General features: G+C 42.2%; 1 protein-coding gene and 4 pseudogenes across 1 annotated transcript; 1 reads left to right on the top strand and 4 right to left on the bottom strand.

The window, feature by feature from the left end:
- The first annotated feature begins 15,856 nt into the window (after nucleotides 1-15,856).
- On the top strand, nucleotides 15,857-30,790 carry ALKAL1 (ALK and LTK ligand 1). The gene is made up of 6 exons (XM_042973613.1): nucleotides 15,857-15,899; nucleotides 17,129-17,731; nucleotides 25,002-25,055; nucleotides 26,798-26,878; nucleotides 27,969-28,045; nucleotides 30,279-30,790. Exons 1-6 carry the CDS (start codon nucleotides 15,857-15,859, stop codon nucleotides 30,306-30,308), a joined length of 888 nt encoding a protein of 295 aa, XP_042829547.1. The 3' UTR covers nucleotides 30,309-30,790.
- Nucleotides 30,791-39,962: 9,172 nt separating this feature from the next.
- On the bottom strand, nucleotides 39,963-40,809 carry LOC122234977 (annotated as a pseudogene).
- Nucleotides 39,963-43,450, bottom strand: LOC122234975 (annotated as a pseudogene).
- Nucleotides 43,451-56,570: 13,120 nt separating this feature from the next.
- Nucleotides 56,571-57,417, bottom strand: LOC122234976 (annotated as a pseudogene).
- On the bottom strand, nucleotides 56,571-60,058 carry LOC122234974 (annotated as a pseudogene).
- Nucleotides 60,059-72,089: the final 12,031 nt, after the last annotated feature.

Here is a 72,089-nt window from a genome sequence, read left to right as displayed (position 1 = left end):
CTTGAATTATAATAATGTGTTTTATCAGTTTTTCTACTGCTCTTCAGGAAGCTTGTAGAACAAGCCTCTGGACAACCAGAGCCTCAAGAGACCAGGATTAAGCAAAACTACCCTTTTTCAATACCGCTAACAAGTCCTGGTGATACACTCTTGAATGAAAACCAGTGTCTCTTTCATCCCCCACAAATGTTGTCCTCCATTGGGCAGAGAGGTTGGTGCTTCCGGGGAAAGTGATGGCCCTAAAGAAAACAATCCTCCCAGTGCCGTGGAGGAGAGAATCTTTTGAAGAAGTGAAAAGACATGTTGTAATTAAAACCACATCAAAGCGCATGGGAAGGCCTCGTATCTGGCGCAGGAGTTCTCAGGTGGGATTCTTGATCACCTGTACCTCAATCACTGAGGACACATAGCAACAAATGCAGAGTTCCAGGCCTCCTCCTGGCTATACTGAGCCAGTCTCTTTGGCATGGGTCTGCCTGCTTCACGAGTTGCCTAAGTAATTCTCAGGCTCATGCTCTCATGCTGAGAGCCCCTGGTGGATACCAGAAGTTCAGTTGTAGACTCAGTCTAACAAAGCAGGCTTGGGGAAGTTAAGTTATATTAATCAAACTCACCTGGATCTTATTAATACCCTAGAATGTTCTCAAGAGCAAGGACAATGTCCTACTCACTTAGGTGTCCCAGAGTTTAGAGTACAACCTCACTGATCATAGAAACTCACTAAGTGTTGGGTGAACACGAACTAGAATGAGTTTCTCAAATACAAACAAGGAGTTGGATAAATATAACTAAGTATGTAAATACACGAGGCAGAAGGGACCGTTCTTCCTTAAATATACTTCCAATTAATAAATGTAAAACACTGATAAAAATGGAAAATTACCCTTTAGCAAACACATGCAACAATTGTTGCAGGAAACATCATCAATGGATGCTAAAATCAGCGCGTGAAACTATGATGGGAGGCAAGATACGTGGTCAAGAAGTATCTCTTCGCAAGATACCCATTAATTACAGAGGGAAAACTAATACATTTACTTGGAGCTATCTAGCAGGCAAGCGACCCAAGAGAACAGCAGTCCTGAGACACAGTGATGTCACGTGCCTCCTGGTAAGATGCCCTGAGAAGGCTACACCCTCACTTATGTGGTGTTCTTGCCACGATGCATGGGCCGAATTTGGTTTTGTAGAGACATCGGAAAACTAAAGCTGAGGTTTATTCCGCAAACTAACTGGTCAGGACTCCTGAAAAGTGTCAAGGTCATGGAAGACAAGACTGAGGAGCTGTCCCGCGTCGGAAGAGACTATGGAGACACAAGTTCGAAGTGCAAGGCAGAATCCTGCAATCCAATCCCTGGGCTAGGAAAGATGTCGGCAGGACAGTTAATGAACAGCGACCCCAGTCTGTAGATGAGCTAACAGGATCGTATAGATGTTAATTTTCTGGGTTTGGTTATGTACTCTGTACTGTAGTTATGTTAGATGTTAATATTAGGGAAGCCAGGGAAGCAGTATATGGGAACTCTGTATTTTTATAATTTTTGCAGTTTTTTTTTGTAAGTCTACAACGGTTTCAACATAAAACATATAAAAATTAAAAACATTTAAAAAGTGTGATTTATAGACTCCCTGTGCAGATTTTTTTTTTTTTTGAAGGGAGAGGGTTGCTTATTAACAATGCAGGTCATTGGACTCCACACCATTAGACTCCACGCCATACAAACCAGAATTTCTTCCAATGAAACCCAAGAAACTGCGTTTTCGCAAAATCCCTGAGTGGTTCTTAAGAACACTCGAGTTTGAGAAGAGTAGGAACTCCTATATTAAGCTGCCAAAAAGAACATTTGAGAAAGTCAGAAAGTTTATCTTCTGGATTGCAGGTTATAATGGGTTAGTCTAGCCACATATATCAATCATTGTGAAGTGTCAAGTTAAGGAAATTAGGGAGATTTCCGAGTCTCTGTCAGAGGTCAGGATGTCAACCAAGACCATACAAGCTGATCACAGACTGATACAAACAACGTGGTAAGGCTGTAGGACACCTTTCACAAAGCAATGGTGCTTCCAGTGACAGATTAAAAAGAAAATTCAAGCAAAACCATTTGACATTTGTCTTTTACTAGGTAGATTCCCCTCTTGTTTTAAATATCCCAAGGGTGGAGAAATAGCTTCATGGAAATAGTCCTTAAGCGATATTTAACTTTTTTCCTCTAAAGTCCATTTTTATCAGGTGAGATTTTGTCTTCTGTGTGCTTCTACCGGCCAGGGGGGAGTGCTGCAGGCAACATGTTCTGTCCCTGTTATCCTGCCAAATATATTGCTGTGGTTTCGATTGTACTTCCAAAAGAGATTTTTCTTGATAATTTTATTTTTAAATTTTTTTTAATGTTTATTTTTGAGAGAGAGAGAGAGAGAGAGAGAAGTAGAGTGCAAGCAGGGGAGGGCAGAGAGAGAGGGAGGGAGACACAGAATCCGAAGCAGGCTCCAGGCTCTGAGCGGTCAGCACAGAGCCCGATGTGGGGCTCGAACTCACAAACCCGCGAGATCATGACCTGAGATGAAGTCAGACACTTAACCAACGGAGCCCCCCGGGCACTCCCCAAAAGAGATTTTGAAAGAAAATGTAGTAGATGGTGAACCTTAAGTTAACCACAAAATTAAATTAATCGGGAATTTCTTTACTGAAATGGTTACAAAAATATAATTTTTTCATCATGAAGTTAACTGTTTTTACATATGTATGTACGTGTGCATGCATGTATGTACCGTTGATGCTATTAATTTGGAAAGTAACTTCCAAAGTTTTCCTAAATAAAGCTTACGGTACACATGTTTAAAAATTCAAAATACACCCCTCAACTGTCACCTCATCTGTGTAGAAGGCGGCGGCTGTAGAATGTAGGGTGAAAGAATTAGTTTATAAATGAAGATTAACAAGTTAATGACATCTGCCCTTAGAATATAGTTAACTTGAAATCAACGGAAATCTATCTTGTGACAATAAAACCGCACATTCTTTATGATGGGTGGGAGGAAGAACGATGTAATTAATGTAAATGATCAGCCCAAGTGTCTCTTTCACCTGAGAGTTAATGGGGACGGTCAGTGTGTGAAATGTAGCTCCTCATTTCAGACGTTTCTCCAGACTGAGAAACGTAGATTCCTCCCGTGTTCATCATGAAAAGACAAGCAGAAGACGGCGACGAGGTCGGCTACCGATTCACAAGGGGGTACCACAAAACATCTGTGCTCGCCAAGTTACTGACTTATCACAAGGTGACTGCTCTAGCTACTTCACAGAACTTTATTGCAGAAAGTGACAATAACATAAGAGAGTCATCTCAGTCATATAAAAAGCTATGACAAATCAAGATGGTGGAAGTAATAGTAAAATTTAGTCCCACTATCTGATAGTTTATGTCCTCAGAAATTGGAAGTGATGCCTAATTCTATCTCAAGGGTTTCTCAGTGAAGTGCCCATTGCTATTTGGGGCAAGGAAATTATCCAGTGTACGGGACTTACCCTCGATTTATAGGACTTTTGATATCCCTGCTTCCAGGCACAAAATGTCAGTGACAACTCCCAAGCAACATGTCAATTCAATCTCGCTGACATATTTCTCAGGGCCCTCTGGAGAGATCGTATGACCCCCGTATGAACCGGTGAAAGTCCATCAAAATGCTGTGACAGATAACATTAATATATATCGTAGTACCAGTACGGTCAGACGTTTTTACTTATTTTTTTGTTTAAAAAATTGTTTTAAGTTTATTTATTTATTTTGAGAGAGAGAGAGAGCGAGAGAATCCCAAGCAGGCTCTGTGCTCTCAGCACAGAGCCCAACATGGGGCTCGAACTCATGAACCGTGAGATCATGACCTGAGCTGAAACCAAAAGTCGGACATTCAACCAACTGAGCCACCCAGGTGCCCTGGTCAGTAGTTTTTTTTTAAAAAAGTTATAAAATTAAGGATAACGCTTTAGATCCTTACTTTTTTGTTGTATGGGAAGTTCGTCCCCTATACAAGTGATTAGGATTATACATAACCTAGGGAAACAACCTAAGTGTCCTCAGATGAGTGGATAAAGAAGATGTGGTATACACACACACACACACACACACACACACAATGGAATACTATTCAGCCGTGAAAAAGAAGGAAATTCTGTCATTTGCAACAACATGAATGGACTTGAGGGCAATATGCTAAGTGAAATACATCAGACGGAGAAAGACAAATACTGTATGATCTCATTTATACGTGAATCTAAAAAGTCCAAACTCATCGAAACAGAAGGTAAAATAAATGGTGGCAACCAGTGGGGAGGGGTGGGGTGGGTGAGGGGAAATAGGGATGTGTTGGTCGAAGGGCACAACCTGCCGGTTATAAGATGAGTAAGTTCTGGGCATCTAATGTATTGCATGGTGACTACAGTTAACAGTATGGTGTTGACATACTCGAAAGTTGCTAAGACAGTAAATCTTAGATATTCCCACCATAGGCACATGCATAAGGTAATTATATGAGATAGTAGAGACATTAACTAACAATTTTGGTAATCATTTTGCAATATACATGTATCCAATCAGCATGTCGCACATCTTAAACTTCCTCAATGTTATATGCCAATTGTATCTCCATAAAGTCGGGAAAAAACGAATTATGTGTAACCTAGGCTTTTGCTTAAATTAACTTTTTATTTTCAAACAGTTTTAGACTTACAAAAAAACTATGAAGATAGTATAGAATTCCATACATCAGCACATACATTCCATACATTCCCATATTATGAACCCCTTACATTAATATGGAACAGTTGTTATAACTAATAAACCAATATTAAAAATTGTTTTTCGTCAAAGTCCATACTTTTTTCAGATTTCCTTGGTTTTTACCTAAAGCGTCTTTTCTGTTCCAGGATCCCATTCAAGGAACCGCATTTCGATTCACTGTCATGTCTCCTTAATCTCCTCTTGGCTGTGACAGTTTCTCAGACTTTGTTTTTGGTGACCTTGGCAGTTCTGTTCAGGTGTTTTGTAGAATGTCCCTCAACTAGGGACATTCTGATGTTTTGCTCATGGTTGGATAATGGATTTATAGGACAAGGTGCCCTTTCATCCCATCCTATCAAAGGTATGCACTGTCGATATGACTTAGGACTATGTTGATCTCAGCCACCCGGCTGTGGTAGGACTGTCAGGTGTCTCCACCGAGAAGTTACTTTTTTCCATCTCCCCACTGAACTCTCTGGAAGGAAGACATTATGCTCTGGAAGGAGTTTTCTCTTCCTTGAGGGTGGAGTATCTGCATGAGTTATTTAGAATTCCTTTGTATAGGAGGTTTGTCTCTTCTCTCCTACGTGTGTATGTATGTATGTACATATGTGCATGCATGTATATACACATGTGCACGCATGTATTACATATGTATGCGTGTGTTGTGTGTGTGCATGCATGTATGGACATGTGTGCACATACGTATACGCACGCATGCGTGCCTGTATGCACGCGTGTATGTACATATGTATGTGCTTGTGCGTGTACATACGTGTGCACACACATGTACGTACGTGTACGTGTGCGTACGTATTATGTATGCACGTGCATTTGCGTGTGTGTATGTGTATGAATGTATGCATGTATGCGTGTGTACGTATCTGTACATATGTGTGTGCATACGTATGTACATACGTGTATGTATGTGTGTACGTATTGTGTGTGTACGTGCATTTGCGTGTATGTATGTGTATGTATGCATGTATGCGTACGTATGTGTCTGTACATATGCATGTACATACATATGTGCGTACATGTGTGTGTGTGCGTATACCATTATGGATTTATGGATTTATGGATTTTACACCTTAGCTTATAATCTAACACTACAGTGTTTATTTTGTTGATTAAAGTATGCCAGCTTTGGCAATTGAGAACTCGGAGTTGGCCCCTCTGTGCCTTTGACAGACCCCCATCACTGTGTGTGTGGGGGGGGGGCGGTTCCTTACTCTGGGCACTACAAGGTACTTCAGGCTCATCTCGCCCGCTTCCTGCCCCAGTCCTGAAATGGTCCATTTCTCCGCTGAGTCCTGGATGCTTCCACCAGCGAATAGCACTGGAAACCAAGACGTCCACTGTAGGTGTGCTTGTTGCTCCTAGATGTCATTGCTTCCGGGCCTTCTAAGCTGACAGAGCGAGGAAGTGCGTGTGTATACTGAGCACTATATACACACACACCTACAAATATTTCTGTGTGTAACCGTCTGTATCTGTACTAAGCCAAACGTGAGTTCATACTGAAGTGTTCAACTATAATCCATTATCCCGCGGATCATCCTAGCCTCCTTCCCTTGTTTATTTCTGAACTTCCACTCCAACAGCGAAAAACCTGGCTCCTGCCATCCACCACCGATTTACTGAATTGTTCAATTCTCTTTTTTATTTGTTTTTATTTTTTTAAGTTTGTTTATTTATTTTGGGAGAGACAGAGACCATGCAAGTGGAGGAGAGCAGAGAGAGAGAGGGAGACAGAGAATCCCAAGCAGGCTCCGCACTGTCGGCACAGAGCCCGGCCTGGGGCTCGAACTCACAAAACCGTGAGATCATGACCTGAGCTGAAACCAAGGGTCAGATGCTTAACCGACTGAGCCACCAAGGCAGCCCTGAATCGTCCAATTTTAAAGTGTATGCAGTAGTGTCAGACTGTGAACCCCTAATCCCACGAGAAGCGACATTATCGAACGGAGTACAGCGCTTATGGACAGGTTCTTTTGCATTTAGTCTTAGAGATTCCACTGATTTACCCAGTTTCAGCACATTTCCCACCCTCTCACCCTTCCTTTACTACGGCTGTTTCATACTTCTGCAATATAGATTATTTTGTTACATTTGGTGTTCTATCCGGGGACCCCACAACCTTCTGAATGAATATGTAAAATTTTGTATACCCGACCCTAAAAACATCCCCCATGTGTCACATAGTCCATTCTCCCTCTTCACCGGAACCACTGGTAACCACTGATCTTTCTACTAACATTGTCGTTTTCCAAAATGTCTTATGATCGGAATCATGTAGTAGGTAGCCTCTTCATATTGGGTTCTTTCGGTTTAACTGGCAATATGCATTTTACATTCATACATGTCTTTTTGGGGCCTGATAGCATGTTTGTATTCATTACTGAAGAATGTTCCACTGCAGGGACGTACTGCTGTTCGTTTGCACATTCACCTGTTGAAGGACATCTTGTTGCTCCCGGGTTTCGACTATTACAAAGCTGCTATAAACATTTGCGTGCAATGCGTGCACATAAGTTTTCAAGTCGGTTGTGTAAGTACTCAGGAGTGCAGTTGCTGGACTGTATGTTAAGACAATGGTTAGCCTTGTAAGAACCTACCAAACTGTCTTCCAAAGCGGCTGCACCATTCTGCGTTCCCATCAACAATGAATAAGAATTCCTGTTGCTCTAGCCACTGATACCGTCAGGCTTTTCGTTTGTTTGGTTGGTTGGTTTTGTTTTAATTTTAGCTATTCTAATAAATGTGGGTTGGTATCTCATCACAGTTTCAGTTTGCAATTCCCTAATTACAAACGGTGTTGAACACCTTTCATATGCTTATTTGCCATCTGATTATTTTCTTTGGTGTCGTGGCCGTTCAGACAGATTTTGTCTTTTTTTAAATTGGATCAGTGGTTTTCTTATTGTTGCGTGTAAGAGCTCTTTTTGCATTTTGGAAACAAGTTCTCTATCAGAGGTAAGTTTCTTCCGGTATGTGGCTTGTCTTTTCATTCTTCACGGTGTCTTTTGCAGAGCAGAAGTTTTTAATTTCAATACACTCCCACTTCTCACTATTTCTAAAACTCGTTAGCAAACCCAAGTACATCTGGATTTTTTTCTGTTTATTCTCGTAGGAGTTTTGCATTTTACATGTAAGTCTACGATCCATTTTGAGTTCATATTTGTGAAAGGTGTGAGGTCTGTGTTCTTTTTCTTTTCTGCATATGGGTGTCCAATTTCTTCAGCACTATTTTTTTTTTTTAAAGAACAAAAAGATTTTTTACTCTTTGTCAGTTGAGTGGCTTTTGCTCCTTTGTGATGTTTTGGCAAGAAGTTTTGTAATTGAGACACAATGACAATTTGTTAAACTTCTCCACGAATCTTTTACTCTCTCTCTCTCTCTCCCCCACGAATACACACATATCCCTTCCCTCTGGAAGCCCATAGTATTTTGAAAGAGAGCATTATGTCTCTTGTCTGATTTGAAAATGGCCCTAGAGAGGTAGGCAAGTCTTACAGGAACAGAGTGCTTTGGGAATAAAGAATGGAAAGATCAGTCCCAATGGAGCAGGCTGCAGGGACTGAGTGGGAATACAAGAATATATACTGGTCACCCTTGCTTCGAAGAACAATTGAGAAGACTCGCTGAGCCAGATAACAAAGGGAGAGTAAAAATTACCAACGTTGCAAACAATGACGGTTTGAGAACCAGGCTGGTTGTTGGGATTTACTCTAAGCCTTGGGGAGCCTCTTCAGGTTTGAGCAGGGAACTGACATGATCAGATCAGCTTTTGCGCATGTGATTTGGCAGAAATTCCTGGGGTAGCTTGGAAGAGAGGTGAAAACTGTGGAGTCTAGTTAAGGAAGCTGCTACAAGCGTTCAGGCAGCACTTATTTAGGGCAGAGGCAGACGGAGCTGAGAAAGACAGTGAGGACATTGGAGGCTGGTAGAAAATGCGATACAGGGATGGAAAATGAAATCGGGCTTTCTTGGGAATTCACTGCTTTTCTGTTATAATAATCCGCCCGGAAATTAAACCACCAGCGCCACCTATTGGTGAGTGAGATTCTTACTCTAAGGCTGCCCTATACACGAAGTCGCATTTTATAATACATTGGCAAGAATGATGCTGATTTCTCTTACTGTCCCTAATCTGCCAGTCTCAAAATACATTATTGAGCTCTGTTCAAAGTACTGTGTGGACTGAACAATAAATACTACGTGTACAGGCTGGAAAAGTGTATAATATAATTTAGGAATAATATATGCAAAACAGTTAGCTGTTCATGTGTCTAAGTACAATCTGAGGCCCCAGAAGAGAGAATTTGGTGGGACTAATTTAGCTTGTTGCGGGCTGAAGGGTGGTGATATGAAGTCCATCCCAAAAGGACACAAACCAAAGTCAAGCTGCAGGTGTGGCCTGAAAGGAAAGTTCGCAGATCCAAGGTACCCAAGAGAACTTTCCATCTGGCTCTGGTGGCGTTTATAACGAACAGGGTTGATGTTTATTTAATTGTCCCAATTTTTAAGCCAGATGCGCTTTTCTGAGATGTATGAGATGCTATGAGAATAAGAACATCTTTCTTTTTAAAATTTTTTTTAAATGTTTATTTTTGAGAGACACAGAGACAGAGAGTGAGCAGGGAGGGTGTCTTCTTTTTTTTAATTTTTTTTAACATTTTATTTATTTTTCAGACAGGGAGAGACAGAGCATGAACAGGGGAGGGTCAGAGAGAGGGAGACACAGAATCTGAAACAGGCTCCAGGCTCTGAGCTGTCAGCACAGAGCCCCACGCGGGGCTTGAACTCACGGACCGCGAGATCATGAACTGAGCCAAAGTCGGCGGCTTAACCGACTGAGCCACCCAGGCGCCCCAGAGGGTGTCTTCTTTAAAGAAGACACTGCTTGCAGGCAAATAAGCCTTCTGGGGCTACTCCTCGAAAGTAGAAGATCCAGATCTATCCAAAGAAATGAAAATGTTATTTACAGCACTAGCAAAGAACCAAAACCTGCAGGGAGTTAACTAAGCGGGCTAAATGGAGACTCAACTGGCGGCTGGTCAATGGGATGTCCTGAAATTTTTACCTTTGTATTTATTTTGTTTTATTGTTATTATTTTTAAAGTTTATTTATTTATCTTAGAGAGTATGCACATGCAGGGGAGCAGCAGAGAGGGAGGGAGAGAGAGGGACCCAAGCAGGCTCTGCCCTGCAGCACAGAGCCACATGCGGAGCTCGAACTCACGAACTGAGAGATCATGATCCGAGCCCAAATCAGGAGTCAGATGCTCAACCGACTGAGCCGCCCAGGAGCCCCATCTTTATATTTATTTTAAAGAAGCCCCAAATTAAGTGTGACCTAGACATGGCGGTCACTTAAAGTGGGTTATTTTTCCTGTTTACAGTGTAGCGATGGGTATACTTCCTAAGGTCACACAGCTATGAAGTGGGAGAGCTGGGATGTGGATTGATTTTGGAGCCCGCTTTCTGGACTTACAACATTAGACTGTTGCCTATACTCTGCTCTGCTTGAGTTAGCAGGAGCTGGTCAATGTGGCCTCAGTAAGTTGCTGGCACCATGGATTATGACTAATTTGTGTTATTTTAAGCACAGTCCAACATCTAGTATTTTGTGTCTCCTTCAAGATCAGAGGGGTGCCTCATAACTCATTTCGCCCCGTACGGCATTTTACGTCTAAAATTACATTAAATACTTTCAAATTCCAGTCTTTTACTTTTTGAATTATTCCCAATCGCTTGGAGTGTTTATGTGCACTCAGCACAGGACATAAACATTATAAAAGTTTGTAATGATCCGAACACTCATCTAAGAATATTACCATTTGTTTCCTTATCTCTGCGTCTGAGAATCTCAACTCAAAAATATGGATAGAATGCACTATGATGCACTTGTTAGATATTTATTAATGACATCTTCTTCCTCTCACTTCATCTAAGTATGCCACTTAGCTGATTCAGAATCATAAAAGTGATGTAAGGGTAGCTCAGACTAAATATGGAAGAGAGACGTGTGCTAACACTTGTGAATAAGGCTTTTTCTGATCACATTTCTTACTCTGATATTACTCGGTACCATCCCCGGTTAAAGCCCCCCACGTGTTCGGAGTGACCACCCTGTACATCACTATCACTTGTGTTTGTAAGTACCCAAGGCAGCTATGCCACAAAGTCCAGTTTGGTACCTCCTCTGACAGAGATCAGTGTGGAATCAGGGAGCCTATGGCACCAAGGAGAAATGTGTAGTACAAATACACTTTATAATTCTTCTTTCTGATCTCCATTAAAAGTGAGATATGGACAGGAAGTCTTACACAGAAGGGAAGCAATTTTCCAATCTCATTAGACCTGAGCATCTTTCTTTATTTAACTGCTGAGCTGTAAAATATTTTCCTAAGATGATAAGAAATACAGAATACTTACCACTCAGCGTGCTAAACAAAAAGCCTGTGTTACCTGTCTGCTCAGTCTGAATCAATGATTTTAAATAAGAGTGGCTGTCACATTTATCATAGGTGGCAGATTCTTTGTTTTATTTTCCTGACATTCAGTAGAGAGATGAGGATTTTGTTGTTGATTGTTTTACTATACACTCTATAAGTGTCCATAATGTAGCGCAGTAACTCCAAAGCTTGTCAATTAAAAACAATTCTGAAACATGTTTGTAGACATTGCATGTTTTCATAAAACAAGTTTGTTAAAGGAAGTGTTAGTTCATAAATATGCCTATTATTTATTCATTTAAGTTATAAGAGACGTTACTGTTTTCTATCTTCTCTTTATTTCTGTCTTTCTTTGTTCATTCTTTTTTTGCTTTTGTATGTAATTTTATGAATCACAAATGCATATGAAAACTCTGAAAAGCTGATAGCCAAGAAAGGGAAAATTAAAAACATATTTAAAAAACGATTCAAAAGAAGGACTTTAGTCCTTTAGTTAAAATTGGAAACAACCACATGAACTCATGACCTTTGATACACGATCTTTGATACCCTGCTGACATATCATCCACCTGCCATATTTTGTCATGTGGAGGAATCTGATCTTCATCTCTGCTGAAACTTCCTGGACAGTAGTCAGTCAAGTGTCTGTCCCTGATAGAAAGGAATCAGGGAAATCAAGATGTGCTCGGATATCTTTGTTGCTGCTAAAAAAGGAAGGATGCTTGATTTGTGGAATGTCAAAGAGAAAGGAAGTGGCTTACAGGGTCCCGACTGACCAACCTGTGTTGTTTGAGCATCAAAAAATATAGTTTTGTGAACATTTCTATGAATTTTTAATATTACTCAAAAGAGGGAGGCAAAAGCATTATGTGATTCTTCATTTATATTGACAGAACACATTGTATATTACTCAATTCAAATCATGTATGTATGGAACAAAGTTTAGGTCAAATCAAACAGCAAACTATTATGTAAAATCTTGCAGCCTGGGATATGTATGTGCCCAATGTTCCAGTAATATAGGCAGAAAAAAAAGCTATGAAAGAAATTATTTAAACGTTGTGTAAGACGGGATGCTTGGGTGGCTCGGCTGGGTAAGTATCCAACTTCAGCTCACGTCATGATCTCACGGTTGGTGAGTTCAAGTCGCTCATCGGGCTCCACACTGACAGTGCAAAGCCTGCTTGGGATTCTCTTTTCCCCTCTTTCTCTGCCGCTCCCCTACTTATGCTCTCTTTCTCTCTTTCTTAAAATAAATGAAAACTTTAAAATAAATAAATAAAAGTTGTGTCAGAGATCACAGTTAAAAAGAAAGAGGTTAAAAAAAAAAAGTAAGAGTGACATGTAATACACCAAGTTTTAGAGGGAAATGGCCTGGAAGGTTTTATTACTATAAAAAGGGGCCGGGTTCCATAACCCTGTTGGCACGGTTCAATTGTTTTGGATGTTCTCCTGGTTTTCTGTGTTACTGTCTTTACCTGTTCCTCAAATTCACACTTCGAATTGAGGTTGTAATATTTTTTTTAAATTTTTTAAATGTTTATTTATTTATTTTGAGAGAGAGAGAGAACACCTAGGAGCCCGGGTTCTAAATTTCTAACAGATAATCCTGGATCGATAATTTCAGCTGACCTGAAATAGAACTTCTATTAACCTTAATCAAGAAAAATAACCTTGTTAGCCAAGAAGATACAAAATACAGATAAAGATGGTGATTTCTTAAAAATTAAGTTAATATTATCAATAATTTGGGGGAAGCGTAGCAATGGGTTTTTCAATTTTTGTGCCTTTTAAATTTCTATGTTTTAAAAATGGGACACCCGGGGGCACCTGGGTGGCTCAGTCAGTTAAGCTTCTGACTCTGGATTTCTGCTCAGGTCATGATCTCACAGTTCGTGAGTTCAAGCCCCACACTGGACTCTGCACTGACAATGCAGAGCCTTCTTGGGATTGTCTCTCTCTCTCTCTCTCTCTCTTTCTCTCTCTCTCTCTCCTCTCAAAATAAATATATAAACATTTTTTTTTCCTAAATGGGGCACCTGGGTGGCTTAGTTGGTTGAGCATCGACATTGGCCCAGGTCATGATCTCGCTGTTCGCAGGTTCAAGCCCCACGTCAGGCTCTGTGCTGACAGCTCAGAGCCTGGAGCCTGTTTCAGAGTCTGTGTCTCCCTCTCTCTCTGACCCTCCCCAGCTTGTGCTCTGTCTCTCTCTCTCTCTCAAAAATAAATAAAAACATTTTCAAAAAATTTTTAAAAAATAAAATAAAATAAAAAGGATTGACAGCCTGAACAGCCAAAGCAAACTTGAGAAAGAGGAACAAAGCTGGAGGCATCAGCCTCCCTGACTTCAAACTATACTACAAAAGCTATAGTAATCAACACAGTGCGGCATTGGTACAAAAACACACACATAGATCAACCGAACAGAATAGAGAGCCCAGAAACAATCGCCAACGATATATGGTCAATCAATTTATGACAAAGGAGCCAAGAATCTACAGGAGGGAAAGGACAGTCTCCTCAAACAAATGGTGCTGGGAAAACTGGACAGCCACAGGCAAAAGAATGAAACCGGATGCCTACCTCCCACCACACACAAAAATCCACTCAAAATAGATTAAAGCCTTGAACGTAAGACTTGAAACCATAAAACTCATAGAAGAAAACATTGGAAAAGCCTCCTTGACATCCATGTTGGCAGGGAGTTTTTAGATTTACATCAAAGGAAAGGCAACAAAAGCAAAAATAAACAAGTAGAACCACATCAAACTAGAAAGCTTCTGCACAGCAAAAGAAACTCTCGACAAAATGAAAAGGCAACCTACTGAATGGGAGAAAATATTGGCAAATCACACATGTGATAAGGGGTTAATATCCAAAATACATAAAGAATGTACCCAATTCAGTAACAAAATAAAACACAACAAAACACGTTTAAAAAATGAGCAGAGGAACTGAATAGATTATTTTTTTCCCAAGAAGATATACAAATGGCCAACTGAAAAGATGCTCAATGTCAGTTACCAATCTTCAGGCAAATGCAAATCAAAACCACAATGAGATATCACTTCATACCTGTCAGTATGGCTCTGATCAAAAAAAACAAGAGATAACAAGTGTTGATGAGGATGTGGAGAAAAGGGAGCCTTTGTGCACTGTTGGTGGGCATGTGACTTGGTGCAGCCACTGTGGAAAACAGAACTACCCCGTGATCCAGCAATCTCACTTCTGGGTGTGTATCCAAAGGAAATGAAAACAGGATACCGACGAGGTATCTGCACTTCCCATGTTTACTGTAGCATTATTCCCAAAAGCCAAGATATGGGAACATCTGAAGCATCCATCAACAGGTGAACAGATAAAGAAGATACACACAATGGACTATTATGCATCTATGACAAAGAGAAGAGTTCTGCTGTTAGTGATGACGTGGATGGTCATGGTCATGTATGGCATGATGAAACAAGCCAGAGAAAGACAAATACTGCACGGAATCACGTATGTGTGGATTTAAAAAAAAGTCCCTCGTAGAAACAGTAGAAAATTGGTTGCCAGGGACTGGGGGTGAGGGAAATAGGGAAAGGTTGGTAAAAAGGGTACAAACTTTCAGCTACAAGATGAAGTCTGAGGATTTAATGTATAATGTAGTGAATATGGATCATAACACCGTATTCTATAATTGAAATTTGGTAAGAATAGAATCGAGAATGCTATATACTATATGATTCCAACTATATGATATTCTGGAAAAGGCAAAAATATGGTGACAGGATAAAGATGAGTGGTTGCCAGGGTTGGACATGGGAGAGGGAAGGATGGAAAGACAGACCAAGAGGATGTTTAGGGCAGTGAAACTACTACATATAATAATACTATAGTGGTAGATAACATGTCATAATACATTTGTCCCATCCACAGAACATATCGCACCAAGAGGGAACAGTAATGCAAAACCAGCACTCTGAGTGATAATGATCTATCAATGTAGGTTCGTCAGTTATAACAATGTACCACCCTAGTTGGAGATGTTGATAATGGAGGAGGCTGTGTGTGTGGGGGAGGGCAGGGGACAAGAATGATCTGGAATGTGTGTGTATCTTCTCAATGTTGCTGTGAATCTGAAACTGCTCTTTAAAAAGTCTATTAAAAAGTAAGTCAGCGGGGCGCCTGGGTGGCTCAGTCGGTTAAGCATCCGACTTTGGCTCAGGTCATTATCTCACGATTCGTGGGTTCAAGGCCCCTGTCGGGCTCTGCACTGACAGCTCAGAGCCTGGGGTCTACTTCGGATTCTGTGTCTCCCTCTCGCTCTGCCCCTCTCCCACTCACACACACACACACACACACACACTCTCTCTCTCTCTCAAAAATAAGTAAAACATTAAAATTTTTTTTAAAAAGTTACCATATGTTACTGAGATAATATCTACATGAACACTTAAAGCTGCTTCCGAACTAATTAGCAAGAGGTAGGCAAGTAGCATAAACTGGGGCAGTAAGAAGAAATAGTCAAGGATAAACAGTAAACTCAAGAAAAAACAAGTGATAATTTAATTTAGCTATACACAACCTGATAGTCTACGATGAAACCATTACTTTAGGGAACCAGAAACATGAGGCTAGATGTTTCGCAAAGACAACGAGGTTGTGTATTTTGCCCACGCAGGTAGCTTCAGTGTTTCCACTGTGCCTGGCCTAGAGTCTGCATTCAGATGATTTTCGATGAATGAATAAAAGTGGGTTTCGCCAGAGTCCTTGAAAACGCAGATTCACTGGGCACCTCGGAGGTGGAACCGTGAGCCCTGGGGGTACCAGAACTGCAGTCTTCACAGGCATACAGCGGATGCTCCTTCCACATGCTACTTGCAGTCTGAGAACCCCTGAGAGTTCAATCTCTTCACTTTGTCAGAGAGAAAATGGAGGCGAAACAGTTTGCTCGAGGTCACAGGGCTAAGGACTGAGCAAAAAGTTGAGCTCCAAGCGTCAGGCTCTGAAAAGTTCATCAGACTGGTGACTTCCTGTAGTGTTAGTATACGTTGAGCAATAATCTAGCTTCCAGGTTTGTTTGGTTTCTTCCTCTCCCTGCTAGTTGATTTCGAGTCCATTTCTCACGGTTATTTCTGCATCAAGTCCACTAGCGTTTCTTCACCTTGTATCTTTCCTGCTTTTCATAGTGGTGGCTAACTCCCTAGCATAGTAAAATTTTGAAATGCTTCTCAATGTCCCTGAGCGCCCAGTGATTTCTCGTTTCACCTGGAAAAGCTGTAAGGAAGAACTTATTCCACCTAACTAGGGCCATCTGAGTCTCTTTCGGTGTACTTTTCCCAAGGTTGCTTTTCTGTGTCTCCCATGGTGGAAGACGTTCTCCTCTGCCATTATGCTTTCTTCGGGAATACCGGGTTCTTAGGCTTAACAATAGTAAAGCGATTCACCTGTATAACATCCTTCTCTGTAAAATTCCATTTGCAGGGCTCTTGAAGAGCCTGCTATGTTGCCCCAGCTCCCGGGACGGGTTGTTAATACCAGGTCTAGAAAAATTGTTGGCTCGCCCTTGGGATTATTTTCACGGCACAGTTTGATCAGAGATGCCCACTTTAATCAGAGCGGGTGGACTCAATCTCGTCTCTGTATTGTTGGCATCGGACGAAACATTTGGAGAGTTCTCGATCTTAAAAAAAAAAGAAAAAAAAAATCGAGCCGGCTGCGGCCTTGCGCTCGCGGGTAAACCCCGATGACCTCGTCCGTGGGAGCACTCCAGCCGGGAGTCCTGGGGGAACCCCCGCGGGGAGCCGGGGCTGCCGGGCGTGGGCGGTGGGCGGGCCCGGCGCCGCCCTCCCAGGTGGCGGCCCCGCCCCCGCAGCCGCCCGGAGGATACTTAGCGCCCGGGCCGGGCAGCCCCCGGCAGGTCGCGCCTCCTGCACCGGCTGGGTCGCACCTCCAGGCACTGCCGGCCTCTGGCGCCCCGTGCACCCCGCACCCCGCAGCCCCGGGCGGCCGCGTCCCGACGTGGAAGTTGCGGGTTCCGTGAGCCGAGACCCGGTGTCCGAGGTCGCGAAGACCAGCCGAGTCCGAGGCTCGCGTCTGTCGCGGAGTGCGCCGGGACTCGCCCTCGTCCCCTGGGACCATCCTGCGCACCCCCCAGCCTCCGCCCCGCCCCGCGTCCCCGTCCCACGACCCGGAGGCGCACAGGTGTCGGCTCCCGCAGGCCGAGTTCCCACGCGGCCCCAGCTGGACGCCGCCCCCGCCCAGGGTCGCGGACACCCCGGCTCCCGGCGCGCACACACCTGCCTCGGGACCCGCCCCTCGGGACGTCCCGGCGCGCAGACATGCGGCCCGCTAAGCCTGGCGCCCTGCTGCCCCTGCTCCTCCTGCTCGCGCTGGCGTTGTCCCTGCCCGGGGCCCAGGCGAGGCCCCAGGGTCGCGGAGGAGCCCGTGCCACGGACCAGGAACCCCAGCCGTGGCCGTTTCTCCCCGCGGCCAGGGCCACCCGGAGCACAGGTAAGCGGTCCCCGTCGCGGCCGGACGTGCGCTCTGACCCTGGGTGCTCGGGGGCTGCCCGCTCCGGGACACCGGAGTTCAGCAGGGCAGGGACCGGACCGTCTCTGCACATGACTGGTTCTCAAGGAAGCAGGTAAGTTTATTAGACTTCGCCTTGTCGAGACTTAAGTAGCAAAAAACCCCGTCTCTCGAAGGAACCGGCGTGACCCGGCGAGGGAGGCCCTTTCCGGAGGCAGGTGCAGCGGCCGAAACCCCGCGGGTGGGCCTCCGCGGACCCGGGCCTGGCGCACGGTTCCCGCCCTGGAAGCCCCTCCTCCTGGGTCTGACCCGGCTTTGAGAACTGAGCAAGAACCCTGCCTGAACACGCAGACACAGCCTGACCGGGCTCGGGGAGCCCCGCTTTGCTTCCCTCTTCTAGCTGGCCTCCGGGAATGCTTGAGGCACACGCAGTTTTGAGCCGGCCGAGGTGGCTGTCGTTAACTCGCACCTTCCCGAGGCCAGGCTCCCAAATCAGCACTGGAAACTCAGATCTCTGGCTACTTAGACGTCCAGGGAGGGGATGAAGGAAGGAGGGGGAAAAAACTAGTCAACACAGATAGAGGTCACGAGAGTCCCCAAGGTACAGAAGTCCAGGATGGGGGCGCCTACTGGCTCAGTCCGTTGTGCCTCTGGCTCATAACTTGAGCTCAGGTCATGATCTTGTGGTTGTAAGATCGAGCCCCTCCTCAGGCTAGCCGCTGACAGCTCGGAGTCCGCTCGGGATTCTCTCCCTCTTTCTCTGCTCCTCCCCTGCTCTCTTGCCCTCTCTCTCTCTCTCTCTCTCTCTTTCTCTCTCTTTTCAAAATCTAGCATTTATTCTTTATTTGCAGCTCACAGAACTGGTTTTGAAGGAGCCCACTCTGGGGAAACATTGTTTTGGCCGCTTCCCGCAGCCCAGCTCTACCTCAGCCCCTGGGGGACACGGGTGGGGGGGGGGTGGGGAGGCCAGGAGACAGTGTGGTGACAACGGAAGTAAGGCAAGGCTACGTGAGGCCAGAGCAGTGGGGAGGGGCCGCTTATGAGACCACTGCTGGCCCCTCTCCTCGGGTGTCCCCATTCCCCAGACACTACAGTATTGGAAATTAGGCCAATTAATAATCCTGCCGTGGCCTCTTAGTGTTCAAGTGAAAGGAGTGTCACATGTCTCTCAATCAAAAGCTGGAAACTCTTCAGCTTGGTGAGGAAGGCAAGACAGACCCAAAGCTCGGCCTGTGGCACCAAACACTTAGCCAAGTTGCGAATGCCAAGGAGAAGTTCTTGAAGGAAATGACAAGTGTTACTCCAGCGAACGCATAAATGATACGAAAGCAAAACAGCCTTATTGCTGACATGGGGAAAGTTTCAATGACCTGGAGAGAAGATCAGACCAGCCACGAGATTCCCTTAAGCCAAAGCCTAAACCGGAACAAGGTCCCGAACTCTCTTCGATTCCACGGACGCTGAGAGACCGCAGAAGAAAAGTTGGAGGCGGGCAGAGGTTGGCTCCTGAGGCTCAAGGAGAGAAGCCGTCGGCATAATAAAAAAGTGCAAAGCTGAGTAGCAAGGGCTGATGTAGAAGCTTTGGCCAGTTATCCAGGAGGTGTAGCTGAGATCATTAATGTAAGTCGCTACACTAAACAACGGAACTTCCATACAGATGAAACAGCCTTCTATTGGAAGGAGATGCCATCTAGGACTTTCATAGCTGGAGAGGAGTCAACGTCTGCCTTCAGAGCTTCAAAGGACAGGCTGATTCTCTGGTTAGGGCTAATGCAGCTGGTGACTCTAAATGGAAGCCAGCGCTCATTTACTATTCCACAAATCCTAGGGCCCTTAAGAGTTATGCTAAATCTCCTGTGCCTGTGTTCTACAAATGGAACAAAGCCTGGATGACAGCACATCTTTTTACAACCTGGTTTGCCGAATATTTTAAGCCCATTGCTGAGATCTCCTTACTGCTCAGAAAAAAGATTTCCTTTCAAGATATTACCGCTCATTGACAATGCACCTGGTCACCCAAGAGCTCTGATGGAGACGTAGAATGACATTAATGTCGTTAGCATGTCTGCTAACACAACATCCGTTCCGCAGCCCATGGGTCAAGAAGTAATTTGGACTTTCAAGGCTTATCATTTAAGCAGTACATTTCACAAGACCATAGCTGCCAAACAGTGACTCCTGTGATGGATCTGGGTGAGCATATCGGAAACCTTTCTGGAAAGGACTCACCGTTCTAGATGCCATTAAGAACATTCGTGACGCATGGGAAGAGGTCAAAATATCACTAGGGACAAGTGTTTTGGGAGCAGTTGCTTCCAACCCTCATGGATGACATTACGGGGTTGCGGACTTCAGGGAGGAAGCAAGTGCAGGTGTGATGGAAACAGCACGAGAACTAGAGCCAGAAGTGGAGCCTGAACACGTGACGGGATTGCTGCCACGTCACGATCAGACTTTTATGGATCAGGAGCTGCTTCGCACGGATGAGCCAAGAAAAGTAGTTTCTTAGGACGGAACCTACTCCTCCTGATGAAGATGCTGTGAATTCTGTTGAACTGACAGTCACGGATTCAGAATATTACATACACTTTGCTGATAGAGCAGTGGCAGGATTTGAGAAAATTGAATCCAGTTTTCAAAGGAGTTCTGCCGTGGACAAAATACTATCGGGCTCAAACCCACCAACTGTGAGATCATGACCCGAGCTGAAGTTGGATGTTTAATCGACTGAGCCACCCAGGCGCCCCAAGATATGTACTTTTTTAAAAAGTTTACTTATTTTTGAGACAGAGAGAGACAGAGCATGAACAGGGGAGGGGCAGAGAGAGAGGGAGACACAGAATCCGAAACAGGCTCCAGGCTCTGAACTGTCAGCACAGAGCCCGACATGGGGCTCGAACCCCCAGACCATGAAATCATGATCTGAGCCAAAGTTGGATGTTTAACCGACTGAGCCACCCAGGCGCCCCAAGATATCTACTTTTTTAAAAAAGTTTATTTATTTTGAGAGAGAGAGAGAGAGAGAGAGAGAGAGCAAGCATGGGGCAGGGGCAGAGAAGGAGAGAGAAAGAATCCTAAGCAGGCCCACATCATCACCAGTACAGAGTCCGAGGTGGGGCTCAAACTCAAGAACCTTGAGATCATAGCCTGAGCCGAAACTAGGAGTTAGATGCTCAATCGACTGAGCCACCTAGGTACCCCTAAGGTATGTACTTTTTAAATTTTTATTTATTACAAAAAAATTTGTTTTATGTTTATCTATTTTTGAGAGAGAGAGAGAGAGTGCACATAAGCAGGGGAGGAGGGAGATGCAGAATCCAAAGCAGGCTCCAGACTCTGAGCTGTCAGCACAGAGCCCAACGCGGGGCTCGAACTCACGAACTGTGAGATCATGACCTGAGCTGAAGTCGAACGCTTAACCGACAGAGCCACCCAGGCGCCCCAAGATGTACTTTAAAAAAAAAAAGAGACGTAATGCTATCGCACGCTTAACAGACTACAGTATAATATAAACATAACCTTCGTAGGCACTGGGAAGGCAGAGATTAACTTGGCTTGCTTTACTGGGGTGGTCTGAAACCGAACCTGGAATATTTTCAAGGTATGCCTGTATCCACCACTGCTCGTGTTTTGAGATGTACGCGGGATTTGTTTTCAGTCGGGCATGGCAAGACCTGGAAATGACTGTCGTGAAGGAAGAAGTTTTGCTCACAGTTCCCTAGAAACCGGGTCACAGCAGGCCCCTAGGGTCAGACGGGGAAGCACCAGGTTTGGTCGGGAGTGGGGTGGTTTCTTCAGGAGGGGCAAGGTGAGCTGGCTTAGGACCGGCCAGTTGAAATGATTTCGGCGGGCTCCGGAGTGTAGGGCGGTATGTACCTGTTTGGTTCCTGGCCCTGGGGAATGAGGGCGGGGGAATATTGGCCTTGAGTGTGAGGACTGGATGAGGCAGGTAGTAGGGGCCTGGGCTGTGGATTGGTTGGTTTGCAGATGAAAGGTGTGCTCGGGCTTTCCTTTCTCCAGGAATCGCTGGCCAGCTCCGAGAGGGGCCATCTCTCCGGGGCCAGCAAGGCTTCAGATGTTAAAGCCTCAGAAATACAGGAACTGGAAAGGCATGATTTCCCCTTTTTCACCACCTTTGCCCGGGTGCTGGCTGGCCCTCCGTTCTCTGTTCCTGCCCACCGCTCCCCTGGGCTCCGCTCGTCGGCTAGGAGACACCTGTCAGTCTTCATCTTACTGGAGATCTCCTTTCTTTGTTGTTGTTCTGGGGCGTTCGTCCCGTCGCTTCTTACCTAGACATCTCTCGCTTATCACTTGGGGTGTCAACTTAATGATCACTTCTCTGTTTCCTTTAAGTCAACCTGCTATGTGTTCCTATGTTATGTTTGTACTTTGAAATGACAATTCCAGTGTATTAAAAGTATGGTTTCTCTTGGTGACCTGTCTGAGCTCAAGCAAAGCATTGATTGTTTTCATTCCAAAGGTAACAACCTCCTCGAGGGGTCATCCTCTCAGCTTTTAATTCCTTAAACATTTCCTAGATGTTCCGTCCGCAAGGCACTATTGTACATCCTGCAGGTGATAACACATGAACAAGACATCGTCCCTTTCCTTAAGAAGCCCACGAGGGCGCATGGGTGGCTGGGTTGGTCCAGTGTCTGACTCTTGGTTTCCACCCTCTTCCTTGCTTTGGGCCTTTTCTTTACTGGCGCTGATAACAGGGTCAGTTTAGGCAACAGACATCACTTAGTGTCTTGAAGGTGGGCCTAGTGAGACTGATGTGTGCTGCCCGTGGGGGGTGCAAATAAATATACCAACCACAAGTTTTTATTCAGTGTTTCACATAATCCAGTAATGCATTGATTTTTGACATAGGCATTTGTATTGGTTAAACTTCTCATAATTGTTTTTCATAATTATATATTATATCATTAGACATAGGTACAAAATAGGGGTGCCTGGGTGGTTCAGTCACTTAAGGGTCTGACTCTTGGTTTCTGCTCAGGTCATGATCTCACAGTTTGTGGGTTTGAGCCCTGCGTCTGGCTCCACGCTGACAGTGCAGAGCCTACTTGGGATTCTCTCTCTCTCTCTCTCTGCCCCTCCCCTGCTTGCCCTCTCCGTCTTTCTCTCAAAATAAATAAATAAACTTACAAACATAAGAGCCCACAATATTGCTTGGAGCCAGACATGTCCACAGTTCACTATTATGCTAATCGGAATGTGACAATTTCCTTTATAGAAGTTAGAAATTGTGCAGTGGGGGTGTACAAGAGGGGGTAATTTATTTAAAATGTGTACCTTTCCGGGGCGCCTGGGTGGCTCAGTCGGTTGAGCGTCTGACTTCGGCTCAGGTCATGATCTCGTGGTCCGTGGGTTCCAGCCCCGTGCCGACAGCTCGGAGCCTGCAGCCTGCTTCGGATTCTGTGTCTCCCCCTCTCTCTGCCCCTCCCCCACTGGCACTCTGTCTCTCTCTCTCAAAAATAAGTAAACTTAAAAAAAATTAAAATGTATTTTAAACCCGAATGTCACCGTCGTGCCAGGTCTAAATACTAAAATTATAGTGGAAAATACGTTTGGAACTAGACTTACTCTGATCTTCGAACACGCTTTCGCCAAAGTGGTCTTTCTGCATTCTGCCAGCTCAGCTTTCAGAAAGGGCCAGGGGAGCTGCTTTGCCAGATAAAACGTGGAGTATTGACACCACAGGAGCCAATTGGCTCAGCAATTGGCTGAGAGGTTGCAGAGAGATATGGAGGAAGGACCCATGTTCAAGCTGGACTCTAATGGATGAGACAACCGAGATATTTATATAAAGAGATATTTACATCATCAGGGTTGCTTTGTTTTTCTGGATTAGTTTGGATCGGTCATAAAGTGTAGATGTTTGTTGTCAGGGGGAGGGGAGCTCCAATCCAGCCTCAAGCCTACCGCCCTGACAATGCTGTTCTGGGCTTACACAGGGCTGCGGGGAGCAGGGAGCCGCCCAGGCAAGGAGGGGCTCTCACAGCCCTCATTAACTGTAGGATGTAAAGGGCATTAGAATTCCCGAGTCTTCGTTTTACAGTGCCTGTCTCAACAAGGCCACACAAATCAGCGTGGTCGTTCCGACTCACTTATAGGGAGGTGACAAGCATTCGCGCCCCCTGATATTAGACTCATTTGATGTTCGACGCCCACAGGACTCAGTTATAAGAACATTGAAGGTTTAAATCTGCCACTGCCAACAAACATCAGGTTCAAGATTTTTTAACGTGTCGGTTTTCTTTTCCTCTAGAAGAGTGGCGCATACTCCCCCAACTGTTTTTATAAATAGCATTGTCTGGGCGGTGTATTTATAGGGAATACAAGGTGAAGGGTGGGATGCACTTTGAGTTTTTATTTTCACTTATTTAAAGTGCCAAGCCCTTGGGGCGCCTGGGTGGCTCAGTCGGTTAAGCGTCTGACTTGGGCTCAGGTCGTGATTCGTGTGCTCCAGACCTGCATCCGGCTCTGCACTGGCAGCACAGAGCCTGCTTGGGATTCTGACTCTCTCTCTGCCCCTCCCGTGCTCGCGCTTTCTCTCACTCTCAAAATAAATAAATAAATGAATAACTAAAATAAAAGTTAAAAAAAAAAAACTAAAGTGCAAAGCCCTTTAAGTGGGAGAATATCCTGGCCTGGAGCCCATTTCCGTTCATTTGTTCCAGCTGTAATGGGGAGAGTGGGTTGGGGGATGGAGAAGACCCATCAGGAGGCTGTTGGCCGGGTACAGTCATGAAAGTATGATGGCTTGGACCAGTCTCGTGGTAATGAGAGGAAACAGGTGTATGGGTCTCAGATCATTTTTGGAGGTGGAATATATGAAATCAAGTAATGGATCGTGTATAGCAGAGAGGGAAAGAGGAAAGTCAAGCATGTCTTCTTGATATCTGGCCCGAGCCAAGAGTAAAGAGTGATGCCAGGTAGGAGACCAGGGAGTGTGGGGGAGATGCGAGTCTGGGACAGCAGGGAAATCAGACGTTCAGGTCTGGCTGTGTACTTTTGAGAGGCCTGTAAGTTTCCTGGATAGAGTGGTAGGGGCAAGCGGGTAGCCCCGGGGGAGGTCTGGAGCCCCCAGGGAACCGTCAGGGCTAGCGATACAGACTTGGAATCGGCTGCATGACCCACTGTGAGTTCATGAGTCAGGTGCCTGTCGTTATAGGCTATTTGTAAGGATGTTTTTCATGATGGAAACGCCTCCCACAAATCCTAAAACTTTTTTTTTTCTTTGCAGAAATGTTCCTAAAAGATTCGAGCTTGAAAGACAAAATAATAAGGCATTTCACAGGTAAGCACAAAATTTACCAGTGACTCAATTAAATAAAAAGATTGTGTGCAAATTACTGTGTTAGGCACTTGGCATTTGAAGAGAAATGTCTGTAAGAATCTCAGCAGTCCAGTTAGGGAGTGGACAAATGCCATTAACTTGTATTAATGGTAATATAATCCCGATCTTGGTAGGCAATAGAAGTGTAAATACAGTTTTAGGGATACACAGAAAGTGAGTAATTTTGCCAAGAACCAGCAGGATAGGCTTGTAGTCGACACTGTATTTACGTTGGGCTCTAAGGAATGAATGGTACTTTCCTGGATGAGAGAAGCATTCTGGTCACAAGGAATTCTTTGAGAACATGGTAGTTTGGGGGCAGGACAGGTAGACGGTGTGGGTGCACTGTGGGGTATGGTTAGGTAAAGGCGTGTGTGGCCACTGGGTAAAACTATGGCTGAAAATGTAGGCTAGAGTCATTCTGTGAAGGGTCCTAAAGAGAATGTAAGGAATTTAGACCAGGCTCTCCAGCTGATGGGGGCAATAGAGGTTTTTTTGTCTAGGGGAAAGATGGGCTTTCGTACACCATACCTTAAGCATGAAATACTCTTCCATGATATTGTTTTGTTCTTCATATCAACTTTGTGAGATCATTGGAAAGCATCCTGTGCCTCCATTTCTAGCAAACCACTAAATTGTTTTGAACCAAGCACCCCCATCCTGACCATTCCTCTTGCCTGGCCATTCCTAATCGTCCCAGCTACCTTTCCTTGGTTTACATCTCAGGCCTATAAGCTGGGGAAGATACAGTTTTCCCCACTTAACCGAAGCCAGCAGCCATGTTCGTTAGTCAACTTCAGAACAATGGTTTTGCATATCAAGCCAAGACCCCCCTGAGCCCCAGCAAGTGTAAGGAATTTCCCAGTATTGTGTCCAGGTACTCTGTTCATGCCACTGTGGGTCCTTCTACCACTTCCAGAACGCTAGACTCCAGATACAGAGGTGAATTTTGGTGGGGACTGTCTGGGATTTGTGGCAATAAAAAGGAAGTCTCAAGCCCTATTCACTTTACAATAGTCCTTGACACTAATAAGACACAAATTACTATAATTAGAAAATGGAATAAGGCTCTCTGCATATAAACATTAGTTCCTATTAAATAAAAAATTGAAGAGGGGTGCCTGAGTGGCACTCAGTCAGTTAAGCATCCGACTTTGGCTCGGGTCATGATCTCCCGGTCCGTGAGTTTGAGCCCCGCATCTGGCTCTGTGCTCACAGCTCAGGCCTGGAGCCTGCTTTAGATTCTGTGTCTCCCTGTCTCTCTGCCCCTCCCCTGCTCACAGTCTGTCTCCCTCTCTCAAAAATAAATAAGTATTTAAAAAAATTAAAAAACTGAAGAACAGAAAGAGGGGACCAAAGATATTTATTTTTTATTTTTCACATCCTCTTGATTTGCTTTCTAGAAATTTTTTTTTTCTGTCTAGAGCTTTTCTCTCTTAGTTATTCTAAAGAGTTCTTTAGAAACTGAAGGTTCCATTGCGTGAAATGTTGAGAATTGATAGTGAATTTAGATGATTTTTCACAGATCACAATGTACTGCCTCCCACAGAGCCAAGATAAGGAGAAGTGCTTCCAGACAAGTTCTTTTAAGGGCATGGAAGGATGTTAAGCTACAGTTGTAATATCTCTACCCATAAATGCTAGCAAATCTGTTTGGAAAACATGCCTATGTTTATCATAAATGTTCTTTTCTTTTCCCATAGGGCCAGTCACATTTGCAGATGAATGTAGCATACATTTCCATCGACTCTATTACAATACCAGAGATTGTTCAACGCCAGCTTGTAAGTAGTTTGGACAGTTTTTTGTTTTTTGTTTTTTTTTTCTTTTAGAAAAAGTCTGTATCCAGCAATAAATGCATGTAATTTTAAACTTCCACTCTCTGTAGCTGGAAATAGACTAAACATTGTATGAGATGCTATTTATAACACTGACAGTACTTAAGTAACGTTTGTGTGTGTGTCGTTGACAGCGTAAGGAACGGAACTTCATAATTGGGACTAGATCCAAATCTGAAAATAGCCAGATTTCCTTACTGGATGAAACGTTTGTCAGAGATTTAAACCTTTTATCGTTTTTCAAATTCCTTGGCATAAAGTGCTTTGTCATATAAATGAAACACAAAAATAGGATGACGGTGAAGGGGAAGTCAGAATTTCCTCTTAAGTTATTTTAAACAGTTTCATATTGTATCATTTATACAACGAGTGATCCATTGTTCTCAACAATGGTAGCATAGTGTTTTAAGGGTTGCTCTAATGAATTCTTTTGGACACTTAAGTTACTGAAGTTAATAGTCATTTCAAACGTAATATTTTAAATGCTGTCATTGAAACTGCCTACATCATGATCACGTGAGCTAATTCAGCAGTTTTTAAATTCCTTTCTGAACCTAAACTTCCCTTTTTAGGTAAATGGATTTTAAGCATTTTGCTTCTTCTTCACTAGATTGGCCATCTCGAGGAATATTCAATTTTACTCAGGTTGTTGAGTCCGAGTTGTTATAATTTTTTTCAAAACTGCTTGTGTTCAATGACTTGGGGAAATGAATCACACCGGAATCAAAGCAGACTGAGTGATCCCACGGCACAGTGGGGACATCTTGCTCTTTGGACTCAGGCTGCTCGCTGGTTATGAGATAGATTCTTGACATTTGGACGCTGGGTTTTCATCTTTGACTCTTAAGTGAGACAACAGTAACATCTCCCTGATTGTGTTAGGAGGAGAATTCATGAAAAGACCCCGGTTAAACATTTGTTGTGTTGGGTGCTTATTAAATTGTAGCTCTCATTATTAATCAGTGACAATAATAACATGGTTTTCCTGACACTTGTAGTAACTATATACATAATTGACCTTTAAATGTTTTCCTAGATTACAAGAGATGTGCTAGATTGCTTACAAGGTTGGCAGCGAGTCCCCAGTGCTCACAGACAAGACCTGGCCTAGGAGTATGTATTTATTTATTTTTCTTATTCTGTTTGACAGGCTAACTTTCTTAAGAAATGTTGAACAATTGAAAAAGCCAGATAGCTGATGTTAGCAACACATAATGAACTTAAGCTGTGGATTTTTTACTTAGTGTTAAAGCTTGGTCTAAATGCACAGACTGCTTTATTGAGTTCATTACAAATGCCCTCAACAGTGATTAAATTAAGTAAGGTAAACAGCTTTTTGGCAGCCTTACCAGTCCTGAGTGATTTTAAATTTTTTTTTTAATGTTTATTTATTTTGGAGAGAGAGACAGAGTGTGAGTGGGGGAGGAGCAGAGAGAGAGGGAGACTCAGAATCTGAAGCAGACTCCAGGCTCTGAGCTGTCAGCACAGAGCCCGACGCGGGGCTCGAACTCATTAACGGTGAGATCATGACAAGCTGAAGTTGGACACTTACCGACTGAGCCACCCAGGTGCCCCCTGAGTGATTTTTTAAAAATATTTCAACCTTTGTGGTTATATTATCTTTGTGCAGAAGCCTTAATGCAGGTAGACATTAGATGAACAAAACTATTTAAAGCTCTATTTTCTTTTCAGCTGGTCAAAAGATATAATAAAAGTTGCACTGGGTCCTAAACTTTTGGTTTATGCAAGATAGGTAAGGAGAAGAGAGAAAGTATTGGAAGAATAAAAGAAAAAGCAAGGGATCAAAAACATAACCATGTAATCATCATCTGCTCTAGCATATACTTTGCCAGACTGAAATGGTAAGTCAGAATTTTCATTCTGGCTAAATTACCCTAAGAGCCCTAGGGTAATAAAGTATTCGGATAACCTAAATAAATCTGATGAAAATTATAATATTTACAAAAGTAGACTGTATACAAGAGACTGAAAGACATTCATTTTTTGCAGAGATCTTTCTACTCAGTAATTCTTTCCCAGTGCAGATCAAAGCCAACCTGTTTGGGGGAGGGGGCGGGGGCTGGGGTCAGTATTTCAGCACCACGGACAAGTCCCTTTAAAGAAACTAGTTTCATAGCTTGTGAGGGTAGAAATGGAAGTCATGGGATACATGTAGTCTAGAAGTATCTATATATATATCTCCATCTGGCCTATGTGACTTAATCTACCCCAAGTAACTCATCTCACAGGTTTGTTGTGCCAGTTACTAAGACAATCCTGACTTGCATTGCTATTTTTATTCTTCTTTAAAAAGCAATTATAGGGGCTCCTGGGTGGCTCAGTCTGTTGAGCCTCCGACTTTGACTCAGATCATTATCTCGCAGTTCTTGAGTTCGAGCCCTGCATCGGGCTCTGTGCTGACAGCTCGTAGTCTTGAGCCTGCTTTGGATTCTGTGTTTCCCTTTCTCCCTCCCCCTCCCCCTCTCACACTCTGTCTCTCTCTGAAAAATAAATAAACATTTAAATAAATAAATAGTGATGATAAATTAATAATAATGGGCACTCTTAATTCTGCATATTTTTAGTTGCTAAATTTTAAAAATTCTCTTTTTTAGATTAAGAAAATGAGCTAGATCATTTTAGCATTCAATGGCAAGGTACTTGAATTAATTACTCTCAATCTATCTCAAACCTTGTGAATAATGTAAAACATGAACAAATAAAGAAAATTCATTAAGCTGTTGAAATTACCTAAATCAAGCCACATTTATCTTTCTTGGTTTTAGCATATTTAATGTGAATGAGTAAATAAACATAAAGTCCAAAACAACATATTAACTGCAAAAGTTCTCAAAAAACAAGTACTGTGCTATAATACAAAATATTGCCTACCAGCTAACTTCCCCTGAGACGAGATTCATGGAAGACAGAGCTGATAAATATGCCCCTTGGAAACTGTAAAGTTTAGAGGTTTAGTGATTTCCTCTATAGGAGTATGTGTTTCTCATTATTTATTTAACAAGGTATTAGAAACACAGAGTTACAGATTACTACGTTTTAGGAATATTTATAAGTTATTTAGGTGATGCCAAGTTCATTTTTCAGTTTATTTAGATATCCTAACACTTTAGTGGGGAAGCCGTAATTGAAAGTATCTAAAAGTACTGATTGACCCTTTTCCCTTCCACACACACATTAGCCTATATTCTCAGGATTAGATTATGCATTGAGCCCGCAGATTCTTTAAGCAAAATAAAATAAAATATGACTATATTAAAACTATACATATTTTTAAGTACATTAAAAACCAGATTATAAATGACATTTTTCTTCTTCTCCCTGATAGGCATTGCTTAAGAATATAAATGCAACTTAAAGGAAAAAGTGCCTGGAATCATACTAACTGTACAAAGAGGGGAAGCATCTAATTTTTTGCTGTATTAAGATGAAAATCTCATCTGAGATTTTACAGAAATAATTGATTAGTTGTGTCCTTCTGTACAACGAAGTCTTTCTTGGTTTATCTTTGTGTATAGAGTAATTTGAAATGTTTTAAAACAATGCTTAAATCACACAATTTAAATAGAATATTGAAAAGTATGCTATTCTTTTATTTTTATTATATTATTTTCTTATATGGTTAATATTCCATATAGGTATGAATTAAATATTTAATTACATAAATTATGTCTCAGAGTACTGGTGAGAAATGATTTAAGTAATATATTTTTTTGAATAATCCTGTATGAAGTCCACTTTTACAATTCTTTTAAATAATATTTAAATACATCCATTCAGATTTGTCTTTAATTGCACTAATTGGAAATATGAATTCTATTAAAACTGAAATATAAAAGATCTGTGTTGCTTTTCTTTGAATTGAATCTATTTGTTGCGGAAGTTAGACTATTGGGATGTGATTACTACATATGTATATATGGATAAATATGTATTTTCTAAACTGCTAACTAGTCTCCTGAGAAAATTCCTGTCTTTTTGAAGTCTGGACGTATGGTACTGCTGTCCTAAATAAAAAGAGGAGAGCTATGTGTTATGGAGTTAGGAAAATATGTGGGCTGCCTGGATGCTCTGTTTGGATTTTTTATTTTATTTTATTTTATTTAAGTAATCTCTACATGTACTATGGAGCTGGAACTCATGACCCTGAGATCGAGAGTCACACACTCCCCTGACTGAGCCAGCCTGTATCGCATTCTGATACTTTAAAACAGCTTCATGTAAAAGCAACAGTGTAAAAATGAGAACCCTGCAATAAAATGATAGAAAACCCCCATCCTTCTAAAGTAGACACAGCATGAGTGGTTTGCCAGGGCATAGCCAGCACAGTCATTGCCTCTCACTGCTCGTCCTCTGTCGTGTGGGCGTCAGGGACACAGGCATGCCTGTACTAGCCCATGCTTGTATGGTGCACCACGTTTGGTCTCTCCCATATCAGAGTGTATCCTGTCTGTGTATGTAACATACGTTCTCCTTTATCCATCAGAAAAACAAGCTCAAAAATGCCCTTTGGCTTCAGGAATATTCTGAAGCTACATTTTCAATTTCAGTGTTATTTATTTTGGCTTATGGGCAAAGACAAGTAATTATGCTTAAAAAACAGAGGAGGTGGAATGGAATTTTGCAATAATGCTATGTAGTAAAGAACAGGGAAAATACCACACTTTTAGTTCATTGCACTTAACGTAGTAATTATGGTATTTACAACATTCAGAAAAATGAAGTAGCTTTGGCTCTTAACTTTCTAAGAGCTGGAGTGCTATTTTGTAAAATGCTTATTTATTTTTGAGAGTGGGGGGAGGGGCAGAGAAAGGGAGGCGAGGATCCGAAGCAGGCTCTGTGCTGACAGCAGAGAGTCTGATGCGGGGGCTTGAACTCACGAACCGTGAGATCGTGACCTGAACCGAAGTTGTACACTGAACCGACTGAGCCCCCCAGGCAGGCACCCCGATAGTTGGAGTGCTATTTTTGTAAAAGTGAAGAAGAGGCTATTGAATAATGACAGGTAAGAACTTAATGGAAAGACATATTAGGCTGAAAAAAAAAAAAAAAAAAAGAGTAGGCCAAAAAGGCTTCATGATTAGTGTGGCTTCTATAAGGTAAATTATTTCCGATGGAGTTCTATGAAGTTAGATTGTAAGCATTCCCAGAGATGACTACTGTGCCTCAGAAATGTATTCTACGCTATTTCTGTATATTTAAAGCCTAGGGATTGATTAAAAATATCTCCAGTTAACAGTGTGTTTCATTGAAGGATACTCATTTGCTCATTGTAGTGAACTCAATAGGGAGAACTTGAGAGAGTAATAAATAAAGAGATTTTAATTTGTCTCTATGGAGAAAATGTTCTCACGTGGGGAAGTAAGTGGTTGAAAGATGAATAGGGGAGAATGCTCATGGTTAGTAACAAAGTAACATCCCCGCATTGCAGAAGTAATCTCATTGTGCAGAGCAGCAAGCCGGGAGGTTAACAATGTTTACTCCAGAATACTGAACGCCAGGTCAATTAAATTGGCTGCTCTCCCCTAGTCACCTAAGGGTTTCAACAGACAGCCCAGTGAATCTCTGAACTATCTGCATAATGACCTGACCTTCCATTTCACCTTCTATCGCCTTTGCTTTGAAAGGCAGGATGGAATTACTAAAACTAGCCCTTGAGAGAATCTAGAAGACAGGATGCATGTGTGATTGGGGGGGGGGGGGTGTTGGGGGAGGGGAGGTGGCGTGGGGTGTGTGTGTGTGTGTGTGTGATCACTTTTCTGCATGTTGAAAAATGGTTACTTGAGGGGCACCTGGGTGGCTCAGTCGGTTGAGCGTCCCACTCGGCTCAGGTCATGATCTCACGGTTCATGGGTTTGAGTCCCGTGTCAGGCTCTGCGCTGACAGCTTAGAGCCTGGACCTCCTTCGGATTCTGTGTCTCCCTCTCTCTCTGCCCCTCCCCCACTCACGCTCTGTGTCTCTCTCTCTCAAAAATAAAGATTAAAGAAAAAAAAATGTTTAATGGTTACTTGATAAGAAAATCTGGCCCTGTCTGAAGCAGCCCTTCCCCACACTACTCTGTTTAATTTGTTTCCTATCACTTATCACTCTATGCAGTAATGGTATTTGTTTCTTACCCATCTCTCCCCAATAAATAAGGTCGAATGGAGGATCACCTATCTTCCGAAGTATTTCTAGAGCCTGGCAAAGTGACTGGCTCATAGTAGGTGCTTTATGTAATAAGGAATAAGCTTATCTCATAGCGCAACGAACGAGATTAAGAACATATTGTAATTCGTAATAAGAGGCAAACAGTGATTTATGAAACACTGTTGAGAGGGTCGCCTACTTACGCAGTAAACTTGTGCGAACCCCACAGGACAAATCATCTGTCTCATTTCCCCTTCGTAACTGCTTCAGTTTATCCAACTTACAGGCATGAGCACAGTACTGAAACTGGGAGTGCCATTTAACCCTGGGCATGGAATGTCAAATGCCTGTGGGGCCAGGTGACTCATGCAAACGATGCGAATGAGCCACGGGGACAGTGGCTGGTGTTGGAATTGACGGGGGTGGTGGGCTTCAGCTCAGGCTGGTGTTGCCGTGTTAGCAGCCTCCTTGTGATTTTCCTGAGAAGGCTGGGATCTGGACTTCGAAGTGAAATATCTCCACTTCTAAATGTTGGCATTGAATGAGAAAAAGGATAAGACACCATGGCAGTCAAATAAAAAAGTCTGTGACCTGCTTGGCTCACGAACTGCTATTTTTTTGACATCTGATGGGCATTCTGACTTGGGAGTTTCTTCAGCTTGATTTCCTTTTATCCTCTTTGAAGAATCTTGGCTCCCTCTTCTAATCTGGTCCCGATGGAGGTTTCGTGATGCGTTTCTGAGTTTTACCTTGACTTTGCCCTGGCAGTCCCCTAATACCCTGCTTCTGGAAACGTCTCCTAGGATCCCTGCTGTGTAGCCCTGAGCACGGCAAACCATCTGTCCACATCTCTCAAAGTGCCCTGAGATGCCTCTTGATCCTTGACAGAGGTGACGTCTTCAGCTTCTTCGGCTTGTGTCCATCATAGGCAGGGAGGTGGGTGGGGGGGGGGACGGAGAGAGAGGGAGAAGAGGTTGAGGTACAGAAACTATTCTATCCACCTGTCTGCCTCTGGTCAGTGAAATGTTCCCTATTGCACATCTCAAAATATACTTGAGTGAGTGGTCAGTTAGCACCAGGGCGATTTCATCCTGGCGACCTTCTCTCGCTGTTTAATGGAGTGGCTGCCTTTTCGTTCTTGTGGGTTGGGGACAACAGCAGTGACGAGGCCCAATACCAGCGCTGATGAATAATTGTGGCTGAGAGGCAGAGCCCACGCAAGGGGAAGATCAACCTTCAACAATGGGGCTAATCCCTCCTCCGAACCGGGGGGTGTGTGTCCAGACAGGGTTCTTCAGTTCTGTCACGAAACAAAAAGGAAAACAAACACTTTTTCAAAGACTTCTTGAGCTTCCCAGTCATGATGAGTAGGTGTCCAGAATGCTAGAACATTCCCTGACTGCCAAGTGAAAGTTCTGTTCAAAGGCGCGGGTCCACGTTCTGTGAAGTGACCTTGGAACACATGCTAGGACTTCAGCTCAGGCTTCAGCCTTGAGGAAAATCTGTCTTTTAAAAAAAAAAAATTTTTTTTTTTAACGTTTATTTATTTTTGGGACAGAGAGAGACAGAGCATGAACGGGGGAGGGTCAGAGAGAGAGGGAGACACAGAATCCGAAACAGGATCCAGGCTCTGAGCTGTCAGCACAGAGCCCGACACGGGGCTCGAACTCACAGACCGCGAGATCATGACCCGAGCCGAAGTTGGATGCTTAACCGACTGAGCCACCCAGGCGCCCCAAGGAAAATCTGTCTTTGACATTACGTGCTGTTTGGTGTCCTTGGACCTATGGACACAGGAAGACAAAAATAGGCTTGGGGGAGGGAGGGAAACTACATGGGGACCAGAGGCCGTTGCAGGACCTGTGGAGTGTACAGGTAGGAGTGGCACAGGGGCAGTTGTGAGGAAGTCATCAGAATTCAGACGACAAGTTCTTAATCTCCCACGTCATGCTCCCAGGTGGTCTGTGAATCCCTTCTGAAAGTGAACGGATCACACACACTCATGTGTATACACACGCATATAACTTGTATTTTATATTAGCCATGCTTCATTTTCCTAAGGAAAGGGTCCACGGCTTCCATTCAATTGTAGAAGTCGATCCATGACACCCTGGTAAGTTAAGAACCACTGATTTAACGGAAGCCTCTGAGAGCACATTACAGCAGGAGATGCAAAAAGGGCCTCACCCAGGTCCTGGGAAACAGGCTCTGGGGAATGGAGATGTGACTAGTCCTGGCAACATCAGCGAGTCTGGGGACAAAGGTTTTAGGGGAATAGGTGGTGGCATAATGGGGGGACAGAAGTGGAGGCCCCCGAACGTAGACGATCGTTCCCCAAGCTCGAAGCGTCCGGCTGAGGCGAGAGGGAAGGCATGGTTGGAGGGAAGTGTGAGCCCCAAGGAGTTTTTGGGAAGATATGAGAGGTTTGGTCCTGTTTAAACACCGAGAGGCACACAAGTCAGTACAGCAGGCTTTGCAAGAGGTGGAAGGCGATGGGTTCTGGAACAAAAGAAAAACAATTAAGGTTCACAGTAGGCATTCAAATAAATCCAACCGGTAATACATGTGTGTCATATGAATTTTCTGGCTAACTTTTTGAACAGGTGAATTATTACAGATTGTATGACCTTGGGTGAGTCACCAAACCTCTGGTGCTGCCATCTTCTGGCCTGCCTGGGGATAAAAACAGTAACCACCTCTCGGAGAAGCAGATCAGCTAATCTTAAAGGGCTTAGCAAAGTGTCAGAACGCACTGAGCACCACATATTGTTAAATAAAAAAAGTGAAATATCCCTGACTTACAGTACGCATTGCGCCCACCTTTATGGTCTTAGGGTCATCATTCCGTCCCGAGAATAATGCCGTGCACTCCTGACAAGACGTTAGTCTCAGGCTTGCCCTGCCCGCGTGATCCCGGGGCTGACACAAGTCATTCCAACCAGGCAGCATAGGCGTTACAAAAAGGAAAACCAGCCCTCTCCATAGCTACAGTTAGTTGATTCTCGTTACAAAACCTTTGTATTCCGTAATGGTATTTTTACTATAAATGCTATTATGCATGCTAGTCAGAGAAAGATATTAGATCAGGTGGCTGAGATTGGTTTGGCTCAGTATTGAATGATTAGGAAATTTAAAGTCCCTGTTGTGTTTTGGATGTATAGTAGTGCGACTAGGAGGGGTAGTGAGCCTACCAAGGTGTAGAATAGAAAGTATAGGCCAGCGTTTAGTCGCTCCGTTTGATTACCCCATCGAGTGATAATAATGAGGGTGGGGATTAATGTGGCTTCAACTAGAATGTAGAATATAATTAGTTCTGTGGCGGTGAATGTTATAATTAAGAGAAGTTGTAAGATAATAAGTATTGTGATGTATAGTTTTTTTCGGGCTAAGGTCTCTTTTGACAGGTGTGATTGACTAGCCATGAGCATCAGTGGTAGGAGTCATGTTGTTAATACTAGTAGAGGTGCAGAGAGTGAGTCTGAGAAAAATAGTAATGAGAGATTTGGGCTGTTGTCGCCTAGTTGATTTAAATAGGAGAGGCTAATGAGGCTGATCAGAAGGCTATAGGTAGTTGAGTTAATTCAGATTATGTTGGGTTTTGATAGTCATGTTATCGGTATGAGTATGGCAGTAGGGACAATAATTTTTAGCATTGTAGGAGGTTTAAGTTTTGTACATAGTCGGTGCCATATGTGTTTGATACCATTACTAGTAGGGATAAGCCCAGTGCCGCCTCGCAGGCTGCAAATACTAGCAGGATGATAGGAGTCATGCTAGCTAGTGTGAAGTGATTATTTAGAATTGCCACGGTTATCATGATAAATAGGGATAGTATTATGCCTTCTAGACATAGGAGGGAAGATATTAGGTGGGATCGGTACATCAATGGTCCTATAAGTGACATGATGAAAGCCGGGAAGATATTAATATAGACTATGGACATCTGATAATTATAGGGTAAGCTACAATCTAATGAGTCGAAATCATTTGTTTCAGTTTAAACTAATTATCATATTCAGTTCACTCTAGTCCTTTTTGGGTTCATTCGTAGGCTAGGCTTGCGGCTAATAGAGAGATTAGTAGAAGAGCTATGGTAAGTATGGTTGATAATTTGTTTGTTTGTGAGGCCCAAGGAAGAGGGAGTAGTAGTGCAATTTCTAGGTCAAATAGCAAGAATGTAATAGCTACTAAGAAAAATTTGATAGAGAAAGGCAGGCGGGCGGATCCTATGGGGTCAAATCCACATTCATAAGGACTTGCTTTTTCTGCATAGATATTTAGTTGGGGTAGTCAGAATGCGATGAGTGCAAGTAGTGTGGATAGAAGTGTATTGGTGAGCAGGGCGAGTATTACGTTTATTATTCCCTTTCGGATTATACCGAAACGGGTTGATTGGAAGTCAACTGTACTTGTTAATACTAAAGGAATAGGATCCTCATCAATAAATAGAAACGTATAGGGATAGTCAAACCACGTCTACGAAATGTCAATATCAAGCAGCGGCTTCAAATCCAAAGTGGTGGCTCGATGTGAAGTGATATTTTAGTTGGCGCAAGAAGCATACAATTAGGAAGGTAGAGCCGATAATTACGTGTAGTCCGTGGAATCCCGTAGCCATGAAGAAGGTGGATCCGTAGACTCCGTCTGAGATTGTGAATGATGTTTCATAGTATTCGGAGGCTTGGAGGAGGGTGAAGTAGACTCCTAGGGAGATTGTAATAAATAGTGCTTGGAGTATGTGTTTTCGATTCCCTTCTATTAAACTATGGTGAGCTCAGGTGATTGACACTCCGGAAGCTAGAAGTACGGAGGTATTGAGTAGTGGGACTTCTAGGGGGGTTAGGGGAATAATACCTGTTGGTGGTCAGCATCCTCCCAATTCAGGAGTTGGGGCTAGACTTGAGTGGTAGAAGGCCCAGAAAAAGCCTGCGAAGAAGAATACTTCTGAGGTGATAAAGAGAATTATTCCATAACGGAGACCTTCTTGAACGATGGGTGTGTGGTGACCTTGGAATGTGCTTTCCCGAATAATGTCTCGTCACCATTGATATATAGTCAGTAGGTTAGTGGTTATACCTAGGGTCAATAATAGTATTGAGTTGTAGTGAAATCATATGGCCAGACCTGAAGTTATCAGTAGGGCTGAAAGGGCTCCCGTAAGTGGCCATGGACTGGGGTTAACCATATGGTATGCGTGGGTTTGATGGGTCATTAAGTATCGTCATGTAGATACAGGCTTACAAGTAGGGTAAAGACGTAGGCTTGGATTAGAGCCACAGCAAATTCAAGGATTGTCAGTAGGATGAGGATAATAAAGGTGATTAAAGCAATAGAGGTACTGATGTTTGTTAGGGCCAGAGCAGCTCCTCCAAGTAAGTGTATGAATAGGTGGCCTGCAGTAATGTTAGCTGTAAGTCGTACGGCCAGAGCCACGGGCTGGATAAAAAGGCTAATGGTTTCAATAATTACAAGCATAGGGATCAGGGGGATTGCTGTTCCTTGTGGTAGAAAGTGGGCCAGGGACGCTTTAGTTTTGTGGCGAAACCCGGTGATTACGGTACCGGCTCATAGGGGAATAGCTATTCCTAAGTTTATTGATAATTGGGTAGTTGGAGTAAATGAGTGAGGCAGTAGACCTAACAGGTTTGTTGATCCAATAAATAAAATGAGAGATATGAGTATTAGGGCCCAAGTTTGTCCTTTGTGATTGTGAATGGCTAGTATTTGTTTTGATGTTAGTTGTACTAATCACTGTCGAAGTGAGACTAAACGGTTATTAATTAGTCGGTTAGGTGAGGGGACTAGAATGCTGGGGAACATAATAATTAATACGACAACAGGCAATCCTATTATTGTTGGGGTAGTGAAAGAGGTGAATAGATTTTCGTTCATTTTTTTTTCTCAAGGGTTAGGCTGTTTTAGTGCAGCTGTAGATTTGGGTTCCGGGCTTGATGGATACAGGTGTTTTGAGATTTTTAGTTGAAATATAATAAATAGTGTTATAATTATTGAAATAATAGTGATGAATCAGGTTGATGTATCTAACTGTGGCATGTCATTAAGGGGAGGTTTAAACTCCCAGTTTTTAACTTAAAAGGTTAACGCTAGTTTAGCTTCTTAATGAATTTACAGTATAGACGCAGATCATTTTTCAAAATATGATAATGGGACTAGTTCAAGAACAATGGGCATAAAACTGTGGTTTGAGCCGCAGATCTCTGAGCACCGACCATAATACAGTCCAGGTCGTGTACCCATTAGGGTTGTTTGGTTTAGTCGGCCTGGAATAGCATCAGTTTTTAGGCCCAGGGATGGGACGGCTCATGAGTGTAGTACGTCTTCTGATGAGATTAACACGCGAATGGTCACTTCTATTGGTAGTACTACTCGGTTATCAACTTCTAATAGTCGGAGTTCTCCGGGCTTTAGCTCTTGAGTGGGAATTATATAGGAGTCAAAGCTTAGGTCTTCATAGTCAGTGTATTCATAGCTTCAATACCATTGATGTCCCATGGTCTTTACAGTAAGAGGGGGGCTATTAATCGCGTCTATTATATAGAGAATTCGTAAGGAGGGTAGGGCAATGAGAATTAAGATGATAGCTGGTAAAATGGTTCAGATGGTTTCTACTTCTTGGGCATCCATTGTGCTTGTGTGCGTGAGTTTGGTTGTTAGTATTAGTGAGATGATATAAAGGACTAGGGAGCTAATTAGGAATACAATTATTAGTGTGTGATCATGGAAGTGTAGGAGCTCTTCTATGATGGGGGATGTAGCATCTTGAAAACCTAGTTGGAAGGGGTATGCCATGGAAGTACATAGGGCTTAAGCCTATAATTTAACCTTGACAAAGTTATGTAATTGTTTTACTAATACTTCTTGATTGAGAAAGACATAATGGTTATGGTATCGGCTTGAGACCAGTCTAAGGAGGTTCGATTCCTTCCTTTCTTATTTTCACAGCACATAGGTTGGCTCTTCAAATGTGTGATATGGAGGGGGACATCCATGCAGCCATTCAAGATTAGTTGTGGTTAGTTCCACTATGGCCACTTCTCGCTTTGATGCAAAAGCTTCTCACACTATAAAAACTATTGATGTTACTGCTGTTAGTGAAATAAAAGAGCCTATTGAGGAGATTGTGTTTCAAGTTGTATATGCGTCTGGGTAGTCAGAATCACGTCGAGGCATTCCGGACAGGCCTAGAAAATGCTGAGGGAAAAACGTTATATTGACACCTACGAACATAATCGTAAAATGAATTTTTGCCCAAGTATTATCGAGAGTATACCCTGAGAATAGGGGGAATCAATGGACGAAGCCTCCTATGATAGCAAATACTGCTCCTATTGACAAGACATAGTGGAAGTGGGCTACTACGTAGTATGTGTCGTGAAGAACAATATCTAATGAGGAATTTGCTAGTACAATTCCTGTTAAGCCTCCTACGGTGAATAGGAAAATGAATCCCAGAGCTCATAGCATAGCAGGGGACCATTTGATATTACCTCCATGAAGAGTGGCCAGTCAGCTAAATACTTTTACCCCAGTGGGAATAGCAATAATTATAGTAGCTGATGTAAAGTATGCTCGTGTGTCCACATCTATCCCCACAGTAAACATGTGATGGGCTCATACGATAAAGCCCAGAAAGCCAATTGATATTATAGCTCAAACTATTCCCATGTAGCCAAAAGGTTCTTTTTTACCTGAGTAGTAGGTAACAATATGTGAAATTATTCCAAACCCGGGTAAAATTAAAATGTAGACTTCTGGGTGACCGAAAAATCAGAATAGGTGTTGATATAAGTAAGATAGGATCCCCTCCTCCGGCGGGGGTCAAAAAATGTGGTGTTCAGATTTCGATCTGTCAGTAGTATAGTGATGCCTGCTGCTAAAACTGGTAGTGATAGAAGTAGCAATACAGCAGTGATTAAAACCGATCAGACAAATAGGGGTGTTTGATATTGGGATATAGCAGGGGGTTTTATATTAATAATAGTAGTAATAAAATTAATAGCACCTAAGATTGAGGAGACACCTGCTAGGTGTAGTGAAAAAATAGTTAGATCTACGGATGCTCCTGCATGAGCTAGGTTGCCGGCTAGAGGTGGGTATACTGTCCATCCAGTCCCTGCTCCAGCCTCTACCATAGATGATGCGAGCAAAAGTAGGAAAGACGGGGGAAGGAGTCAGAAGCTCATATTATTCATTCGAGGGAATGCTATATCGGGGGCTCCAATTATTAATGGAACCAATCAGTTTCCGAATCCTCCAATCATAATAGGCATTACTATAAAGAAGATTATTACAAAGGCATGGGCGGTGACGACTACATTATAAATTTGGTCGTCCCCTAGTAGCGTGCCAGGTTGACCCAGTTCGGCTCGGATTAAGAGACTGAGAGCAGTCCCTACCATACCGGCCCAGGCGCCAAATAGAAGGTAAAGGGTTCCAATATCTTTGTGATTGGTTGAAAATAGTCAGCGGTTTATGAACATAGGTAAAATGGCTGAGTAAGCATTAGGCTGTAAATCTAAAGACAGAGGTTCAGTCCCCTTTGTACCAAGTCCTGCAGTGAATGTCATATTGAATTGCAAATTCAAAGAAGCAGCTTGACGCTGCCGGGGCTTCTCCCGCCTTTTCTTTCTAGACGGCGGGAGAAGTAGATTGCAGCCAGTTGACTAGGGTATTTAGCTGTTAACTAAAATTTCGTGGGGTTGGGGCCCACCAATCTAGTAAGGGCTTAGCTTAATTAAAGTGTTTGATTTGCAATCAATTGATGTAAGATAGATTCTTGCAGTCCTTAGGATTAATTGGTATGCAGAAGTTAAGTCTGTTAGGGCTTACTTAGAGCTTTGAAGGCTCTTGGTCTAATTTAACCTAAACTTCTAATCTAGGATGGATAGTATTGGTGCGAGTGGTAGTAGCATGGTGGATATTACAATTAAGGGGGGTAAAAGGATTGTTTTTTCTGTGCACTCGAATCGTCATTTTATTTTTATACAGTTGTTTGAGGGGAATATAGTCAGTGCAGTGGTATACGTTAGTCGTATGTAGAAGTACAGGTTAAGTAGTGCGGTTATAGCTAGTAGTGTGGGTATTATAATTATTTCGTTTTTCGTTAGTTTCTGAATGATTATTCATTTTGGGATGAAGCCGGAGAGTGGAGGAAGGCCGCCTAGAGACATTATTAGTACTAGGATAAATGAGGTGATGAGGGGTGTTTTATTTCATGTTTGTGATAGGGATGATGTTGTGGTGGTGGAGTTGTGTATGAATAATATGAAGGTGGTTAGTGTTATGATGATGTAGATGGTCAGGTTTAAAATGATTATTGTGGGGCTATATATTATGATGGCTGCTATTCAGCCTATGTGGGCAATTGAGGAATATGCTATAATTTTTCGTAGTCGGGTTTGGTTAAGTCCTCCTCAGCCTCCGACTATAACTGATATGATGGCTATTGTTAGGAGTAGGTTGGGATTGGTGGTGGGTGAGATTTGGTATAGGATTGATAGTGGAGCAATTTTTTGTCATGTGAGTAGGATTAGGCCTGAGGATATGGAGATTCCTTGTGTAACTTCGGGCACTCAGAAGTGGAATGGGGCTAGTCCTAGTTTTATTGCTAAGGCGGTTGTTATTATGATAGATGCGATGGGGTTGAGATCTTTTGATACAGTTCATTGTCCTGAATGCAGTAGGTTGATGATGATTCCTATTATTAGGAGTATTGAAGCAGTTGCTTGTGTCAGGAAATATTTTGTGGCTGCTTCTATGGCTCGTGGATTATATTTTTTTATGAGGATGGGAATAATGGCTAATAGGTTTATTTCGAAGCCGATTCAGACTATAAGTCAATGGGAGGCTGTTATTACGATTATAGTTCCTGCAATAACGGTTGATATAATGATAATAAAAATAGGGGGTTTGATTAGTATGGGAAGGGTATAAACCAACATTTTCGGGGTATGGGCCCGATAGCTTATTTAGCTGACCTTACTTTAGAATGTGGTGTAATATTGGTAGCACGAAGATTTTTGGATTCTTAGGATTAGGTTCGATTCCTATAATTCTAGAAATAAGAGGGTTTAAACCTCTATGTTTTACTCTATCAAAGTAACTCTTTTGTCAGACATATTTCTTATGTTTGAGGTGGAATGCTTGCTGTAATGATGGGTAGGGAGACGTGTCATATACGTAGGGCTAGGGTAAGGGGTAGAAAGCTTTTTCATAAGAGGTGTATTAATTGGTCATATCGGAATCGTGGGTAAGATGCTCGGATTCATAGGAAGGTGGTTGTTAGGATTAGGGTTTTTACAGTGAAGTTAATGGTATATAGTTCTGGTATGTAGGGACTGTGAAATGCTCCGAAAAATAGGATTGTTGTTGAGGATATTTATTATGATAATGTTAGCGTATTCTGCTAGAAAAACTAGGGCGAAGGGACCTGCTGCGTATTCTACGTTAAATCCGGAAACAAGCTCTGATTCTCCTTCTGTGAGGTCAAATGGGGCTCGGTTGGTTTCTGCTAGTGTGGAGATGAATCATATTATAGCTAGGGGTCATGCGGGAATAATAAGTCAGATATATTCTTGAGTGGTAATTAGTGTGGCTAATGTGAAGGATCCGTTTATTAGTAGTACTGATAAGAGAATAATAGCTAGTGTGACTTCATATGAGATTGTTTGGGCTACAGCTCGTAGGGCTCCGATTAGGGCATATTTTGAGTTTGAAGCCCACCCAGATCATAGAATGGAGTAAACAGCTAGGCTGGATATGGCTAGTATAAATAGCACCCCTAGGTTTATGTTAATGAGTGGATATGGTATGGGCAGCGGGATTCATATGGTTAGGGCTAGTGTAAGGGCTAGGATAGGTGCTATAATGAATATGAATCTAGAAGATGTGAGGGGTCGGAGGGGTTCTTTAGTGAAGAGTTTTATAGCGTCTGCAATGGGTTGGAGTAGGCCGTATGGTCCTACGACGTTTGGTCCTTTGCGGAGTTGCATGTAGCCTAGTACTTTACGTTCAACTAGGGTTGGGAAGGCTACGGCGAGAAGAGTAGGGATAATTAATGAGAGGATATTGATTATGAACATGCTGTTAGGGAGAGGAGTTGAACCTCTGATAATAAAAGCTTAAGTTTTATGCACTTACCGGGCTCTGCCACCCTAACAAACCCGAGCTCTCGGGCGGTGTGTTTAGGTAAACTGTCTAGATTGAGATTATATCATCTATTTGGTTAAAGGCGCTTTGGTAAAGTGGGCCTTATTTCTCTTGTCCTTTCGTACTGGGAGAAATTATTTAATAGATAGAAACCGACCTGGATTACTCCGGTAATCGTTGAACAAACGAACCTTTGATAGCTGCTGCACCATCGGGATGTCCTGGTCCAACATCGAGGTCGTAAACCCTATTGTCGATATGGACTCTGAAATAGGATTGCGCTGTTATCCCTAGGGTAACTTGTTCCGTTGATCAAGTTTTTGGATCAATAAGTGATGTAATACTTTCGACTGGTTAGTCTAGATTTAAATCACTCGGAGGTTGTTTTATTCTCCGAGGTCACCCCAACCTAAATTGTCGACCCATGGTAGAGGTTTGTTATCCCTGTCGGTTGATTATCAAGGTCTCTTTGGGTCGGTTAATTAAAGCTCCATAGGGTCTTCTCGTCTTATTGTCATATTCCCGCCTCTTCACGGGAAGGTCAATTTCACGGATTGGAAGTAAGAGACAGTAAAGCCCTCGTGTGGCCATTCATACAAGTCCCTATTTAAGGAACAAATGATTATGCTACCTTTGCACGGTCAGGATACCGCGGCCGTTTAACTAATGTCACTGGGCAGGCAGTGCCTCTAATACTGGAAATGCTAGAGGTGATGTTTTTGGTACACAGGCGGGGCTCGTGTTTGCCGAGTTCCTTTTACTTCTTTTAATCTTTCCCTGGATTGCATGCCTGTGTTGGGTTAACAATTAGTTTGATATTTTGCTTGTAGTTAGGTTATATTTATCTTGTTGTTAACTATCAGTGGTTATCCGTTCTGATATAAGCTTATGCACGGGAGAAATATTTCTTGTTACTCATATTAGCATTATTGCTTCTATTATTAAATAGATTAGCCCAGTTTTAAATTAGGAGTTGGTTGCGTTTTTTGACATTGAGATGTTTTGATTGTTGAGCTTGAACGCTTTCTTAATTGGTGGCTGCTTTTAGGCCAACTATGGTTTGTGTTTATGCTTACTCTCTAATTAAGGCTGTATCCTAATTCTAAAAAGCTGTACCTTTTTAGACTACATTTTAAACTTACATTGGAATTTTAGAGTTTTGAGGTAAGTTTAAAGTCGAACTAAGATTCTGTTCTGGGCAACCAGCTATCACCAGGCTCGTTAGGCTTTTCACCTCTACCCACAAATCTTCTCACTGTTTTGCAACATAGACGAGGTCATCCTGTAATAGATTGTTCGTGGGTAGCTCGTCTGGTTTCGGGAGGCCTAGCTGAAGTTCTCTTTGTTAGGTTATTCTAGCTAATTCATTATGCAAAAGGTACAAGGGGTAATCTTTGCTGTATAGTGCTTTTAGTTTTTTCTTTCATCTTTCCCTTGCGGTACTTTCTCTATAGCGCCAAGTTAAATTTCTATCTCCTATACTTTTTGAGGTAACTAAATGTTTTGTTTTACTTTCTAATGTTAGTTGCGTTTATGGGCGATTGGGCTAGCTTTGGCTCAAGATGGTCAGTTTAATATGAAATCTTCTGGGTGTAGGCCAGATGCTTTGTTTAAGCTACATCTTGTCATCCAAGCACACTTTCCAGTAGGCTTACCTTGTTACGACTTGTCTCCTCTTGTGGGTGTAGTGGTTTGAATAGGTTTCTTCAGGGCTTAATCACTTGAGGAGGGTGACGGGCGGTGTGTGCGTGCTTCATGGCCCGATTCAATTGAGCTCTCTACTCTCAAATTTACTACTAAATCCTCCTTTAATACTTAATTTCATAAGGATTTTAGGTGGATGTTCTAGTTGTAGAAAATGTAGCCCATTGCTTCCCATCTCATGGGCTACACCTTGACCTAACTTTTTTGTGTTAAGGCACTTGTGCTTACTTTTCTTCCTTTTTAGGGTTTGCTGAAGATGGCGGTATGTAGGCTGAATTGGCAAGAGATGGTGAGGTTTATCGGGGTTTATCGATTATAGAACAGGCTCCTCTAGAGGGATATAAAGCACCGCCAAGTCCTTTGAGTTTTAAGCTGTTGCTAGTAGTTCTCTGGCGGATAGTTTTGTTTGAGTTAACTATCTAGGTTTAGGGCTAAGCATAGTGGGGTATCTAATCCCAGTTTGGGTCTTAGCTATCGTGTGGTCGGAGATATTAAAGTTACTTTCGTGCTATATTTTTATGTTAACTGCAGCTTTTTACAGCCTAGTTAAGGTGTAACTTTAGTATATGTTTCTTCTGTAACACGCTTTACGCCGTAGGTCTATTAGTTTGGGTTAATCGTATGACCGCGGTGGCTGGCACGAAATTTACCAACCCTAATTTAATATAGCTTAGTCGAACTTTCATTCATAGCTTAATTTTTATCACTGCTGTATCCCGTGGGGGTGTGGCTGAGCAAGGTGTTATGAGCTACAATGGTTGTGAGCTTGATGCCAGCTCCTTTGGATCACTGGGTGATTTAGAGGGCATTTTCACCGGGATGCGGAGGCTTGCATGTGTAATTTTATTAATAACTAATGGAAAGGCTAGGACCAAACCTTTATGTTTATGGAGTCTGGCGACTCATCTAGGCATTTTCAGTGCCTTGCTTTATGTACTTAAGCTACATCAACCAAGATATAGGATTGTTGGGTGTGTAAATATTGTTCGATAGGGACGAGTTAGAGATCGGGTTGACGTATCTATAGATAACTGCGAACAAAGTTATGATTTAGTATCAATAATTGGTAATGGTGGGGTTGGTAAAGTTTATAAACGTTAATTCTTAGGCCTTACGCTTGGATACGGTTTAGTCTTGTTTTTGGGGTTTGGCAAGACAGAAATAGACACGTATTGTAATAAATAAGGTTAACGGGGGGGTAAGGGGGGTTTGTTTAAGCTAAATATTTACTAAATCAAAAAAGTTTGCATGTGTATACGTGTATACGTGTACGTGTACGTGTATACGTGGGTGCGCGCATGCCGTGTCCTGTGGAGCAATAGGAATTTAAGTATATGTCCTGTGACCATTGACTGAATAACACCTTGTTTGTTGTACGTGTGGAGCCCCCGCATAGAGAATAAGTCCAGCTACATTATATTTGACTGAGTCAGGACCTTTGGGTCATAGCTGAGTCATAGCAAGTTCGACCCCCTAAAAATTAAAAATACCAAATGCATGACACCACAGTTATGTGTGATCATGGGCTGATTAGTCATTAACCCATCGAGATGTCCTATTTGAGAAAGTTGAAGGATTGGATTTAAGAATGTCATGGCCCTGAAGTAAGAACCAGATGCCAGATATAGTTCCGTTATAGACACCCCCACGTTGAAATGGGCCCGGAGCGAGAAGAGGTACACGCTCAGGCAAGGGTTGCTGGTTTCTCGAGGCCAGGTGATTAAGCTCTTTCGGACAGTTGAGGTCCATAGAGGACTGTTATAGATCATGGATATGCACGATTAAGCACTATTATGTCTTATGTAATATATATAAACTACTGTACATGCTTAATATTCATGGGGACAAGCAATTAATGCACGATATACATAGTATGTCTTATGTAATATATATAAACTATTGTACATGCTTAATATGCATGGGGACAAGCAGTTAATGCACGATATACATAGTATGTCTGGGGGCGGGTATTGGTAGCTAATAGGTTGGTTTTACATTGTGCGTTTGTGTTATGGGAATTGAGGATTTTCACTTGCTTTTTTTGTGGAAAATGAGGACATACTGGGCAAGCACAGTGAGGGTGTATGTAATATATGAATTATGGAAGTCATGGGGTTGTTTTTTGGTATTAACAAGGAATAGTTTAAGAAAGAATTTCAGCTTTGGGTGCTGATGGTGGGGCTATTGCTTCTTCCTTGAAGTCTTAGGGAGGGCACATATTCTCCTTTTTTGGTTTACAAGACCAAGGTATTTTATATACTACGAAGACTCTTCATTTAAGGAGGCGGTTTTCAATAATGCCTGAGATGGGTATTAGGATTAAAAGGATAGAGAAGTATAGGATGGAGGCTAGTTGGCCAATGGTAATGAAAGGATAGTCTACAGGTTGGCCGCCAATTCATGTCAGGGTCAGAAGGTCCGCCACTAGGAATCAGAATGAGCACTGGCTTAGCGGCCGAAACATTATTCCTCGTTGTTTGGAAGTATGGAGGGCGGGGATAATTGCTAAGATTAAGATGGATAGGACTGGGGCTAAAACTCCCCCTAGTTTATTGGGGATAGATCGGAGGATTGCGTATGCAAATAGGAAATACCATTCGCGCTTGATATGGGGAGGGGTGTTTAGAGGGTTGGCGGGGATGTAGTTATCGGGGTCCCCTAATAGGTCTGGTGAGAATAGGACGAGTAGTATGAGTGTTAGGATTAGTACTAGAAGGCCCAGGATGTCTTTGATTGTGTAGTATGGGTGGAACGGGATTTTGTCTGAGTCAGATACTATTCCTGAGGGGTTGTTAGATCCTGTCTCATGGAGGAATAGGAGGTGGACTGCTGCTAGGGCTGAGATGATAAATGGAAGGATGAAGTGGAAGGCAAAGAATCGTGTCAGGGTGGCTTTGTCTACTGAGAAGCCCCCTCAGATTCATTCTACTGGGTCGGTTCCAATATATGGGATTGCCGATAGGAGGTTGGTAATTACGGTTGCTCCTCAAAAGGATATTTGGCCTCATGGTAAGACATATCCTATGAAGGCTGTAGCCATGACCGTGAATAATAGTACGATTCCAATATTCCATGTTTCTGAGAAAGTGTAGGAGCCGTAGTATATTCCTCGTCCTACATGCATGTATAGGCAGATAAAGAATATGGAGGCTCCGTTGGCGTGTAGATATCGGATAACTCAGCCACAATTTACGTCGCGGCAAATATGGGTGACTGATGAGAAAGCGGTTAATGTGTCTGATGTGTAATGTATGGCTAGAAAGAAGCCGGTGAGAATTTGTAGGATTAAACATACTCCTAGCAGGGAGCCAAAGTTTCATCATGCTGAGCTATTGGATGGAGCAGGAAGATCAATGAATGAGTGATTGATGATTTTGATAAGGGGGTGTGATTTTCGAATGTTGGTCATTAGGTTCTTATAGTTGAAATACAACGATGGTTTTTCATATCATTAGTCATGGTTAGATTCCATGTGAGAATTATGATCATGTACATTGTATTTGTTTTAAGTACAATTTTCGTGGTGAGCTTTGTAAGTTTTTCTTCAAAGCCTTCTCCTATTTATGGTGGATTTGGTTTGATTGTGGCTGGTGGTGTTGGTTGCGGTATTGTATTGAATTTTGGGGGATCATTTTTAGGTTTAATGGTCTTTCTAACTTATTTGGGAGGCATGCTTGTGGTGTTTGGGTATACTACGGCTATGGCTACTGAGCCCTACCCTGAGGCGTGGACATCTAATAAGGCCGTACTGGGTACGTTTATTACAGGGGTGTTAGCGGAGCTATTAACTGCTTGCTATATTTTAAAAGAAGATGAGGTTGAGGTTGTGTTTAAGTTTAATGGTGCAGGTGATTGAGTAATTTATGATACGGGTGATTCGGGGTTTTTTAGTGAGGAGGCCATGGGGATTGCAGCACTGTATAGCTATGGAACCTGGTTGGTGGTTGTTACTGGTTGGTCCTTGCTTATTGGTGTATTGGTGATTATAGAGGTTACTCGTGGAAACTAAGTAGGAGTAGGCTAAGGGCTAAGGTGATTATGAAGGATAAGAAGTAGAGCTTGACTAATCCTTTCTGATTAGATACGACAGCTGATATTTTTATTTGGAAGTGGGAGATGGATTTTGGTAATACATTTTCTAGCCAGATTATATCTAATAGTATCGATGCGGATTTTTGGCTTATAGTTAAGCTTATTGTTGATGGGAGGCGGTGTATTACGATTGGAAAGTACCCCAGGAGGTTAGAAGACTTAAAGAGGTTTGAGGGGTATTTAAATTTTAAGTTTTTAGCCGCGAGGTTAAGTTCTAATGCTAGGATGAAGCCTGTAATGGTCACGGCGAGAGCAGTCAGTTTTAGATAGTGGGCTATAGTTATTTGTGGGATGATTGTTGGGGGGATATTATGGGAAATCAAGTATCCTGCAAAAATGCTTCCAATTAAGAGACGTTTAATGGAGTTGATGAGGTGGGGGTTATTTTCATTGATTGGGCTTAGGGAGTTGAATCGGGGTTGTCCTAGGAGTGCGAAGAATATGATTCGAGTGCTGTAGGCGGCTGTGAGGGATGTAGCGATGAGAGTGACCGATAGGGCTCAGGCGTTGGTATACGACGTATTGGCTGTCTCGATGATTAGGTCTTTGGAGTAAAAGCCTGTTAGGAAAGGCATACCTGTTAATGCGAGACTTCCGATGATGAGGGAAGTGGTGGTGAAGCGTATTGGTTTGTATAGTCCGCCTATTTTTCGAACGTCTTGTTCATCATTTAAACTATGAAAAATTGACCCAGAGCACATGAATAATATGGCTTTGAAAAATGCGTGCGTACAGAGATATGCAGGAATGCAAGGTAGGGTTGGTTAATTCCGATAGTAACGATTATTAGGCCCAATTGGCTTGAAGTTGAGAAGGCAACGATTTTTTTTGATGTCATTTTGTGTGAGGGCACAGATGGCTGTGAATAAGGTTGTGATGGCCCCTAGGCATAGAGTGAAGGTTTGTATGGTTTTGTTTTGTTCTATGAGTGGGTGGAAGCGGATTAATAAAAAGACTCCGGCTACAGCTATTGTACTTGAGTGGAGTAGGGCAGAGACGGGGGTTGGACCTTCTATGGCTGATGGTAGTCATGGGTGTAGGCCAAATTGGGCAGACTTGCCTGTGGCTGCTAGAAGGAGCCCTAGTAATGGGATATTTAGGTTTTCATGCTGGGTGATAAAGATTTGTTGAAAGTCTCATGCATTTGGGTTGGTGAGGAATCATGCTATGGCCATGATAAAGCCTACGTCTCCGATGCGGTTGTAGAGAATCGCCTGTAGGGCGGCAGTGTTTGCGTCTGCTCGACCATATCATCATCCGATGAGTAGGAAGGATATGATGCCTACTCCTTCTCAGCCAACAAACAGCTGGAATAGGTTATTGGCGGTTACTAGGATCATTATGGTGATTAGAAATATGAGGAGATACTTAAAGAATCGGTTAATATAGGGGTCTGTGTGTATGTACCATATTGAGAATTCTATGATCGATCATGTAACGAAAAGTGCTACAGGGATGAAGGTGATCGAGAAATAATCTAGTTTAAAGCTTAGTGACAATTTGAGGGTTTGAATTGATAGTGTCAGTTTGAGATAATTGTTTCTTGTCCGGAGGAAATGAATATTATAACCGGAACTATGCTGATGGCGAAGGCATAAGAGATCGTGGTTTTTACATAGTGAGGGTATAGGTTGTTTTTGTATAGTTGAGTGTTGGATATAATGATAGGTAGGAGTAGAATAAATATTGCAGTGAGTATAAAAGAGGTCAATAGATTTATTACTTTTATTTGGAGTTGCACCAATTTTTTGGCTCCTAAGACCAATGGATTACTTCTATCCTATAAAAGTTGAAAAAGCCACGCTTTTATACGTGGGGGCATGAATTAGCAGTTCTTGCATACTTTTTCGGTAAATAGGAAGATTTGCACTTCTATTATTAGATCCACAAGCTAATGTTTTTATTAAACTATATTTACAATAAATAGGACCTAGTACGATTTTGGGGTTGAGTGGTAAGAGAAGGAGTGGGAGCAGGTGAAGGGCTATTAGGGCGTTTTCTCGTGTGAATGATGGATTGATGTTTTTAATATGGTGTGTATATTTACCTCGTTGGGTTGTAGTGAGCATATAGAGGGTATATAGGGCTGTGATGATAATATTTGTACCCATGAGGACGATAGTTATGTTGGATCATGAGAAGGAAGCTATTACTACAAATAGCTCTCCGATTAGGTTAATGGTAGGAGGCAGGGCTAGGTTCGCGAGACTGGCTAGTAGCCATCAGGCAGCTATCAGAGGGAGGATGGTTTGTAGGCCTCGTGCTAGAATTATTGTTCGGCTATGGACTCGTTCGTAGTTTGAGTTTGCAAGGCAAAATAATATTGAGGAGGTTAGTCCGCGGGCGATTATAAGGGCTGTAGCTCCTATATAACTTCAGGGTGTTTGGATTAGCACAGCTACAATTACTAGGGCTATATGGCTTACGGATGAATATGCGATTAAGGATTTCAGGTCTGTCTGACGTAAACAGATAGAACTTGTTATAACTATTCCTCATAGGGACAGCATCATGAAAGGATATGCTATTTGGTTTGTTGTGGGGTTGAGTAGAATTGTAATACGTATCATTCCATATCCCCCTAGTTTTAACAGTACGGCAGCAAGTACTATTGAGCCGGCAATGGGGGCTTCGACATGTGCTTTTGGTAATCACAGGTGGAGTCCATATAGAGGTATTTTTACTATAAATGCTATTATGCATGCTAGTCAGAGAAAGATATTAGATCAGGTGGCTGAGATTGGTTTGGCTCAGTATTGAATGATTAGGAAATTTAAAGTCCCTGTTGTGTTTTGGATGTATAGTAGTGCGACTAGGAGGGGTAGTGAGCCTACCAAGGTGTAGAATAGAAAGTATAGGCCAGCGTTTAGTCGCTCCGTTTGATTACCCCATCGAGTGATAATAATGAGGGTGGGGATTAATGTGGCTTCAACTAGAATGTAGAATATAATTAGTTCTGTGGCGGTGAATGTTATAATTAAGAGAAGTTGTAAGATAATAAGTATTGTGATGTATAGTTTTTTTCGGGCTAAGGTCTCTTTTGACAGGTGTGATTGACTAGCCATGAGCATCAGTGGTAGGAGTCATGTTGTTAATACTAGTAGAGGTGCAGAGAGTGAGTCTGAGAAAAATAGTAATGAGAGATTTGGGCTGTTGTCGCCTAGTTGATTTAAATAGGAGAGGCTAATGAGGCTGATCAGAAGGCTATAGGTAGTTGAGTTAATTCAGATTATGTTGGGTTTTGATAGTCATGTTATCGGTATGAGTATGGCAGTAGGGACAATAATTTTTAGCATTGTAGGAGGTTTAAGTTTTGTACATAGTCGGTGCCATATGTGTTTGATACCATTACTAGTAGGGATAAGCCCAGTGCCGCCTCGCAGGCTGCAAATACTAGCAGGATGATAGGAGTCATGCTAGCTAGTGTGAAGTGATTATTTAGAATTGCCACGGTTATCATGATAAATAGGGATAGTATTATGCCTTCTAGACATAGGAGGGAAGATATTAGGTGGGATCGGTACATCAATGGTCCTATAAGTGACATGATGAAAGCCGGGAAGATATTAATATAGACTATGGACATCTGATAATTATAGGGTAAGCTACAATCTAATGAGTCGAAATCATTTGTTTCAGTTTAAACTAATTATCATATTCAGTTCACTCTAGTCCTTTTTGGGTTCATTCGTAGGCTAGGCTTGCGGCTAATAGAGAGATTAGTAGAAGAGCTATGGTAAGTATGGTTGATAATTTGTTTGTTTGTGAGGCCCAAGGAAGAGGGAGTAGTAGTGCAATTTCTAGGTCAAATAGCAAGAATGTAATAGCTACTAAGAAAAATTTGATAGAGAAAGGCAGGCGGGCGGATCCTATGGGGTCAAATCCACATTCATAAGGACTTGCTTTTTCTGCATAGATATTTAGTTGGGGTAGTCAGAATGCGATGAGTGCAAGTAGTGTGGATAGAAGTGTATTGGTGAGCAGGGCGAGTATTACGTTTATTATTCCCTTTCGGATTATACCGAAACGGGTTGATTGGAAGTCAACTGTACTTGTTAATACTAAAGGAATAGGATCCTCATCAATAAATAGAAACGTATAGGGATAGTCAAACCACGTCTACGAAATGTCAATATCAAGCAGCGGCTTCAAATCCAAAGTGGTGGCTCGATGTGAAGTGATATTTTAGTTGGCGCAAGAAGCATACAATTAGGAAGGTAGAGCCGATAATTACGTGTAGTCCGTGGAATCCCGTAGCCATGAAGAAGGTGGATCCGTAGACTCCGTCTGAGATTGTGAATGATGTTTCATAGTATTCGGAGGCTTGGAGGAGGGTGAAGTAGACTCCTAGGGAGATTGTAATAAATAGTGCTTGGAGTATGTGTTTTCGATTCCCTTCTATTAAACTATGGTGAGCTCAGGTGATTGACACTCCGGAAGCTAGAAGTACGGAGGTATTGAGTAGTGGGACTTCTAGGGGGGTTAGGGGAATAATACCTGTTGGTGGTCAGCATCCTCCCAATTCAGGAGTTGGGGCTAGACTTGAGTGGTAGAAGGCCCAGAAAAAGCCTGCGAAGAAGAATACTTCTGAGGTGATAAAGAGAATTATTCCATAACGGAGACCTTCTTGAACGATGGGTGTGTGGTGACCTTGGAATGTGCTTTCCCGAATAATGTCTCGTCACCATTGATATATAGTCAGTAGGTTAGTGGTTATACCTAGGGTCAATAATAGTATTGAGTTGTAGTGAAATCATATGGCCAGACCTGAAGTTATCAGTAGGGCTGAAAGGGCTCCCGTAAGTGGCCATGGACTGGGGTTAACCATATGGTATGCGTGGGTTTGATGGGTCATTAAGTATCGTCATGTAGATACAGGCTTACAAGTAGGGTAAAGACGTAGGCTTGGATTAGAGCCACAGCAAATTCAAGGATTGTCAGTAGGATGAGGATAATAAAGGTGATTAAAGCAATAGAGGTACTGATGTTTGTTAGGGCCAGAGCAGCTCCTCCAAGTAAGTGTATGAATAGGTGGCCTGCAGTAATGTTAGCTGTAAGTCGTACGGCCAGAGCCACGGGCTGGATAAAAAGGCTAATGGTTTCAATAATTACAAGCATAGGGATCAGGGGGATTGCTGTTCCTTGTGGTAGAAAGTGGGCCAGGGACGCTTTAGTTTTGTGGCGAAACCCGGTGATTACGGTACCGGCTCATAGGGGAATAGCTATTCCTAAGTTTATTGATAATTGGGTAGTTGGAGTAAATGAGTGAGGCAGTAGACCTAACAGGTTTGTTGATCCAATAAATAAAATGAGAGATATGAGTATTAGGGCCCAAGTTTGTCCTTTGTGATTGTGAATGGCTAGTATTTGTTTTGATGTTAGTTGTACTAATCACTGTCGAAGTGAGACTAAACGGTTATTAATTAGTCGGTTAGGTGAGGGGACTAGAATGCTGGGGAACATAATAATTAATACGACAACAGGCAATCCTATTATTGTTGGGGTAGTGAAAGAGGTGAATAGATTTTCGTTCATTTTTTTTTCTCAAGGGTTAGGCTGTTTTAGTGCAGCTGTAGATTTGGGTTCCGGGCTTGATGGATACAGGTGTTTTGAGATTTTTAGTTGAAATATAATAAATAGTGTTATAATTATTGAAATAATAGTGATGAATCAGGTTGATGTATCTAACTGTGGCATGTCATTAAGGGGAGGTTTAAACTCCCAGTTTTTAACTTAAAAGGTTAACGCTAGTTTAGCTTCTTAATGAATTTACAGTATAGACGCAGATCATTTTTCAAAATATGATAATGGGACTAGTTCAAGAACAATGGGCATAAAACTGTGGTTTGAGCCGCAGATCTCTGAGCACCGACCATAATACAGTCCAGGTCGTGTACCCATTAGGGTTGTTTGGTTTAGTCGGCCTGGAATAGCATCAGTTTTTAGGCCCAGGGATGGGACGGCTCATGAGTGTAGTACGTCTTCTGATGAGATTAACACGCGAATGGTCACTTCTATTGGTAGTACTACTCGGTTATCAACTTCTAATAGTCGGAGTTCTCCGGGCTTTAGCTCTTGAGTGGGAATTATATAGGAGTCAAAGCTTAGGTCTTCATAGTCAGTGTATTCATAGCTTCAATACCATTGATGTCCCATGGTCTTTACAGTAAGAGGGGGGCTATTAATCGCGTCTATTATATAGAGAATTCGTAAGGAGGGTAGGGCAATGAGAATTAAGATGATAGCTGGTAAAATGGTTCAGATGGTTTCTACTTCTTGGGCATCCATTGTGCTTGTGTGCGTGAGTTTGGTTGTTAGTATTAGTGAGATGATATAAAGGACTAGGGAGCTAATTAGGAATACAATTATTAGTGTGTGATCATGGAAGTGTAGGAGCTCTTCTATGATGGGGGATGTAGCATCTTGAAAACCTAGTTGGAAGGGGTATGCCATGGAAGTACATAGGGCTTAAGCCTATAATTTAACCTTGACAAAGTTATGTAATTGTTTTACTAATACTTCTTGATTGAGAAAGACATAATGGTTATGGTATCGGCTTGAGACCAGTCTAAGGAGGTTCGATTCCTTCCTTTCTTATTTTCACAGCACATAGGTTGGCTCTTCAAATGTGTGATATGGAGGGGGACATCCATGCAGCCATTCAAGATTAGTTGTGGTTAGTTCCACTATGGCCACTTCTCGCTTTGATGCAAAAGCTTCTCACACTATAAAAACTATTGATGTTACTGCTGTTAGTGAAATAAAAGAGCCTATTGAGGAGATTGTGTTTCAAGTTGTATATGCGTCTGGGTAGTCAGAATCACGTCGAGGCATTCCGGACAGGCCTAGAAAATGCTGAGGGAAAAACGTTATATTGACACCTACGAACATAATCGTAAAATGAATTTTTGCCCAAGTATTATCGAGAGTATACCCTGAGAATAGGGGGAATCAATGGACGAAGCCTCCTATGATAGCAAATACTGCTCCTATTGACAAGACATAGTGGAAGTGGGCTACTACGTAGTATGTGTCGTGAAGAACAATATCTAATGAGGAATTTGCTAGTACAATTCCTGTTAAGCCTCCTACGGTGAATAGGAAAATGAATCCCAGAGCTCATAGCATAGCAGGGGACCATTTGATATTACCTCCATGAAGAGTGGCCAGTCAGCTAAATACTTTTACCCCAGTGGGAATAGCAATAATTATAGTAGCTGATGTAAAGTATGCTCGTGTGTCCACATCTATCCCCACAGTAAACATGTGATGGGCTCATACGATAAAGCCCAGAAAGCCAATTGATATTATAGCTCAAACTATTCCCATGTAGCCAAAAGGTTCTTTTTTACCTGAGTAGTAGGTAACAATATGTGAAATTATTCCAAACCCGGGTAAAATTAAAATGTAGACTTCTGGGTGACCGAAAAATCAGAATAGGTGTTGATATAAGTAAGATAGGATCCCCTCCTCCGGCGGGGGTCAAAAAATGTGGTGTTCAGATTTCGATCTGTCAGTAGTATAGTGATGCCTGCTGCTAAAACTGGTAGTGATAGAAGTAGCAATACAGCAGTGATTAAAACCGATCAGACAAATAGGGGTGTTTGATATTGGGATATAGCAGGGGGTTTTATATTAATAATAGTAGTAATAAAATTAATAGCACCTAAGATTGAGGAGACACCTGCTAGGTGTAGTGAAAAAATAGTTAGATCTACGGATGCTCCTGCATGAGCTAGGTTGCCGGCTAGAGGTGGGTATACTGTCCATCCAGTCCCTGCTCCAGCCTCTACCATAGATGATGCGAGCAAAAGTAGGAAAGACGGGGGAAGGAGTCAGAAGCTCATATTATTCATTCGAGGGAATGCTATATCGGGGGCTCCAATTATTAATGGAACCAATCAGTTTCCGAATCCTCCAATCATAATAGGCATTACTATAAAGAAGATTATTACAAAGGCATGGGCGGTGACGACTACATTATAAATTTGGTCGTCCCCTAGTAGCGTGCCAGGTTGACCCAGTTCGGCTCGGATTAAGAGACTGAGAGCAGTCCCTACCATACCGGCCCAGGCGCCAAATAGAAGGTAAAGGGTTCCAATATCTTTGTGATTGGTTGAAAATAGTCAGCGGTTTATGAACATAGGTAAAATGGCTGAGTAAGCATTAGGCTGTAAATCTAAAGACAGAGGTTCAGTCCCCTTTGTACCAAGTCCTGCAGTGAATGTCATATTGAATTGCAAATTCAAAGAAGCAGCTTGACGCTGCCGGGGCTTCTCCCGCCTTTTCTTTCTAGACGGCGGGAGAAGTAGATTGCAGCCAGTTGACTAGGGTATTTAGCTGTTAACTAAAATTTCGTGGGGTTGGGGCCCACCAATCTAGTAAGGGCTTAGCTTAATTAAAGTGTTTGATTTGCAATCAATTGATGTAAGATAGATTCTTGCAGTCCTTAGGATTAATTGGTATGCAGAAGTTAAGTCTGTTAGGGCTTACTTAGAGCTTTGAAGGCTCTTGGTCTAATTTAACCTAAACTTCTAATCTAGGATGGATAGTATTGGTGCGAGTGGTAGTAGCATGGTGGATATTACAATTAAGGGGGGTAAAAGGATTGTTTTTTCTGTGCACTCGAATCGTCATTTTATTTTTATACAGTTGTTTGAGGGGAATATAGTCAGTGCAGTGGTATACGTTAGTCGTATGTAGAAGTACAGGTTAAGTAGTGCGGTTATAGCTAGTAGTGTGGGTATTATAATTATTTCGTTTTTCGTTAGTTTCTGAATGATTATTCATTTTGGGATGAAGCCGGAGAGTGGAGGAAGGCCGCCTAGAGACATTATTAGTACTAGGATAAATGAGGTGATGAGGGGTGTTTTATTTCATGTTTGTGATAGGGATGATGTTGTGGTGGTGGAGTTGTGTATGAATAATATGAAGGTGGTTAGTGTTATGATGATGTAGATGGTCAGGTTTAAAATGATTATTGTGGGGCTATATATTATGATGGCTGCTATTCAGCCTATGTGGGCAATTGAGGAATATGCTATAATTTTTCGTAGTCGGGTTTGGTTAAGTCCTCCTCAGCCTCCGACTATAACTGATATGATGGCTATTGTTAGGAGTAGGTTGGGATTGGTGGTGGGTGAGATTTGGTATAGGATTGATAGTGGAGCAATTTTTTGTCATGTGAGTAGGATTAGGCCTGAGGATATGGAGATTCCTTGTGTAACTTCGGGCACTCAGAAGTGGAATGGGGCTAGTCCTAGTTTTATTGCTAAGGCGGTTGTTATTATGATAGATGCGATGGGGTTGAGATCTTTTGATACAGTTCATTGTCCTGAATGCAGTAGGTTGATGATGATTCCTATTATTAGGAGTATTGAAGCAGTTGCTTGTGTCAGGAAATATTTTGTGGCTGCTTCTATGGCTCGTGGATTATATTTTTTTATGAGGATGGGAATAATGGCTAATAGGTTTATTTCGAAGCCGATTCAGACTATAAGTCAATGGGAGGCTGTTATTACGATTATAGTTCCTGCAATAACGGTTGATATAATGATAATAAAAATAGGGGGTTTGATTAGTATGGGAAGGGTATAAACCAACATTTTCGGGGTATGGGCCCGATAGCTTATTTAGCTGACCTTACTTTAGAATGTGGTGTAATATTGGTAGCACGAAGATTTTTGGATTCTTAGGATTAGGTTCGATTCCTATAATTCTAGAAATAAGAGGGTTTAAACCTCTATGTTTTACTCTATCAAAGTAACTCTTTTGTCAGACATATTTCTTATGTTTGAGGTGGAATGCTTGCTGTAATGATGGGTAGGGAGACGTGTCATATACGTAGGGCTAGGGTAAGGGGTAGAAAGCTTTTTCATAAGAGGTGTATTAATTGGTCATATCGGAATCGTGGGTAAGATGCTCGGATTCATAGGAAGGTGGTTGTTAGGATTAGGGTTTTTACAGTGAAGTTAATGGTATATAGTTCTGGTATGTAGGGACTGTGAAATGCTCCGAAAAATAGGATTGTTGTTGAGGATATTTATTATGATAATGTTAGCGTATTCTGCTAGAAAAACTAGGGCGAAGGGACCTGCTGCGTATTCTACGTTAAATCCGGAAACAAGCTCTGATTCTCCTTCTGTGAGGTCAAATGGGGCTCGGTTGGTTTCTGCTAGTGTGGAGATGAATCATATTATAGCTAGGGGTCATGCGGGAATAATAAGTCAGATATATTCTTGAGTGGTAATTAGTGTGGCTAATGTGAAGGATCCGTTTATTAGTAGTACTGATAAGAGAATAATAGCTAGTGTGACTTCATATGAGATTGTTTGGGCTACAGCTCGTAGGGCTCCGATTAGGGCATATTTTGAGTTTGAAGCCCACCCAGATCATAGAATGGAGTAAACAGCTAGGCTGGATATGGCTAGTATAAATAGCACCCCTAGGTTTATGTTAATGAGTGGATATGGTATGGGCAGCGGGATTCATATGGTTAGGGCTAGTGTAAGGGCTAGGATAGGTGCTATAATGAATATGAATCTAGAAGATGTGAGGGGTCGGAGGGGTTCTTTAGTGAAGAGTTTTATAGCGTCTGCAATGGGTTGGAGTAGGCCGTATGGTCCTACGACGTTTGGTCCTTTGCGGAGTTGCATGTAGCCTAGTACTTTACGTTCAACTAGGGTTGGGAAGGCTACGGCGAGAAGAGTAGGGATAATTAATGAGAGGATATTGATTATGAACATGCTGTTAGGGAGAGGAGTTGAACCTCTGATAATAAAAGCTTAAGTTTTATGCACTTACCGGGCTCTGCCACCCTAACAAACCCGAGCTCTCGGGCGGTGTGTTTAGGTAAACTGTCTAGATTGAGATTATATCATCTATTTGGTTAAAGGCGCTTTGGTAAAGTGGGCCTTATTTCTCTTGTCCTTTCGTACTGGGAGAAATTATTTAATAGATAGAAACCGACCTGGATTACTCCGGTAATCGTTGAACAAACGAACCTTTGATAGCTGCTGCACCATCGGGATGTCCTGGTCCAACATCGAGGTCGTAAACCCTATTGTCGATATGGACTCTGAAATAGGATTGCGCTGTTATCCCTAGGGTAACTTGTTCCGTTGATCAAGTTTTTGGATCAATAAGTGATGTAATACTTTCGACTGGTTAGTCTAGATTTAAATCACTCGGAGGTTGTTTTATTCTCCGAGGTCACCCCAACCTAAATTGTCGACCCATGGTAGAGGTTTGTTATCCCTGTCGGTTGATTATCAAGGTCTCTTTGGGTCGGTTAATTAAAGCTCCATAGGGTCTTCTCGTCTTATTGTCATATTCCCGCCTCTTCACGGGAAGGTCAATTTCACGGATTGGAAGTAAGAGACAGTAAAGCCCTCGTGTGGCCATTCATACAAGTCCCTATTTAAGGAACAAATGATTATGCTACCTTTGCACGGTCAGGATACCGCGGCCGTTTAACTAATGTCACTGGGCAGGCAGTGCCTCTAATACTGGAAATGCTAGAGGTGATGTTTTTGGTACACAGGCGGGGCTCGTGTTTGCCGAGTTCCTTTTACTTCTTTTAATCTTTCCCTGGATTGCATGCCTGTGTTGGGTTAACAATTAGTTTGATATTTTGCTTGTAGTTAGGTTATATTTATCTTGTTGTTAACTATCAGTGGTTATCCGTTCTGATATAAGCTTATGCACGGGAGAAATATTTCTTGTTACTCATATTAGCATTATTGCTTCTATTATTAAATAGATTAGCCCAGTTTTAAATTAGGAGTTGGTTGCGTTTTTTGACATTGAGATGTTTTGATTGTTGAGCTTGAACGCTTTCTTAATTGGTGGCTGCTTTTAGGCCAACTATGGTTTGTGTTTATGCTTACTCTCTAATTAAGGCTGTATCCTAATTCTAAAAAGCTGTACCTTTTTAGACTACATTTTAAACTTACATTGGAATTTTAGAGTTTTGAGGTAAGTTTAAAGTCGAACTAAGATTCTGTTCTGGGCAACCAGCTATCACCAGGCTCGTTAGGCTTTTCACCTCTACCCACAAATCTTCTCACTGTTTTGCAACATAGACGAGGTCATCCTGTAATAGATTGTTCGTGGGTAGCTCGTCTGGTTTCGGGAGGCCTAGCTGAAGTTCTCTTTGTTAGGTTATTCTAGCTAATTCATTATGCAAAAGGTACAAGGGGTAATCTTTGCTGTATAGTGCTTTTAGTTTTTTCTTTCATCTTTCCCTTGCGGTACTTTCTCTATAGCGCCAAGTTAAATTTCTATCTCCTATACTTTTTGAGGTAACTAAATGTTTTGTTTTACTTTCTAATGTTAGTTGCGTTTATGGGCGATTGGGCTAGCTTTGGCTCAAGATGGTCAGTTTAATATGAAATCTTCTGGGTGTAGGCCAGATGCTTTGTTTAAGCTACATCTTGTCATCCAAGCACACTTTCCAGTAGGCTTACCTTGTTACGACTTGTCTCCTCTTGTGGGTGTAGTGGTTTGAATAGGTTTCTTCAGGGCTTAATCACTTGAGGAGGGTGACGGGCGGTGTGTGCGTGCTTCATGGCCCGATTCAATTGAGCTCTCTACTCTCAAATTTACTACTAAATCCTCCTTTAATACTTAATTTCATAAGGATTTTAGGTGGATGTTCTAGTTGTAGAAAATGTAGCCCATTGCTTCCCATCTCATGGGCTACACCTTGACCTAACTTTTTTGTGTTAAGGCACTTGTGCTTACTTTTCTTCCTTTTTAGGGTTTGCTGAAGATGGCGGTATGTAGGCTGAATTGGCAAGAGATGGTGAGGTTTATCGGGGTTTATCGATTATAGAACAGGCTCCTCTAGAGGGATATAAAGCACCGCCAAGTCCTTTGAGTTTTAAGCTGTTGCTAGTAGTTCTCTGGCGGATAGTTTTGTTTGAGTTAACTATCTAGGTTTAGGGCTAAGCATAGTGGGGTATCTAATCCCAGTTTGGGTCTTAGCTATCGTGTGGTCGGAGATATTAAAGTTACTTTCGTGCTATATTTTTATGTTAACTGCAGCTTTTTACAGCCTAGTTAAGGTGTAACTTTAGTATATGTTTCTTCTGTAACACGCTTTACGCCGTAGGTCTATTAGTTTGGGTTAATCGTATGACCGCGGTGGCTGGCACGAAATTTACCAACCCTAATTTAATATAGCTTAGTCGAACTTTCATTCATAGCTTAATTTTTATCACTGCTGTATCCCGTGGGGGTGTGGCTGAGCAAGGTGTTATGAGCTACAATGGTTGTGAGCTTGATGCCAGCTCCTTTGGATCACTGGGTGATTTAGAGGGCATTTTCACCGGGATGCGGAGGCTTGCATGTGTAATTTTATTAATAACTAATGGAAAGGCTAGGACCAAACCTTTATGTTTATGGAGTCTGGCGACTCATCTAGGCATTTTCAGTGCCTTGCTTTATGTACTTAAGCTACATCAACCAAGATATAGGATTGTTGGGTGTGTAAATATTGTTCGATAGGGACGAGTTAGAGATCGGGTTGACGTATCTATAGATAACTGCGAACAAAGTTATGATTTAGTATCAATAATTGGTAATGGTGGGGTTGGTAAAGTTTATAAACGTTAATTCTTAGGCCTTACGCTTGGATACGGTTTAGTCTTGTTTTTGGGGTTTGGCAAGACAGAAATAGACACGTATTGTAATAAATAAGGTTAACGGGGGGGTAAGGGGGGTTTGTTTAAGCTAAATATTTACTAAATCAAAAAAGTTTGCATGTGTATACGTGTATACGTGTACGTGTACGTGTATACGTGGGTGCGCGCATGCCGTGTCCTGTGGAGCAATAGGAATTTAAGTATATGTCCTGTGACCATTGACTGAATAACACCTTGTTTGTTGTACGTGTGGAGCCCCCGCATAGAGAATAAGTCCAGCTACATTATATTTGACTGAGTCAGGACCTTTGGGTCATAGCTGAGTCATAGCAAGTTCGACCCCCTAAAAATTAAAAATACCAAATGCATGACACCACAGTTATGTGTGATCATGGGCTGATTAGTCATTAACCCATCGAGATGTCCTATTTGAGAAAGTTGAAGGATTGGATTTAAGAATGTCATGGCCCTGAAGTAAGAACCAGATGCCAGATATAGTTCCGTTATAGACACCCCCACGTTGAAATGGGCCCGGAGCGAGAAGAGGTACACGCTCAGGCAAGGGTTGCTGGTTTCTCGAGGCCAGGTGATTAAGCTCTTTCGGACAGTTGAGGTCCATAGAGGACTGTTATAGATCATGGATATGCACGATTAAGCACTATTATGTCTTATGTAATATATATAAACTACTGTACATGCTTAATATTCATGGGGACAAGCAATTAATGCACGATATACATAGTATGTCTTATGTAATATATATAAACTATTGTACATGCTTAATATGCATGGGGACAAGCAGTTAATGCACGATATACATAGTATGTCTGGGGGCGGGTATTGGTAGCTAATAGGTTGGTTTTACATTGTGCGTTTGTGTTATGGGAATTGAGGATTTTCACTTGCTTTTTTTGTGGAAAATGAGGACATACTGGGCAAGCACAGTGAGGGTGTATGTAATATATGAATTATGGAAGTCATGGGGTTGTTTTTTGGTATTAACAAGGAATAGTTTAAGAAAGAATTTCAGCTTTGGGTGCTGATGGTGGGGCTATTGCTTCTTCCTTGAAGTCTTAGGGAGGGCACATATTCTCCTTTTTTGGTTTACAAGACCAAGGTATTTTATATACTACGAAGACTCTTCATTTAAGGAGGCGGTTTTCAATAATGCCTGAGATGGGTATTAGGATTAAAAGGATAGAGAAGTATAGGATGGAGGCTAGTTGGCCAATGGTAATGAAAGGATAGTCTACAGGTTGGCCGCCAATTCATGTCAGGGTCAGAAGGTCCGCCACTAGGAATCAGAATGAGCACTGGCTTAGCGGCCGAAACATTATTCCTCGTTGTTTGGAAGTATGGAGGGCGGGGATAATTGCTAAGATTAAGATGGATAGGACTGGGGCTAAAACTCCCCCTAGTTTATTGGGGATAGATCGGAGGATTGCGTATGCAAATAGGAAATACCATTCGCGCTTGATATGGGGAGGGGTGTTTAGAGGGTTGGCGGGGATGTAGTTATCGGGGTCCCCTAATAGGTCTGGTGAGAATAGGACGAGTAGTATGAGTGTTAGGATTAGTACTAGAAGGCCCAGGATGTCTTTGATTGTGTAGTATGGGTGGAACGGGATTTTGTCTGAGTCAGATACTATTCCTGAGGGGTTGTTAGATCCTGTCTCATGGAGGAATAGGAGGTGGACTGCTGCTAGGGCTGAGATGATAAATGGAAGGATGAAGTGGAAGGCAAAGAATCGTGTCAGGGTGGCTTTGTCTACTGAGAAGCCCCCTCAGATTCATTCTACTGGGTCGGTTCCAATATATGGGATTGCCGATAGGAGGTTGGTAATTACGGTTGCTCCTCAAAAGGATATTTGGCCTCATGGTAAGACATATCCTATGAAGGCTGTAGCCATGACCGTGAATAATAGTACGATTCCAATATTCCATGTTTCTGAGAAAGTGTAGGAGCCGTAGTATATTCCTCGTCCTACATGCATGTATAGGCAGATAAAGAATATGGAGGCTCCGTTGGCGTGTAGATATCGGATAACTCAGCCACAATTTACGTCGCGGCAAATATGGGTGACTGATGAGAAAGCGGTTAATGTGTCTGATGTGTAATGTATGGCTAGAAAGAGGCCGGTGAGAATTTGTAGGATTAAACATACTCCTAGCAGGGAGCCAAAGTTTCATCATGCTGAGCTATTGGATGGAGCAGGAAGATCAATGAATGAGTGATTGATGATTTTGATAAGGGGGTGTGATTTTCGAATGTTGGTCATTAGGTTCTTATAGTTGAAATACAACGATGGTTTTTCATATCATTAGTCATGGTTAGATTCCATGTGAGAATTATGATCATGTACATTGTATTTGTTTTAAGTACAATTTTCGTGGTGAGCTTTGTAAGTTTTTCTTCAAAGCCTTCTCCTATTTATGGTGGATTTGGTTTGATTGTGGCTGGTGGTGTGTTAAAAGCGATGTGCGCGCAAAGGATCAGTGAAAAAACACCTCCGAAACTTGCCATCTTCCTTTGGCCAAAGCAAATAATGTCATTTTTTCCAAATGGCTGTCTAGACCAAAACACATCAGTAGGGAAACCCAAACAGATTCTTTACAGGAAACATACAGCAGCAGAAGCTCGAATTCCTGTCGTGCTCAGTGGTGACATCGCTTCTGATTCAGACTCAGCAAGTGGTATGTGAGTGGATTGTCTCAGCTAAGATCAAAGACAAACTCCAGGTGTGTCAAGAGCAGCTCCTAAAATTGTGTATCTTGATTGATGATTAAATGTTCCGCTCCAGAAGATAAAAGTAAACTTCCTCCAAAATTTATTAGAGGCGTGTCTTTGAAACTTACTTCAACTACGATGAACATTTATTGGTATTTCTTTATAAATGTAGTGTTTAGTGCCCTACCACTCTTCCTGGCTGTGGTTTATCTTTCCAATCTTAGAGATTTTACCATCTCTGGGAGACTTCCATGTCTCTCCCCACATTTTCTAGTCCCTACCATCAACTGGATGGAAGCCCTAATGGCAGAGAAGTCTGCTATAAATATTTTGACTTTTCTTCAATAAGATAATTGTAGACTAAAGAAACAGATACCAAGAGGACTATAAAACCCTAGAAAATAATCTGAAGGCATTAAAGAATATTTTCTGATTACAAATTCATCATTAATAATGTTTGTAAAACATTTTCTTAATGTTTATTTTTGAGAGAGTGAGTGTGAGTGAGACAAGGGGCCCAGACAAGGGGGACAGAGGATCAGAGGGCCCGAACTCACGAACTGTGAGATCATGACCTGAGCTGAAGTTGGATGCTCAGCCGACTGAGCCACCCAAGCGCCCCAATAATGTTTTTTATTATAGGACAATCTGTATTTTATTTTGTGTGCTCTTAAAATTTAGGAACTTCTCCATGGATTCTGTTTTGAAGCTCAGTTTTAGTTCTTTATTATTGAAATAATTTAAAATAACTTAAATACATTTCACAAAAATCAGAAAATTAGAAAAATCAAGACAAATTATGTATAATTTCCTTGCTCAACATAATCATTCTGAGAGTTGATTTGTATTCATTCTGCATTTTTTACATAATTGTATCTTGGCTTACTTTAATTAGTATTGTACAAAAAAAACCACCCATTTTATTTGGTGGTAGTGTGGCCTTCATAGCTACATTAGAGATGTGCTCTATTTTATTTAAAAATATTTTTGTCTACGTAATTGTCTATGTAATTGTCTATGTAAATTTCCAAAATTTCACTTAAAAAGAAAGCTTGGAAACATGTCTATCTAAGGCTCAAAGTCTCTTCAATCATCACTTTATGCCTCTACTAAAATATGTAATAATGAATATTCTGTTTGATTAAAATAGAAGTAGCTATGCATTTAAAATTCAGCATAGATTGGTGTGGTTTGCTTTACATACACTGGAGACAACTCAGCTGAAATCCTTTCTGCCCCCTAGTGGATTTTAATGCCAAAACAGCTAAAACAAGTTTTTAGTTTTACAGCAAAATATTTCACAGAAATCAGTGTTTAGTTTATTTTAGCAAATGTATTTGTATATGTGTTCAAAATTACTGGGATTCTAAGTAGCAGAGACGACCTGATTAAGATTAAGCAAAAAGAGAGAGTTTGTGGAAGGATAGGAGGGTAACTTATAGGTTCAAACTTTGACCTTGGGAAGGACAGGAATCCAGGATCCTGGTACCTTAACAGTAAGAATTTGTGGCATTTCCCTTGAGAACACTGCCATGGAAAAGACTCAGCTCCTAAGATGTTCAATTTCTATGTTTTTCCATCCAAAAGTTAAAATTCCTTGTAGGGAAGCGCTGAGTGGCCCAGGTTGGATCGTGTATTGACATCAAAGAGTGAGCTTTTTCTAGGAAATAAAACTGCTCTTCACTGGCTATTGTGACTCTAAGTGGTGACACATTTCCAACAGTATGTCAGAGCTTCTCACTTCGGTGAAAGATTGAATATCTCTTTAATCTATTTGTTTGAGTTAAATGCCAAGAAGAGAAGCTGTAATAGGGACAAGAAGGAAAGAGTTGGATTCTGTTTATCTCACTAATTCCATCACATGCTGATTTATCATCAGTGTGCAAAAGATCCTTAAGTGATTCATGGGGTGTCTTTGGTTTGCTGTAAGGACTTAGAATCTTCTTCCATCATTATCTGGAGTTGTGTCACTGTTAATAAACAGCAGCTTCCAAAATTAAAATTTTAGTTCAGCAGCTTCAAAGCATTTGTGGAATGATTTAAATATGAAAATATCAATAAACGAAAGAATTTCTGAGCTGTGTCCTAATGGAAACTATTTCATGTGTATTGGAGTGAAATACAGAGACAGTAGCTGTTTCTTTTTGCATGTATGCTATGTAAACAAACATAAGACTGAGCAGTTTCTCATTTTATTTAATTTTTATGAAATTCAATTATAAGGTTGTTCTCATCAGTGTTCAGCCTCATTTCAGAAACAGGAGAACTGAAGCTCAGAATTTTTAATAACTTACTCATGTGTATACGGGCATAAAGCAGCAGAGTTAAGATTTATTCCTGTGTTTTCTGATTCTAATTCTGTATTCTTTGGACTATATACCATTGCTCACATAGTCTGAGTCCTTCCAGTTTGATCTAAATGTGCCTAGTGGCTGTGTTATCATCCATGGATAGAGCACGTATCCTGGTATCTGTAAGGTAGACCCGACAGGGACAGTAGCTCATAAATCAGCTTGGAAAGACAGAATGAGTTACATAGAAAGAAAGAAAAGAAAAGAAAGAGGGAGAGAGAAAGAGAGAGAGAGAGGGAGGGAGGGAGGAAGTAAGGAGGAAGTAAGGGAGAAAGAAAGAAAGAAAGAAAAGAAAGAGAGAGAAAGAGAGAGGGAAGGAAGGAAAGAAGGAAGAAAGGAAAAGAAGAAAGAGAGAAAGAGAGAATGAAAAGAAAAGAAAAGAAAGAGAGCGAGAAAGAGAGAGGGAGGGAGGGAGGAAGGAGAAAGAAAGAAAGAAAGAAAGAAGAAAGGAAGGAAGGAGGGAAGGAAGGAGGGAAGGAAGGAAGAAGGAAGAGAGAAAGGAGGGAGGGAGGGAGGAAGGAAGGAAGGAAAGAAAGAAAAGAGAGAAAGAAAGAGGGAGGGAGGAAGAAGGAAGGAAAGAAGAAAGGAAGGAAGGAAGAGAAAGAAGAAAGAAAGAAAAAGAAAGAAAAAAAGAGAGAAAGGGAGAAAGGGGAAAGGGAGAACAGGAGAAAGAAAGAGAAAGGGAGAATGGGAGAAAGGGGAAAGGAAAGAGAAAGAGAGAAAGAAAGCCAAAGTCATAACCAGAAAAGGCAAAAGCATGCAGCAAATCTTAGATGTGAGTCTAGGATACAGCAGAGACATAAACTTGGAGTCTGGAAAAATGAACAGAGAGCAGAGGAGATTTATGGAGGCTTTCGTTCAGATATGTAGGAGACAGTCTGTGAATAGGAGATTAGATTAGATTAGACTGGGGCGTGCAGGAGACGCACTAGTGAGATTCATTGCTTGAAAGAGCTACACAGAGCTGGTGCTTCCTTTCTTTCCGTCCCCTGTCAGCTGCCAAGCCCACAGAACCAGGGTTTCTCTGGAGATTTTGGGTTCCATGTTGTGAGTCTGTGTTGTGCCCGTAAGCATGTGTGAAGTGAGATCCCAGATAGCTCCCTGCGGCCACAACTGTCCTACTGAATCAGGTGCTGGCAGCCATGGGTGGTGGTACGTAGAGGCTAGGGATTCTCGTTCCAAGGACTTGGGCGGTATCTTCCAATGTTGTGGGTCCTGGGGTCAAGAAACGAAAATGTTATGGTTCTAACTGTGTTGTCTCAAGAAAAAGTAAAGTGGGTGAGACGGGGATGGAATGGGAAGCTCTAAGCTGCCGGCCGATGGGTATACACCTTCGGATGCCCAGGATGTCGCCAAAGATTGTCGCTACAGGTGGTCCCAAGCTGCTTCCCGTTGATGGCACCCAGCCACTTACGGCTGAAGCCTGTGTAACGTGCAGATTCATTCACAGACCAGACGGCGCTTTCCAGCTTTCCTCTGAGGTTTAGGTACTATCACCTGGGCTCTATCATTCTAGAACCCCATGGTTTCAGGTAAATCAATCCCATTATAGTGTTTCTCATGTTGAGCACAGCCTACAGAGCCAGAGAGCTCTTCAAGGATGTTGATGGTTCCTTTGGCAATGCATTTCATGTTGTCTTGAATGGAATGTCTTCAGGGCTCTCATAAGGATGGCTAGCAAATTGTCCCTACTAGAATCATATGAAATATCCATTTATAAAAACCTCCAGATTCCTTCTACTGAGGGCTCTAGTGATGTCCTCACATTTTGACATCATTAACTATGGGCCGTCCCTAAGTTCAGGCTTCTATTAGCCAACTGAACGGACTTTTACTATTATTTACAGAGGCTCAAACCACTGCGGTAAATCCCAGACCCTAGATGAGATTGTACCCCTGTCAAGGAACTCAGGCCGATTGTTACATTTCTAGAATCCCCTTCCGGGTATGCCCCAGATGCTGTCAGTAAGTTTGACTAAATCTTTTAACCCTTTGGTGTACACATCACCTCTTTCTAGAGCAGGCCTCCTTCCTCTCCACATCTGATACTTGAGGGTGTAACTCGTAAGGGCTGGAGGCGATGAGAGGCAGTGGGTGTGTTCTGAGAAGAATCCATATTGGTTTGCAAAATGTTTACAGATGTATCATTTAAAGACTTGGCCGCAGAAGAGGACTGATATCCTCAGAATGGGGGAGGTGGAGGGAGAGAAAGGAAGTTCAGTGGATTTGGAAGATGAGTTTTTAACTTCATTTCTACTTAAACGTCCCCATTCTATGACTCAGAGTCCCGCTTCTTCTAAACAGAGCCTTTATTTTAGCTAAAGAGATGTGAAAATGTCAAGCATTTGCTTGGGGCTATAATTCTGCTAATATTGCAGTTAGACTGGCTTAGTTGTGTATTATTAGCTGTGTCTACTCTGGGACGAGGGATTAAGGGACCCAGTCAAAGTCACCACAGAGGACTTTCTGGTTCTTCCTTGTGAAGCCTCTTAATTGTATTCATGTTCAGGTCCGATGTCTTAGTAACTTGCCCTCTATCTGCACACCACGTAATCCACCTACAGTGGCGAGTTGGGTAATCTTGTTGCTTTTACAGTTGAAGGTCACCTGTGTCCCATTTCTGCCTGGATAAGAAAATAAATATTAGATTCTCCGAATAGATGATCCAGTCCTGCCCAACTCCAGAATCCAGTGCTGAGTTTTCTGGAACTATGGGATGATCAATTTTATGTGTAAAATTGGCTGGGCTACAGTCCTCAGTTTTTCAATCCAACGTTAATCTACGTGCTGCCATGGAGTTATTTTGTAAATGTCGTTAAGGATCGAGAGATGGAGAGATTATCCTTTATTATCTGGGTGGGTCCAATGTCATCACAAAGGTCCTTACAGTAGGGAGACAGGAGGATCAGAGCAAGTAGGAGGAGACATGACAAGGGAAGCGAGAGGCTGGGGTGACACGAGCAAGGGACATAAGCCAGGGAACGCAGACGGCCTCCGGAGACAAAAACAGAGCAAAGGGACGAATTCTACCCTGAAGCCTCCAGAAACGGCCCGATGCCACCTCAAGTTTAGACTTCTCTCTGGGAGCTGGAAGACAATAAATGTGTGTCGTTTCAAGCCACTAAATGAATGGTCCTTCGTTACAGCAGCAACAGGAAACTAATACAGAGTTTTGCACCAGTAGTGGGTACTACTTTGTATCTATCAGGAAGCCAATAGGAATGCACACTCAAGACAAGAAGATCAGATACAAAGGGACTGTGTACAAAGGTATAGTTGGAGAAGAACCACAAGTGGTAATGCAGTCATTAGGAACCAA

This window comes from Panthera tigris, chromosome F2, assembly GCF_018350195.1.
Source record: "Panthera tigris isolate Pti1 chromosome F2, P.tigris_Pti1_mat1.1, whole genome shotgun sequence".
NCBI classification, from domain to species: domain Eukaryota; kingdom Metazoa; phylum Chordata; class Mammalia; order Carnivora; family Felidae; genus Panthera; species Panthera tigris.
The sequence above is the reverse complement of the archived record's forward strand: the minus strand, read 5'-3'. Positions and strand labels throughout refer to the sequence as shown.

Excerpts from the sequence above, each read along its gene's own strand:
- ALKAL1 (XM_042973613.1), top strand. The coding sequence starts at position 15,857 with ATGTTTCGCAAAGACAACGAGGTTGTGTATTTTGCCCACGCAG. Across the intron at positions 15,900-17,128 it reads TGTGTATTTTGCCCACGCAG|CCCCCGGCAGGTCGCGCCTC; the intron begins GTAGCTTCAGTG and ends CGGGCCGGGCAG. Across the intron at positions 26,879-27,968 it reads AGATTGTTCAACGCCAGCTT|ATTACAAGAGATGTGCTAGA; the intron begins GTAAGTAGTTTG and ends ATGTTTTCCTAG.